This window comes from Benincasa hispida, chromosome 9, assembly GCF_009727055.1.
Source record: "Benincasa hispida cultivar B227 chromosome 9, ASM972705v1, whole genome shotgun sequence".
NCBI classification, from domain to species: Eukaryota; Viridiplantae; Streptophyta; class Magnoliopsida; order Cucurbitales; family Cucurbitaceae; genus Benincasa; species Benincasa hispida.
In genome coordinates, this window is record NC_052357.1 from 53,901,764 (window position 1) to 53,973,852 (window position 72,089).

Genomic DNA, 72,089 nt, shown 5'->3' on the forward strand with positions numbered 1-72,089 from the left:
CTAGCTGATACAATACAATACAAAGTAATGAGTTCAATTCAAAATAAAACAAGGAAAAAAAAACAAAGAGATAGTCAAAGATAAGCATCTATCTTTGTCTATTAGGGATAATTAGAGATAGACATCTATCTCTGTCTATCAGGGATAGTCAGAGATAGGCATCTATCTCTGTCTATCTGTCATAGTCAGAGATAGACGTCTATCTCTGTCTATCACCGATAACCCAATCATAATGATGAGTGATAGACAATGATAATATCGTTGTCTATCAATGAATAGTTTTATCTTACTAATACAAAGCAATGCAAAGTAGTGCATTAAATTTAAAACCAAACAGGGAATAAAGAAAGAGATAGACAAAGGTAGACAACTCTCTCTGTCTATCTGTGATGGTCAGAGATAGAGTTCTATCTCTGTTTATCAGTGATGGATAAAGATAGCGTTCTATCTTTGTCTATCACTGATGGACAAAGACTTCTATCTTTGCCTATCACTGATGGATTAAGATAGACTTTTATCTTTGTCTATTACTATGTCTCTTTGGTAAGCCTTTGAATTCATCAACTAAATATTAAATGAAGATTTAGAGTAATTTTAGCTTAAATCAAGCCAAAACAAATTGTAAATTATTATTTGTTGTTTGTATTTTTTACGAATTTTTATAAACATATCATGTGCCTATTAATTAAAATTTGATTTACTCGTAGGATTCTAGTGCTGGTTGGAACAATGAGTTCATGTAAGTTGCGTTATAGATATGCATATCTTCTTTCTTGTAACAGTTGAATAAGATGTCGATCGTGTTCAAAATTTTAAGAATTGAATGTCCCAACCATATAAGCTATTATAAATCGAGTGAAGATCTTCTATCTTTGTCTATCAGGGATATGCCTGATAGACAAAGATAGGCGTCTATATCATTCTATCTGAGATAGAAAAATAATAATACAATACATCATCAAATTTATGCACTTTCGGTAATGTCTTTTATGCATTCGTGAGAATCAATCATTTTCTGTAGCCTGCGAAGGAATTATGAAGAAGGTTTTGAACACGATTAATAAAGACATTACCATCGTAATTTATTCACATAGACGTTACCAGGAAACGAAATGTGGTGAAGAAGAAGAAGAAGAAGAAGAAAGTGATATGAAATCGAATCTTCAAAGCATTAATGCTTCCCCACCGTTTCTCATTTCAATTTTCTGTAGAGGAAGGAGAAGAAGAAGAAGGAGAAGAAGAACTCTACCTGTGATCGGTGAAATCAATGAAGAAGAATGAAAACTTCTAACCTATGTGATGAAGAACAATGAAATCGATCAATGAAGAAGAAGAAATGAATTGAAATCGACGAGGAATTGAATGAAATTGTGAAGCTCAGAAGAAGAATAAAAACGGAAAATCGCATAGAAAATTGGTGAGGGTAGTTTTAGAATTTTAAAAAATTTCCGTTGATATTATTTTTTGCTATAGTATGTAAATAGTTTGTATTTTTTTTTCCATTTTTTATAATTTTCCTAAATACCCTTATTGAAGCGATATTTTCAAATGTGCAATGTACAATCCTACAAGGTTTGAAATATGGATGTCGCAAAAAATATAAAGGTCTAGACTTTTATGGAAATATTGATATCGATGAAAATTTTGAAAAATTTTAAGAAGATTGATGGAAATTGTTATAATTAATTAATGAAACTTTGATTATTGCTGAATTAAACATAATCGACCATTTTTAATCATCATTTTTATAAAGTAAGACAACATTTAGATATATGTTGTAAAATATCTGTGTATTTTAAAAATGAACAAATGATTACAAAATAGTATCAAATATTAAAAATTAATTACCAAATCAAAGGACATGAAATATTTGCATATAAAATAATTGTAAATTTTTTATTTTCAAATGAAATGGATACAAAAATGAAAAATCATAGCATTAAACTAACATGACATAATAAGAAAGGAAAATCATTACATTAGATATAACACAACGAATGGAAAAGAAAGAGGATAAAGAAAGCTCTACAAATAGATAGAGCTTGAAAAGAAAATGAGAAGAATATTAGAGAACTAATATTAATTCAAGTGTGAGGTGAAATGATATGAAAATTCAATGAAAAATATTTGAATGAAAATACGTAGTTTGATTTTGTATAGTAAAAGGGAAAAATTCCCTTGCAGTTCCTTTGAGCTAGCATAGCTAATTGAGGAAAAAAAAGCTTGAAATTTCGAAAATTTGATGGAAATATCGATGGATATATCAAAATTTCGAGAAACTTGGGGGAAAATCAAAATTTTTCCCTACCTAAATATCGAGCCTATCAAATTCTCGAAATTTCAATCGAAATTTTGAACTATGGTCATATAATGTTCTTTTGCTTAAATTACTTCAAATTTGGAATATAAATTTAGGACATATTCGAATTGATTAGGGACAACGTGTTTTTTAAAAGGTTATCTTTGTTTAAACATTTTTATAAAAATTGATTAAAATAAGATATTCATATGTTTGGCAACTCTTCTAAAAAATGTATTTATTTGCAAGTTTGTTTGTTTGTTATATACTATAGTGCTTTCATTAATGTCAAATTACTATAAAGGGCGATTATAAAATTCTATGAACTAATATTTTGAAATAATGGTTGATAGAGTTTGTCGTCTGGGTGGTCGCCGTATAGAGTTGGTGTTGACAATTGCCAGTGGTGGTGGCCAAAGTTGATTGTCGAAGGTGGTGGCCGGAATTGACCAACGGTGGTGGGTCCGATGGTCAGCAGTGGCGTAGCCACGATAACACGATGGAAGTGAGGTAGAGAACTAGTGAACGCATTTTGATTATTTTAAGAATTATACAAATTGAGGAGAGATTAACCATTAAACACTCAAAAATCAAATTTCTAAAAGTTAATTTCAAGTGTTTCTCTCAAACCAACTTATTTCATAAACTCATTCTTTAAAAAGTTATTTTGAGTAGTCGCCAAATACTTAAACTTCTTCCAAATTGACTTATTTTCAAAATCGAACACTTGAAAAATTAAACCAAACACACTCTTAGGCCCAATAGTAACCATTTAGTTTTCTTTCTTCTTTTTTTTTGAAAATTAAGCTTGTTGAACGAGAAGATTTGGACCAATCACAAACTGACATGTGATTAATGACGAAATTACAAAATATCAAATTTGGGACCAACTAGAGGTAACATGTGTCCCAAATTGAAGTTGAAGACAAATTTTGATGACGCCACATGTTTTCATCATAAAATTAACTTGGTCCAATTTAATATTATTATTATTTGGGTTGAAGTCTCTAAATCCAAAAATATGTTAAATTTGACCCAGATGTCAAATCAAATCCAAATCTAACTAATTGGGCCCAAGAGTCATACTCATGGATCAACCAAACCCAAATCTAACTAATTGGGCTCAAAAGCCAAGTCTATGATTCAGCTAAGCCTAAGCCCATGAAGCCCACTTGTGAAATCTGTCAATAGAGAAGCTCTCTTATGGGAAGTGATTGTTACAAGAATATTAAAAAAGAAAACCTTAAATTTACAAATATGCAATTATTTTCTTTTGGAATTTGCATTTATAGTAAAATTAACTATGCAGTGGAAGTGATTGTGTTTAGCTTAGAGTTTTGTTTAGAAATAAATTTTATAAAAGCATAAAGATCTCAATTTATTTTTATTTGACTGAATACTCGTTTGGGGTTTATAGGTTCTGATACCATATTTGATAACATGGGGTTCCATCTCAAAATCATTGGTAATGGAATGAGCAATCCATCTATCTTATAAGGAGTGTAAGGTCTCTTGATTTTTTCAATTAGAGATCCTTAATAGGAACACCTCTAAACGGACTTTCTCGCTATTACTCTGGTAAGTATTGATTTTGGGAGTCTCTTTTGAAAGGGTAAGAGAAATAAGAGGGAGAGCAATTATTTTTAGAGAATCTTTCTCTATGTAGAGCTGAGAGAGAATAATGAAGAAAGGAATTCATCAGAAATTATACAACCACTTCAAAATGTCAAGGAGGTTGTATTTAAAGAGAGAAAATGAGTAACTCCTCACTCTCACTCCAGTTGAGGAGAGAGCTGTTTGTTGGATATTTATAGTGAAATAAAGTGAATATTTGGTGAAAATTAAAAACATAAAAAATGAATTTAATTATGTAGATTAAATTCATTATTAGAAACTTTCAAATTGGATTGAAACTTCAAATTAAAATGATGTTTCATGTACACATTTAACATGTATGAAAATTAAATTCGTAGTTTCTTCAATTTGAATGAGTTATGGTGATTTTTGTCAAGTAACAAATCAATTGAGTAAAATTTGACAAACTTACCAATTTTTGTGTTTATTTGATTTTATTTGTATTTTGAAGTGTTGCTAAGTTGTTTTCTTTTGTTCTTGAGTTGAATTGAAAGTTTGTATCCAAAAGTTCTGTCAAATCAAAGTGAATAATTGTCTTAAGGACAACGCTTATCAGAAGAGTGCCTCGAATACATTTTCCAAAGATTTTGAGGTTCTTTCAAGTACTTGATTATTTCTATATTTAAGGATCTGTTTGGATAAGAAAAAAATGATTTTCAAAAAATTCATTTTTATTTAAATACTTTTGATAAAAACGAATTAAAATACACTTGAAAAACTATTTTAAGTGGTTACGAAACACTCCAATTTCTTCCAAAATGACTTATGTTTTAAATTAAATACTTGAAAATGTATTTTAAACACACCTTAAGCCTTGTGATATTATCTGACTTAAGTTTGAGTTTAAATATTATACATTGAGTTACTATTTCTAGTGATGAGAAATTTATCACAGTCTATCACTATAATTACATTTTACTATACTTGAAAATATTAATACATTAATGTTATATATATTTTAAACCAATTTCAAGTGGCTTCTCATAAATTATTGATACACAAATAATATACTTAAAATGAATTTAGAATGAATATAATGTTAAATGGTTTGATATACTTGAAATTAGTTTGTAAGAAATATAGTTGAAATCAATTTTTGATGATTATTACTACAATTGATATACTACTACTGTATATTAAATAAATTTAGAAGAAATACAACGTTGATATACTTGAAATTAGTGTAGAAAACAAAGAAATGAATTTTTTTATGATCACTAATACTATTGATATACTAATATTGTATATTAAATAAATTTAAAATGAATAAATTTCAATAAATATATTGAAATTAATTTTGATAATTATTAGTGTATTATCAATACAATAATTTGATTGATTTTTTTTTTTTATAATATATAGGTAAAAAGAATCAAACTATACAAGCACTATATATCTTACATATCTTAAGCTCATTTCATTTGTTGTTTGTCTACGTTTTAAAAGCAATTTAATCTCTCAAAGTTTAAATTGACAAAAAAAAAAAAAAAAAAAAAAACAAGGATTAAAATTGAACCCAAAAATATTTTAGCGAAAAATTTTGAACTTGGTGTGTCACACTTTGATGATCTCGAAGAAAAAGGATGGAATTTTAGAACGGAAGTTTCAAATTTACATTCTTCTTTAAAAAAACCCTCGTAAAAAAGTGTTCCTTCCTTTTCCTTCTTCCTTATTGTTAATATCGTTTTTTTTTTTTAATTCACAATACTGTGTTCATTATTTACTTAACAAAAGATAGTACATTCATACTAGAAGCTGTCTTGACCCATTAGGCCATTACAACGAGCATATTATATGATTATATCATATAATAACAAACACTGAAATAAAAGTACTTTTAAGCCAAGTTTTATTACACTTCTAAAACAGCCAGCACCACAAACCCAGCACATTATGACCTTGTCGGAGCCACCTAAAAGCCACCGCGCAGGCGGAGGACAAGGTGGAGGGTGGACTCCTTCTGGATATTGTAATCAGCCAAAGTCCGACCATCCTCCAATTGTTTTCCAGCAAAGATCAGTCTCTGTTGATCTGGAGGAATCCCCTCCTTGTCTTGAATCTTCGCCTTCACATTGTCGATGGTGTCCGAGCTTTCGACTTCCAATGTGATCGTTTTCCCTGTCAAGGTCTTCACGAAAATTTGCATCCCACCACGTAGCCGAAGCACCAAATGCAGAGTTGATTCCTTTTGGATGTTGTAATCTGCTAGAGTTCTGCCATCTTCGAGTTGCTTGCCTGCAAAGATCAGCCTCTGCTGGTCGGGTGGGATTCCCTCTTTGTCTTGAATCTTTGCCTTCACATTGTCGATGGTGTCGGAGCTTTCTACTTCCAGAGTGATGGTCTTGCCAGTCAATGTCTTCACGAAAATCTGCATTCCACCGCGCAGCCGAAGCACAAGGTGCAACGTCGATTCCTTCTGGATGTTGTAGTCTGCTAGAGTCCTACCGTCTTCCAGTTGCTTACCGGCAAATATCAACCTCTGTTGGTCAGGTGGGATACCTTCTTTGTCTTGGATCTTGGCTTTCACATTGTCAATGGTGTCTGAACTTTCAACTTCCAATGTGATGGTCTTCCCTGTCAACGTCTTCACAAAAATCTGCATTCCACCGCGCAATCGAAGCACCAAATGCAACGTCGATTCCTTTTGAATGTTATAATCTGCCAGAGTCCTACCATCTTCAAGCTGCTTACCAGCAAAAATCAACCTCTGTTGGTCAGGTGGAATGCCCTCCTTATCTTGGATCTTAGCTTTCACATTATCAATTGTATCAGAGCTCTCCACTTCCAAGGTAATTGTTTTGCCAGTCAAGGTTTTCACAAAAATCTGCATACCCCCACGTAGACGAAGAACCAAATGTAAAGTAGATTCCTTCTGAATATTGTAGTCAGCAAGAGTTCGGCCGTCCTCGAGCTGCTTACCAGCAAAAATCAGTCTCTGTTGATCAGGTGGGATACCCTCCTTGTCTTGGATTTTAGCCTTGACATTGTCAATTGTATCAGAACTTTCTACCTCAAGAGTGATGGTTTTGCCAGTAAGGGTCTTCACAAATATTTGCATCCCACCGCGAAGTCTAAGCACTAAATGAAGTGTAGATTCCTTCTGGATATTGGAATCGGCAAGCGTACGACCGTCCTCAAGTTGCTTACCGGCAAAGATAAGCCTCTGTTGGTCAGGCGGAATTCCCTCTTTATCTTGAATCTTTGCCTTTACATTGTCAATTGTATCTGAGCTTTCCACCTCGAGGGTGATTGTTTTGCCAGTGAGAGTTTTTACGAATATTTGCATCTGTTAAGAAACCAATGAGAGATATATTAAAAATCATTGAAACATATGGCCTCAATACCATGAAATGATCATGATCATAACATAAATAGCTCATGTACAAGATTACAAGATCTTCAACTTCTTGATACAATATTTTTAATCGACTATTCCTTGTTACTTTTCTACAGCCCTCTCATCGATCGCAAGAAATAGAAGCTGAAATTAAAGACCCAAGTTCTTATTCACGAAAACCAAATAGGGAATTGAGAGAACTCACAACAAGATTTTAAATATACTCGAAACAGGAGAAAACGATAACAATCCAAGATGGGCCACGAATTGAAAACGCATACAAATACAATCGTTTCTTGGAAAAAAAAATAGAGAGAAAACGGAGAAACTTCAAGAAACCCAAAAAGAATCCACAAAAACACTCCTCGTGGGGGGAAAACAACAAGGGCAAATGGAACAACAAAGAAATGAACAAATTACACAACTCTCAATACGATTTCTTTTAATCAATCACCCCTATGTCATTTCTTAAACACATCGATTCGAATATATACAAGCTGAGATAAAAAAAAACCAAGTTCTTATTTGCAAAAACCAAATATAGATTGAGAGAATTATCTACAAAATCTCATAACGTATGCGGTGGATAAACAAAACAAATATGAATTAGATTGTTTCTTGGAGAAAGATAGAGGGATCACCAAATGTTGGGGAACCGGAGAAATTAAAATCAACCCACAAAAACAGTTCTAAAACTAAACTAAAGGGACGAAAAACAACAAAGGGTAACAATTAAACAACAACTCCCAGATGAAAATCGAAAAACGAAACAGAATTAAGATGGAACAGCAGAAGCATACCTTGAGATCAAGAAAGAGCGCGACGAAATGGGAAAAACGAGCTTCGATGAAAATCTGGAAGACGAAGGATTAGGGTTAAGGAAGGGTGAATTTATAGTAGTCAATTTGCCTATTTTGAGGGATGAGGTTCAGAGGAGGAAACGAATTTTAATGGCGGTCCTTGGCTTGCAAGCCACGATTTTCAAGAACTTCCGTTGGGGGTTCTAGAAGATCCTGGAAACCGACATACCTTTTCCTTGCCTTAAATTTTATAAAGTACAAATTTAGGCAGATTTGAATTAGGTAAATATTTGGGTGCATGACGCTTACATCTCACTAAATTACCTGATTAATATTTTTAAATATGTGAAATGTATTTTACTTATATTTTAAAATGTTTTAATTATTTTTATTCGTGTACGATGAAAGCGGGATGCATCTTGGAATGCATCCAAATTGTTTCGTTTTATTACTAAATTCTCAGACTTTCTAAAGAATACTTCAAGAAATTTTTATTAGCGTAAGATAATAATGGATACAATAATTATATATAAAAATTATGATATATGTAACATCATTTACAATATGATATGAATGGATAAGACTTAATCCTGTGTCCAACAGAATTGAGTTGCATTTGAGATATATTTGTGACAAACGAAAGTTTAAGTCAATTTATATAGAACAAATTTAAATTACATTAAATAAACTCAAGTGCTTCTCGAAATGAAATTGAAACAACTCATTTTTATAAATTTCTCCCAAGTTTCAAAACAAAATTTTATTCAAATAAATTGACATAGTAATTTATGTGTAAAATTTTATTATTGATATTTATAGAAATGAAACAAATGGTAATAGACTATCTTTATTTCTTATATAGTTGGAAATAATACCATGGTACAGTTCAACATTTTTTTCTTTTGGAAAATTGTAAAGTCCACTTTTGGTCATTACAATCACATCTTTAATCTTTAAATTCACCCATGAGTCTCACCTTATGGAGACGTTGCAATTAAATCTTAAATTTCTTGAAAAATATCAATTTATATCCATAAATTTTGAGATTGTATTAATTTAAACCCTAAAATAATAATTGTATAATTTAGATTTTAAATTTTCTTCGAATAAAGATTGTACAAAAAAATGTAATTATTTTAATTAAATTTTAATTGTTATAGCTTATAAGTGAATAAATTTATAACTTTTATTAAGATTACATTTGAAAATTGTTTGTGCATTCTATTGTCTAGACTTCTTCAAATGTCCGTAAAATGGATGACTATAATTTATGCCTAGATAGTTTTTAAATGAATCTTAATTGATAGTCTAAATTAATTAGCTTATGAAACTTAGATGTTTAAGTAATAAAAATTTTAAGGCTCAAATGAAATTTATCCAAACGGAATGTAATAGAAAGTACAGACTAATATAGGATTTAAATTCATATTTAATGGTTCAATTGATAACTTTTGTGACATCCCGAATTTTTTAATGTTTTTAAATTAATTATCTTGAACCATTTGGAATTATATTTTCAATTTTTGGATAAATGTGATAAGATAACTAAATTTATAATTGGTGATTTGAATTTGTGGATTATTTTTGTGGGAGATTGAGAGGTTAAAAGAGAAAAGGAAATATATATATATGTGTGTGTGTGTATATATATATATATATAGATTTAGGGTGTGAAAAAAAAAAAAGAAATTTATTTTTTTCCACTTCTCCACGCCTTCAGCTGTGAGTCTCCCCTCCCTTCCATCCACGACTTTTTCTTCTCTTTCGTTCGCAATCGTGCGCAACCCTCAATCTTCAGTCGTGAGTCTCCACTCCTCTCTCCTCCCCCCCATCTGGTATGTGGTTAGTTTAATTGAGTTTCAAGTGTGTCCATGGCAGGTTGGTCTAGTTTCAGTTCTCACGCCGTCTTGATCTTAAATTTAATGTTCTGGAATAATTTGAAGAATTTTGAAGAAATTTTCAGCAAGGTTAGATCTACACTCGGTGAGTTTTGTTAGGTTCTTGTTTAATTGTAGATTACCCATCAAGCTTTGCGCTAGTTTAAGTTTGTTACTCCTAATGCTTATGTTAGATTGGAGCTTTGAAGAACTTTGAGGCAATATTCAGAAGTCGTTGGGTTTTTACAGGTCTTAAGACTTTGGGACCCTTTTATCTTAAGTTTATTTGTTGGGAATTTAGTCATTAAATCTTACTGGTGATTTGTGCATAGGTTGGAACTACTTGGTGGATGTCTTTAAGTGAAATCTTGGATTGATCTTATTTTGACCTCCATTTGGCTAAGTGGTTTAAGGATAGTTGAGACAAAGTGTGTTGGAAATTTATGCTTTATGGGATGAAACTTATCATGGTTTATGTTTTAGGCTTTGGATCGAGAAGTTTGATAAGCAAAGGGGCGGAAACGTTTGGATTTACTCTAAGGTAAGTGATTTACTGTCAGTTTGCACTCAAACCCAATTTGGTGTTAAGATTGTGATTACGCTGAAAGCATGATTCTATTTTGAGGGTTGAATTGCTATGACTTGCTATGGTTGGACTGTTGAGGATGTTCTGGAAACCTGTGTTTATATTACGGAAAATATGATATTATATGAATGGTTTTCTATGTTTGAATGATGGATGGACCGTTGAGATTGTTTTGGAAACTCCTGAGTATGTTTTAAGATTATGATTACATGCTTATGACTATATTAGACTGATGGTGACTATCACTATTCCTAACAAGTTGTGTACATCCCCTATGTATGTTTTGGCGTCCTTATGAGACCGCCACCTATATTTATGATTTTTGGTGACTCTTTGGAGCCACTACCTATGAAAGTGTGCCTTCGGGTTCGTCCCTTATGAACTGCAGAAGATAGCCCATGAGATAATTACTGAAGTTATGCCTCTAGACGAACAATTCCAAATTACTGTTATTATTGATAAACTGCCCCCCTTGTGGAAGGATTTTAAGAACACTTTGAGGTATAAGACCAAGGATTTTTCGTTGGAGAGTCTTATCACCCGACTACTAAGGATTGAGGAGGAAGCCCGAAAGTAGGATGTAACGACCTGACCCCCTAGGACTTAAGTTAGGCCGTTACTAAATACATGCATGCATGGAACTTAAAACGACACTCTGTTATGACGAAATAAATGCTAATTAAATAAGGAAGTTCAAAAGACTTTCATTAAATTCAAATAATAAAACAACAGTAGGGTACCCATAAATCATAAAGGATAATAAATAAGTCTGAAAAATGATTCTTAATAGTAAGTTTTAAACATCAAAATTAAAAGTTAAGAGAAACATGAAAAGAACTCTAAATCTCATGAGCAAAAGCGTAAAACTAGTCCCAGTAGCTCGATCACGAATTTCGCTTGTCCATCGCCGGTGCATATCTACCCTTACCTGAAACAACAACATGAGAAAGAATGAGTATAAAATACTCAATAAGTACCCCACTATTGGGGTCAGGCTAGGCATCTATGTCCTTTAGATGCCTACCTCTAATAGAACATATAAACTACTCTAGTCCTCATGGGACACATACATACATGAAAAACTTATTTCTATCCTACTGTAGTTAAGTATGTCCACTACCTCTAGTAAGTCTCATAAGACCCACAACCTCTGGTGAATCCCGAAGAAAACACAATCTCTTACATACGCATGGTTATGCGTACACCTCTTCCGTATACACATAACTCGCTTAATGTGTAACTCTTTCGTACACATGGTTACGTATACACCTCTTTCGTATACACCTAACCCACTGAGTATGTACCTCTTTCGTACATCTAGTTATGTATACACCTCTTTCGTATACACATAACCCACTGAGTATGTACCTCTTTCGTACATCTAGTTATGTATACACCTCTTTTATATACACATAACCCACTGAGTATGTACCTTTTTCATACACCCCAGATCCTCTCTATAAATGTAGGGATGCATAATTCTTTCGTACACATGGTTAGGCATACACCTCCTTCGTATACACATAACCCACTGAATATGTACCTCTTTCGTACACCCCAATACCCTCTAGTTATATATCACTTTCATACACACCAGCCCTAGTACATCTCTTTCATGTACTAATGCCCTTGGACGTGCATTACTTTCATGCAGTCACATAGTCTGGAAAGGAAAAGAGATTGTATCTAACTTCATATTACATATAACATTCATATAATCATGAATCCTCTAAAATCTCCTGATCAAGGTCATGTTAATTAACCTCAACATACGTAATTAATCTAATATTAATGGATCCACTCTAGTACATCACTTTCATGCACTAACTCATGTAAACAATCAAACATTTGAAATTTCATAATACATCATATAACTTATACGCTTTCATAATAAATCACATCAATAAGCACATCAACAAAATGCTCCAACTTTCACCTAACTTTAAGACATTTTCGTAGTAGTGTCGCTTAACTCATAATTTAGGGTCATGCTCAATCATCCTTTTAATATATCTCATAAAATTCTAAATCATGCTCATACATTTACATGCTTCAGTCATATTATCACATGCTCATATATCTTTTCTAGACAGTCCATTAAATCTCAGAACAATAAAAATTATCCTTGTAACTAGTCTTACAATCCTCAACGTAAATCATAAATTTATCGACACAAAGGCGGTTCCAGTAGTAAGATTACTTACCTTAAATTTGGTCACAATTTAATCCAAGTAATTAACCCTCTTACAACTCTTGGAAGGCTTTGAATCCAACCTATAACATTTGGGATCCAAAAATAACAAATCCAAAGTTCTAAACTCATATTTGGGATCTAAATCCAATTAATCAAATTATTTAAAGATCTTCAATTTAACTTTACCTAAATCGAAAATCTGCAGACAATCCCAGACAGCCAACAAAACCAGTAACTCCAAGTAAGACCCTGACATAAGAACGCACCCAAGTTTTAAAATTAAAACCAAAGCCTAATCACACATACTCCAAGTACTGCCAAAAATCTGGGTAAACTTACCTAAGGTGTGATATGAGGCGCACCAAATCTGCTAAAACAATTCCAACTTCACCAAATGACATCTTAATATTTTCAAGAACATGAATCCAAAGTTGACATATAAAGGCCTCAATCGATTGGTGCCAAAAGTAAATGGGCAGTCAATAATCAATTGAAAACAACCCCAAACAGTAGAAATCTTACCCAAGTTGATAAATCTAATGACGACACAAGCAACGACGGTGGCGACAGGAGGAATCCGACGCAGATCCAATTGATTGAAAGATAAGAGTGGCGCTAGCGGCGGCGGCTCTGGCGCAGATGCATCTAGAGTGGCACTGGTCGGTTCGTGGTCTAGAGCAGTTATGGAGCGGTCTCGGACGAAGCGGCTCGAACACTGTGGGAGACCGAAGTCGGGCAACTTCGGCGTGGGAGACCGAAGTCGGATCTGGGCGGCGCGAACGGTTGAGGCGCGAAGAGGCCGAAGTCGAATCTGGGCTATTCGCGGCTAGGATCTGGGCTGGCGGTCAAGGTCAGCACCGAGCGGCGGTGAGATCGAAACTACTGGTCATGGTCGGCGGTGAGAAGGACGGCGGCAGGCGAAAGAAAAAAAAATGGAGGGGGAAGGGTTTGGTCACGCACGTGAGGGAGAAAGGAATTTGGAGGGGGAAGGGTTTGGTCACGCACGTGAGGGAGAAAGGAATTTGGAGGGGGGGTTTATAAAATAATAATAATAATAATAATAAACTAAAAAGAAAATAAATATAAATTATATTCTATTCTTTTCCTTATTCCACTTTATACTATTAAATTTCTTTCCTTCTCAAAAAGAAATTAATTCCTGCCATTAATTTCTAAATCGAATAATTTCACACCAAAAATTAAATTCCCGCACTTACACTTGAAGTCCAAAATCCCAAAAATGCCCTCCAAATTATAAAAATGACTGAAATTACATTATTACAAAAAAAAAAAATACGGGGTGTTACACAGGACCAGAGGGAGGAAGTGAACGTCGTAGTTGAAAGACCCGCCTCTGTGGTACAACCTGACAAAAAATCAAAGGAGACAAAAAGAAAAGGTCAGAACTGTGGTCCAGCAACCAGAACCAACAGAAAAAACAAAAACCCCTTTCAGGAGAAACGATACAGTTTCTTTGCTTTAATTATAATAAACCTGGACACATGGCTAGGAACTGTAGGAACAGGCATCGTCTTAGATTAAAAATACCACACATTGAACCTGACAGAAGAACTGTTAATTGCCATGATCACAGAACTAAATGTGATAGGTGGTTGTGAAGGGTGGTGGATAGACACTGACGCGCGACCTTAGATTCTTTAAAACTTATACTGAAACTAAGGATAAGAATATTTTTTTGGGGGATCACCACTCCATGAAAAGTGAAGGAACTCTTAATGATGAAGCCATGCATGAGCGCGTTTGAATCTTTCCGATTTCATTGTGACCGAAATACCACACACAACATTCTAACAAACAGTTATGCAATTTACACTAATCAATGGCATGCTTTGATAAATAAAATACAAGGGATTGAGTTCACTACCAGTTGAAGACTCTCTTCAATTTCAAACTCAACGCCGCGGAACAACCTCTATGTTCTTTATTGCCTAGTAAAACAGTCAGCTACGGGCAGCATGATCATCTACACGAACGGCAGCAATACGAACAAGCACAAGCAAGTAGGAGCGGGGACGACACCACCACTTGGAGCCTTGGTATTCTCGGAGTGAGAATCCAAAGATGGTATTTGTTAAATTTGGTAGAGGTTGGAGGAAACGGCTGATCATGTAGAATGATAAGCAAGTGGGAGTAAAATGCTATCGTTATAGTGGTATGCTTTATCGTTTAGATAAAGCTACACGATCGTGTAGGTTTTACTAAGCGATCGACTAGTAATAGGTAAACGATCGTTTAGAAAACATGGCACACTAGGTATCGTTTAGTGTGAAGGAACTCTTATTCAAGAGTACCTACGAGCAGAAGCGGATCTTTCCAATTCATTGTGACAGAATTACCGGTATATACATTCAAACATATTTCAAGATGCAAAAGGGTTCAAGAAATCATACTAGATGAATATTTCTTCTTCACAGTGAGTCTGAAGCCCAACCGTCTACCTCGAACAGTCACCACTTGGACAGAAGAAATCGGAGAAGATAACACCACTTAGAGCCTCAGTATTCTTGGAGTGAGAATCCAAAGTGTGGGCTTTGTTCGGATTTGGTAGAGGAAGGGAGCAAGAGCGACCATACACAACAATCAAGCAAGTGGGAGAAGAGGTCGTCTATCGCATAGACAGGATGCTTGATCATTTAGGTGAAGTATAAGATCGTATAGTAAAGTAAATGATCGTCTGTACGATCGTGTAGGAAATGGGTGAGCGATCGTCCAAACGATCGTGTAAGAAAAAACTAAAGCGATCGTCTATACGATCGTTTAGTAAATACCGTGCTAAGCGATCGCTTAGGAAAAAGGTAAACGATCGTTTAGATAATAGTGTGCGACAGTGTAATCGGTATGTGATCGCTTAGCATTATCAATATGTAAGCGATTGTGTAGTCCTATCGTATAGGCTCTGATTTTCTAAACGATGACACTATCTTCTCACAGTATCGCGCACACCGGATCAATTCCGTCTGCTATTTATAATGCACTCGTCTGTTATTTTAAACGAAGATGCGCCTTCCCATTTCCTTTAAAACCGTCCAATTAATGTGAACTTATCACGTTCATAACTTATAAATTAATATCAAATATTAATTATAATATTTTTTTCCTCTACTAGATATAAATCATATTTATATCCAATTTTCTCCAAATTAATGTATTCTCATACATAAAGTTAATTATATCATATTTAATTAATCATTCAATTATATCATATATAATCGAACTCCCTCTTGTCAATTTGAACATTTCAAATTGAACCAAAAACTGACTCTCAACTTGTATCCAAGCTACCAAGGGGACTTTATGAACCTATGGCTCGAAGCTCCAACGGTACGTGAATAGCTGACTAAACTCTTTAGTCATGATATCACCATCCGTTAACTGTAGGCATTTCACTAAAGACCGACAGTTGAACTCTTCTTACCATAGATATATTTCTATGTCCATTGGATATAACAATCATCAGTACGATGACCTTTCACAGATGGGCCAAATTACTGTTTACCCCTGATTTACATCTCCCCCTTAAGTACCACTGATCCCTCTAATGAACAATACAACATAGTCCTACTATGTGTAAACACCTCTCGGGCCATGAAAAGGTGCGTGGCGCCACATCGTTCAGCCCTGGAATCAGCCCTTAAGGGAGCTATCTATCTGCTTACCGCCTCGGGGAAGGATGAATATCATCCTATATAGCTGATTTCCCAGCTCCCAAATCAGATGAAACCCCAAAATGGTAGGTTTTGAGTCGGCGTTCTGGCCATCGCACCCATGCAAATCAAAGGACCAGCCTCAATGGCAGGATTCCCAACTCACTCAGGATTGAGGTCATGTTCCTATGGTCATCCTAATGACGTGAAGTCTCAAGTTATGAACGGTGTTATATAACAAGACGCTAGCACTTTGTAGTAAGGTTTTATACAAATTCTTTGTATAGGACGACCCCGTTCGCATGTCCCTTACATGAATGATCAAGATTGGATCATCTGTGACAAGTCACAACACTTGTGACCATTCCAAAAAGCGGGCCGCATCCGTAGCGTTACCAGGATAAGGTTTCCCTCCTATATCCATATACTACAGACCATTTTGGTTATCACCCAAGACATCATCCACTTATATGTCACCATATACATGCTTAAGTCATATACAAATAACCAGGGATTTTATGTTTATTGGTTTGTGGTAAAATCTAAATATGTAAAGTCAAGTAGTGAAGTAAATGTCATTTATATTATATATCACAGGTGTTCGTACAAAATTGTTTACAAACTACTGGACACGAAACTTTAAGGCACAAACCTCAACAATCTCCCACTTGTCCTAAAGCAAAGTAGGGAGTACAAGTAAACAGGCACAAAACAATAAACTAGGGTATAAAAACCCAGTGCAACAAAATCTCCCACTTGCCCTAGTCCAGCCGCTGGCGGTCCCGTAGACCCATGCTATGAAGGTGACCCTCAAACACTGTAGCTGTGAGGGCCTTCGTAAATGAATCAGTAACGTTTTTCTCTGAGGCGATCTTCATGACAATCACGTCACCTCGATGCACTATCATGCGGATTGACTTTAACAAGACAACAGGTGAAAAAGTCTCTTCATAGTCGACTCCCTCCACCTGGGTATAACCCTTTGCCACAATTCGAGCCTTGAAGGTTTGCACCTTCCCATCAGCACCCTGTTTGTGCTTGTAGATCCATTTACAACCTATAGGTCTTACTCCATTTGGCTGATCTACAAGATCCATACCGAGTTGAAGTATATCGACTCCATCTCGAGATTCATGTCTTTGACCGATTCATCCTAGTCAACATCCTCCATTTCCTTTTTATAGGACAACGAATCCTCAACGTCACCATCTGTCACCATAGCTAGGATTTCCGTGAAACCCATATAATGATCAAGCGGGTTCATAACCCTCCCACTGCATTGAGGTTTTTTCAACTCTTGAGGTGGAACTGACCTACCAGATGAACTATCATCAACAATTCTTGTTGATAAAGTAGGTTCTTCAACAACTCTTTTGAAGCTTTCGTAGTTTCTTTGGAAAGCCCACTTAATACGACTTTACTACGTGGACTGTGCTCCTTGATATGATCCTCCTCAGGAAAGTAGCATTCGTGGAAACAAACACCTTGTTTTCGGATGGATCACAAAAGTAACCTTCCTCGTGTACCTTTGGGGTAGCCTACAAAGAGGCACAACCTCGATCGTGATTCCAACTTCTTGGGATTTTCCTTAAGCACATGTGCTGGGCAACCCCATATGCGGAAGTGACGCCAACTAGCTTTACCCCCGTTCCATAACTTCAAAGGTGTTCTTGCAACACTCTTAGAAGTTACACAATTGAGAATGTATACCCCAGTCTCCACTGTGAAACCCCAAAACGAGTCCCGTAAGGAAGCGTAACCCATCATCGAACGAACAATGTCCAACAAGGTTCTTGAGAAATTCGTTGACATTTAGATTGAGTTAAGACAGATTTAAATATATCTATGTTATGTATAATGTCGGTTTAAAAAAAAATGGATCTTTAATGTTGGTTTTAAACCGACATTGAAGATGGGCTTTAATGTCGGTTTAAAACAGACATTANTAAGGAAGCGTAACCCATCATCGAACGAACAATGTCCAACAAGGTTCTGGAGAAATTCGTTGGCATTTAGATTGAGTTACGGCAATTTTAAACATCTCGATGTTATGGAAGGAACTTACGGCTAAAGTTCTTAGCACATACAAGTTATTTTCTAGTTTAGCTGTACAAATTTAAACACCATCCTTACGAATAAATGATTTATTCAATAGTGTAATTGTATCCACTAGAAGAGATTCGGGCTTTAATGTTGGTTGGAAAAAGTGAAATCGAATGTATAATGTCGGTTTAAAAAAAAATGGATCTTTAATGTTGGTTTTAAACCGACATTGAAGATGGGCTTTAATGTCGGTTTAAAACAGACATTAAAGGTGATGTTTTTTTTCTTCTTATTTTATTAAATAATATATCCCTAATTTATCGCGTCCTTCTTTGCCCAAACCCTATCTCTGTGTCGTGCCGTTCACCATTCTTCCCTCGCTGGATCTCCTTCACCTTTCTTCGCTCGCCGTCGATCTTCTTCACCTTTCTTCGCTCGCCATCGCTCGTTCTTCACCTTTCTTCACTCGCCGTCGCTCGTTCTTCATCTTTCTTCGCTTGCCGTTGATCTCCTTTCTGTGTCCGTCGATCTCCTTCACGCCGTCGATCTAGTTCTCATCCATGTCCGTGAGAGAAGTAAGAATACATATATTGATGCTTCTTAATTTTTTGGGTTCTTTATCCCCAAATTTCAGAGTTTTGCTCTCCCAAATGTTTGTGGGTTTTTATGTACTTTTTTGCTGACTGATTATGGCATATGATTCATGTTGCAAGTTCATCTTACTTCTTTTTCCCCTTCCACCCTTTTATCAAAATGTATAATTGTCTATATTCAGTCTCTTCTTGTCAGCCATCTTTCGTTTGTACTTCATCTTTCTTGAAATTTTATCATTTTAAATCTTTTCTTTAAGAAAATTAGCTTGTCAATTTAAGGCACATCATACAAGTCATGGTATTTAGTTTGAAATTACCTGTTTTAGTTCTGAAATATTTAGGCATTCAACCTCAGACTTCATTAGACGGTGCATTGTTACACAAACAACAGTGTCATGAATCACGATGAATGAAAGAAAGGCTGAACAAATGTTCTAAAAATAGTTGAACCAAGAACACCAATGTGTTATCCATGTTTATGTTGCTTTCTTCAAGGCATTGTAATTTCAACATAAGTTGAAATTTACACCCCAAACAATGATAATCTGATGCTAAGTTAAACAACGAGAATCTGATGCTAAGTTTAGAACTGAGTGCAATTTATTTTAATATTTTTTAATGGGTTTTCTTTTTCTTTTGTGCTAATCAATGATGCTTGCTTCCATGTTATTGTGAGGAACGTATACTCTGAGGCCACTAGGAATAATTGTCCATGGATAAGTGATCTTTGGGTTCGGTATTTGCTTGTTCTGAAACGTGCGCGTGCTTCCGAAGGTGAAATTGTTTTTGTAAGTATAGACAACAACACCTTTTCTCTGTAAGTATTGGTTTTCTTTCTTTTTATAATGAAACTCTAAGTATTGAATTTTTTTTATGAAACTGAAAGTATAGAAACTGTAAGACAATATGTGGATTAAAATTTTGTTATTTTGGATTTCAATACAAATATTGAGAATATAGACGATCACTGATAATGTTGCTCGTGAATGCAAAGACTAAATGTACTAAACTATTTCAGAGTAAGGTTCTTTTGGAAACTAGTTGAATTAGAATTTTTTAGCTAACTCATTTGAGCAATAATGAAATGATTCTGAGTGAAGTTTTTCATTTGTTAGGTTCAAGTTTGATGTGTAAGGCTTTTGATTCTTGGGGATTTGGAAGGAAGATATGAAGATTGCATTGGACATGTTTTAAGAAGGTTGAAAAGTAGAGAAGGTGCACCCAACACAAAAAGGACTTCATAACAACATTAATAACAAGTACAAGATAATATTTATAAGATGCTTATCTTAAAAGTCTATTTGTTCTAAAGTCTTGGATTAGATTTAGTGTTGGAATGCTATGACTATCCTTCCGTTAATTGGACTCATGCATATTCACTTCAATCTTCATTGCCATTGCTAGTTTATTCATGTGTTCTCCGGTCGTTTTCGATTGGTTTCGTCAGCGCGTGGACTTTCTCAGAGTGTTCTTTGTTCTCTTCATACATTTTTCATTACTCTCTCAGATCATAGGTTTGAAAGTTGTTCTCCTCGCATGTTCGTTCTAAATCTATTCATGTTTTACTTGCTTTTTTCGCTGTTAAATTATGGGAAGATTTTGTCACAATTTGATGTTAGTAGTGATGCAGTTACCCATGATGCCAATCACAAAGAAGAGGCTCTTCCTCAACATTTGTGCCTTGCAAAATAAAAGAGAACATGAAATCCTCATATGAGGTCAGAGAAAGAATGGAATTCCTTTTTATACTTATCTCTGCCAAGGTTGTCAATACTGTTTTGGCTCTTAAATCTTATGGCGAGTGGAAACAGGGTGGAGGCTATGGAGTTTGGAATTTTGGGGGAAATGTAAAACCCACTACTACTATGTCCGCTACCAAGTCCTTTGTGAGGAAAAATTCAGGGCCATTCACAAATTCCTTGTCAAGAACCTCCTCTTTGAATGACAAATCTTTCAATTCTTCCAACATCGAATGGAACAAAACGGTTAGTAATGTGGACTTTTCAACCTTGCGTTCTTTACTTGTTTTTCTCAAGTTTATTTGCTGTAACCTTTTTTAAACTCTACATTATTTCTTGTCAATTATTCATTGTAGCAGAATAGTTCTCGCACCTCGCTCATTCGTGCACTTTTGTCGGATAAAAGGCCTGAAGAAATCCCAATGGTGATGACTGAATATGTTTTTGCTTTTTGAGTAACTTTGTTTGAGTAGCTTTCTTCATAGAATGTCTTGATGTGCTTGGTGGTAGCCTTACATCAATATAAATGGATATTGTTAATGAATTAGAGGCTTTATTTCACAGATTGTAAGGAGTTATTTGAACACCTTACCTTGAGAGTATTTCTTAGCTTCTCTGCTCCCCACCCACACACACAAATACTAGGCTATCATCAATGGCAATTGTTCTTACTGTTATAAGAGCATGTGTAGTTGATTGTTCTATTTTGAATGGACGGTCCACAACTTTTTCTAAATTATGTTCCTCTATCTTCTTGTAGTTTGTGGAATCATTGCTAAGCAAGCTTGTGGATGAAGTTGAGAATCGCTTTCCCAGCCTTGAACTAGTATGTAGATTCAACAATCTTGTTTCATTTGTTGCTTCACATTTTGTGTCCCTCCTATTTTGCAAACAGACAAAAACATTGGACTCACTCTCTAGTGATTAGTAAACTGATAAATGTCAAGTTTGTTTAGTGGTTTATTAAAGGCTCTGTTCTGGTCCCTTATTCCAAACCTTGAACGCACTCTCTAGTGATAGTTTGCAGATTTATGCTACCATTCGGAGTGGATCCATAACCATTGCTGCATCAACATTGGATTCCTTACTTGATCTCATGGCTGGCGGAATACTTTGGTTTACTCCTTGTATATGAAGCGAGTAAATATTCATAAATACCCGATTGGAAAGTTGAGGGTACAGCTAGTAGGCATTATTGTATTTGCTGTTGTCATGGCTACACTAGGTGTCTCTTGTTTTGTAAACCAGTTTGAAAGTGCATTAATTTTCTCATTCAGTCATTTGAACCATGATCGAGGAGTAGGAAAGTCTAGTAATTCTACCTCATATTCCTGCTAGAAATGAAGGCCCCTTTCTCAATTATAACAAGTGAAAAGATTGACATCCACTATTGATGGTTATTACATCGATGTCTTGTAACTAGCAAAGACCATGCCTACAATTTTCTATTCATATTTGTATTCTAGGATCTTTAATTGTTGGATCAACTTGGTTACGTCAAAATTTCATATTACTTTTATTGGTAACAAAGCATGATTATATATGATTTGGGTTCCTTTAACAATGCTGAGTAGCTAAACCGTTTGGATTTCTTGTTTAGGCTTTCAGGTATTGCTTCAACCAGTAGAACAACTAATTCAAGATAAACCATTTGAAAGTCTATCGTCAGAAGAATTCATCTGGTTGTGTGCAATTATGACCTTTGCCACAGTAGTAAAACTTGCCCTCTGGTTATACTGAAAAACTTAAGAAATGGTCTTTTGGATTCATTGCTGAGGGAAACAGGTTTCAAATGATTAATCCGTTGTATACTAATATGAAGAAAGATGGGTTAATTCCTAATGTCTTTACATATAATATACTTTTGAAGGCGCTGTGCAAGAATGATCGTATTGATGCTGCACACAAGCTGTTTGTCGAAATGTTAAGTAAGGGCTACCCACCTGACGTGGTTAGCTATACAACTATGATGTCTTCATTGTGTAAAGCAGGTAAGATCGATGATGCTAGAGAGCTAGCGGGAAAATTTAATGCAAATATCTAGATAGAATCCTTCAGCATATGCAAATGTTTAGAACTATATGAAACGCTATCGTTCCTAGTGGAGATGACATTTAGTTTAATTAGGGCATTTAGTCTTTAATTAATAGTTGGATCTCGTCTACTTATTTATTGTTGGATGTTTAGATTTTGTTATTGCTCCATAGAACTACATGTTGGATTTGTGATATGTTTCCATTTGTTAGGTATTTTATTCATTGTTAACTTTTCTTCAAGTATTTATAGAAAGAGTCTAACTCTAAGGAAGAGTTCTCCTTTCTTATGCTAACTACTTGTGTTTGTTAGCTTTTGAAATCACTTCTTTCTGTAGATTTTGGCTTTTCTTTTCATTGATAGGAACTGAGTCCATGAATATAGAGGTAAAAGATTGAATACCCATGTGACAACTTTTGATATTTGAAGTGAATAGTAATCAGATTTGAGTTTTTGTAAAACATTGTTGTTTATGTTTGAATGTCTGAAGAAACCTACAAGGAGAGTTTTTGTAAATCATTGTTATATTTTTTGTGAAAATTTTTGAGATTTGAAGTACATTGTGGACGAAACTTGCTTATTGATGTATGTGTTCTTGAATATTCATTTTTTGGGAATTCTGATAGTTATATTTAGAACAAGTGGTTGTGGAATATTATTGGGAATGTGTTTCTTTGAACAGGTTCAAGGTAAATTTTTGGTTTTGTTGTGGTAGCATTGTTATGCTGCCGAAAATTTTCCATCCTCTTCGTAGCTCATATCTAGGTAACCAAACTTCTCTTTTTCAAGATCTTGAAAAAGAAGATTCTCTCATCCATTGATATCAACTCTTGAGATCTATCTATTTTTCTTGGAAGAATATGTTTAAATTGGCTATTTCCTATTTTTTTCCTTCTTGTGTATGAGCTAAGAAAGAAAGATTACTAAAATAATGTCATCTTTTGTTGTTTCTTCTTCAATATTTAAGACACCTTTGGAAGAGACATGGAAGGCATTGTCGTCGCCACACGCACTGCCAGGTTCGTTCTACCCTATACTTTTAATGATGTTGTTTGTGTGTTTTTTAGGTGTTTGGAAGGGGTGGGGACGAGATGGATTTATTGCAATAGCAAGGGATTCACGTAAAAATTGTTCCTGGTAAGTGCATTTTTGAATGTTTGCAATTTTAAGAACAGTTAATAAGTTTTTTTAAGTGACTCTAATGATATGAAAATTCCTGTTTGAGAAGTTATAGTGTGTTTATTTCTCTTTAGACCATATTGGATTAGAATGTAACACTCGTTTATGACTCATGGACGAGAATTGAAACTTCTTACTATATTTCGCTATTGCAAGAATGTATAGATAGGAATTTAGCTGCAGAAGCGGAAATTATCCATGGACATATCGTAAAAACTGGGACTCATGAAGGCTTATTTGTAATGACTTTTCTTGTTAAAGTTTATGCGAAATGTGGAGTCATGGAAATTGCTTGCAAAGTGTTTGATAATTTGCCTAGAAGAAATGTCATTGCATGGACTAGTGACTGGTTATGTTCAGAATTCACAGCCTTTGGTTGCTTTTCGAGTGTTCATAAAAAGAATCTACTCTTTGCTATATATCAATTTTAATAATCTGCATTTTGTTTCCTTTTGAAGTTGAATTTTGTTTTAGATGATTATGGCGCATCTGAGAATATGCTGAGGCAATTCGATATGAACATGGCCTATGGACCTTACCTTGGAATGACCAGAATGGCTCAGTGGGAGCGTGCCTGTAATCTTGGTCTGAACTCTCCAAAAGACATTGAGACACTCTTAAAGGCTGGAAAAGTGCAGTTGGAGTGCTTGTGGGATTCTCGATTTTAAACTACTCTACTTGCTGTGTTATTTTTGTTTAATGTATGAAGTGCATGCTGTACTTTTGGACAAAATGTTCAGCCCCCGGCTGAAACGATAATCACTATTCATGTGATGTGAATGGGCTAGAAATAGAATGTTTGCTGATGACAGCTTCCTTTGTTATTTACTTCTCAGTTATGTTCATAACCTCTTATGAGTAGTTGTATAGTTAAATTTGGCTGATATTTTCCTTTCCTAGTGTTGTTATACTTGAACTTGACATGATGTGTGAATATGTGATTAAGACGTCTTTTGATTCCTAAAAGTTAAAGAATATTTGTATAAGTAGTAGCATTTCAAAATTTTGTCAATGTGATATTGGTGGGTTCCTTATTCTTGGCTGTCTTAGATTTAGAACAGAGAAGTCAAAGATTTATGCAGGCATTATGAGATTGTTAATAAGTTGGGAGATTGCTGAAGAAGACATAGTTGAAGAGTTGAATTGAAACTGATTGAAAATGGGATCTCATTTTTGCATTAGGAACAACTTTTGTAAAAGTGGATAAGGCTAAGATTGTAGAGAACATAAGGGAGGAGTAAGATTGGGTAAGATTTTTTTAGTCTATTGCTTGGAAGTAGCAGAATTTAATATAAAGAAAAAAAAAGTAAAGTAAAGTGAGATGTCTTCAAATATCTCCTTTGCCCATCTACATATTTACATTTAATATAAAACGAACAGTTTCGGGCTTCAATGTTGGTTAATAATTAAAAAAAAAAAAAAGCACAGGCTTTAATGTCGGTTGCAACCGACATTAAAGACCTTTTAATGTCGGTTAGAAATTTCACTGAAGGGCTTTAATGTCGGATGGAAATTTCACTGAAGGTCTTTTATGTCGGTTGCAACCGACATTGAAGGTTGTGTTATTGAAGCCCTTTAATGTCGGTTTTAAACCGACATTAAAGGCAACCGACATTAAAGGGCTTTAATAACACTATCTTTAGTGTCGGTTGTCAACCAACATTAAAGCCCAAATTTCTTCTAGTGATTGTAACAGACACTTTACAGAAATAAGGTTCCTTTAGAGTTCAGGAACTACAAAGACATCTTTTAATATAAGAAACCTATTCTGTAAAATAAACTGGATGTCTCCCACTGCCACAACTGAGACAATATGCGCTGGTGCCTATTCGTATCATCATCTCACTAGCCTCCAACTGTTGCCAGGATCTAATCCTCTTTTTCTGCCTTGATCGTAGCCTTGGCAGCCTTCTTTTCCTCCAGATAACGAGGACAATTCTTCTTCCAGTGTTCGTCTAGGTTACAGTAGAAACATTTTCCTTTTCCAACCGGCGGTGGACGCTTCTTCTGGGTGACAGGTGGCGGGTTAGCAGGCGCATTCCCTTTCCCTTTACCACCCTTCTTCTTCTTCCCCTTTTTAGAGTTAAAAGTTGAAGGTGCAGACTTTGTTCCTGAGGTCGAACCTCGATAGAACTTTTTAGAGGACGAGAAAACATTTGCCTCATCTCCCTTTTCCTAATTACTTTTCAGCAAGGATTGGTAAGTTTGTAACTTTTTTAAGAGAGTGGTAAAGGAGTAGTCCATTTTGTTAAGAATCATATTGCTAACAAAGTGGAGGAAGCTCTCCGACAATGAATGCAGGATAATGCTAACCTGACTGCCCTCATCGATTTTAGACCCATTCATCTCTGCCACGTTAAAGTGCACCATCATTTTTAGCACGTGTTCATAAACAGAGGTGCCTTCCTCCATTTTGGAGCTAAAGATGCATTTCAGAGCCTCATGTTTGAGCTGTCCAGACAGCTGTCCGAACATTCCCCATAAGGATTCCATGATCTTACGTGCTGAGACCATGAACTCGTGTTTCTTGGTCAACACGTCACTAAGAATTGGACCAGATGTAGGCTTGGGCCTTCTCGTTGCTCCGGTGTACCCAACGCTTCGTACACTGCCCGAAACATTTCGAGTAGAGTTCTGAGGTGGATACGGAGGACATTCCCTCTTAGGACAAACTTGAGATCCTCGACTGAATGAGTATCATGTGAACATATGATTCCAAACTCTGAATATCGAGGCCATTCCAGTTTTTTGGCGGCTTAGTAAATTGATTAGTGCGGCATGAAGCGATTAAACAAACGTGTGCTAAAGAAAAATGAATGACCTTTTATAAAGACTATTGTTTCCAAAAAACCACAATTTTAATTAACCAATTAATTTTTTAGCAAAACATGATCACAGTAACCTAGAAGTGGAAAGACTTCTATTTGCAATGATGCCCCAAGTGAGGTAAGGACAAATGTCACCGGTAGGGTGATCGGATGGCTTTTCGTGGGATGAGACAATCTCAACCATTAGAGCAGAACCACTTCTTGTACTAACCTATAAGCCACCATTTGTTCGGTCGAAAATAGTTAACCCTTAACAATCCTGTATAGTGTAATCCCTCGTTTTGGCCCCAAAGTCCCCTCCCTAATGCGCTTTACCATAGGGTAAGACAGATTAGGACAAGAGGCTAAGTAACCATTACCTCTTACAGGAGATCAATAAAGAACGTGTAAATAGCCATCCTATAGGGAACACTCCAGGGTGCCACGAGGTGATGCGTAGAAACTTTATTCAATCCAGAGGGAGGCCGAGGGATATGCTGTCGCACTTCCCGCTCCCACTTACTATGAACACTCCCTCCATTCACCTGATATTGACACTAAACTCAAACCCATCCGTTGGGGAGACCACGCCAAAGTGTCCCCCCTCCTCGAGGCACCGGGGTAGATCTCACGGTGTGAATTATGAGGGAGAAACACGAGAGGTGAAAATAAAGCATCAAATGCCTCCAAGAACCTCCCACTGAATGTTCTACCTAGGGGTTTATTAACCTAGACAATACGGCTACTGATTATGATCTAAGTCATTTATAAAGTTTGCTCAAAAACAACTTTTGTCTTTAAAAAAAAAAAAAAAACAAAGTAGTCACATTAAACTCTTTAATGGATTGGCCTTAGTTTGCATGCATTAAATCTATCTAAATTACCTTTCCACGTAGGTTCCCAGGTAGGGGTGTTCCGTTGCCGTCATCTTAAATACCCCGACCTAGACAGAACCCACCTTCGACAAAAGGTCTACTATAGATAGATTTGCTACATATGGATATTTTAGTTCTAATTTCATTTTATAACCATTTATAAAATAAACAACTAAAACACTCGTCCCACATAATGAAGTATTTATAACGCTTATAAATATAACAAAAAAAAAAAAATTAAAGCATAAGTAAATATAACCCTTATATTATATGATGCATGAGCGTGTATTTATGTAAATTAAAACATGTTTCTCTAAATTATAACACTTATAATAAAGAAAATATGCATGACCTAAGGTGGGGTTTATCTATATGTGCATACCAAATGAGATATTAAAAATCTACATTGCATGTAAAAAATGAAGGATTTATGAACCGGGATAAGCCTTTACAAAAACCGGAATGAAATAACCCTATCTATTACAGTTTTCATCGAGCAAATCAATTCACAGGCGAATCGGGTCTTGAACCGCCATGAGGACTCCATCGTGTAGTAAATGCCATAAGTAGACGATCGCTCAACGCGCATTAGACGATAGGAGCATAATTAAACAATCGCGTAGACGGCGACGAGGCTGTGAAGCCCGATCGTCTATGCGATCACATAGCGCGACGACAGGTAAATGATTTACCTTGCGTTACTAAGCGATCGTTTAGTCATTTACTAAGCGATGAAGCTTTCTGACCTAAACGATTGTCCAGTGTGCGCGTGCGTTAAACGATACGCGAGCATCTCATCATCTAACTGATGCGTGCAATAAGGTAAACGATTTACCTTGCATTACTAAGCGATGAAGCTTGCTGACCAAAACGAGCGTCTATGCGATCACTTAACCCGACGACAGGTAAACAATTTACCTTGCATTACTAAGTGATCGTTTAGTCAGTTACTAAGCGATGAAGTTTGCTGACCTAAACTATCGACCAGGCGTGCACGTTAAGCGATACGTGAGCATCACCTCGTCTACATGACCTGATACTTAGTGATCGTGTAACCGATCTTCAACACGATGCGATCAACCCTTGATTACTTATCTGATCGTCTACATAATGCGATCATCAGCGATTGCATACCCCATCGACTGCACGATGCGATCAACACTTGACCACATACCCCATTATTTAATCGATGCGATCAATAGCGATCGCATACTCCATCATCTAACCGATGTGATCAACAGCGATCACATACTCCATTGACTGCACAATGCGATCAACACTTGATCGCATTCCCATCGTCTGCACGATGCGATCAACACTTAATCGCATACCTTCCTCGAAGAACCATAACGCTTGCTCCGATCTTCTTCACGAACGATTCAAAACTGAAACAGACTTTGAATACAGCCTCGATAACAATTATTAATGCCTAAAAATGTAGGGGCCTTTACAAAAAACAGTAAATGTAAAAGAATTAAAATAAACCGAGGGTAACATCCACGAAAACATCCATAAATCTACACATCCACAGCAATATAACGATTAAAAAGTGTAGAAATGCACCCACCAATAACGTATTTGTAATTCTTTTGCAGCAATGAATTGGAATATCAGAAAACCGAGTGCTCTGATACCAATTGAAGGAATTCTTATTCAAGAGTACCTACAAGTGGAAGCGGATCTTTCCAGTTCATTGTGACAGAATTACCGCATATACATTTAAACATACTTTCAAGATGCAAAAGGGATCAAGAAATCATACCAGATGAAGATTTCTTCTTCATAGCGAGTCTGAAGCCCAACCATCTACCTCGAACAGTCACCCATCGAAAAGAAGGAATCGGAGAAGACAACACCACTTAGAGCCCTTAGTATTCTTGGAGTGAGAATCCAAAGTGTTGGCTTTGTTTGGATTTGGTAGAGAGAAGAAGGAAGAGTGACCGTACACAATGATCAAGCAAGTGGAAGAAGAGATCGTCTATCGCATAAACAGGATGCTTGATCGTTTAGGTGAAGTATATGATCGTATAGTAAAAGTAAACGATCGTCTATACGATCGTGTAGGAAAAGGTAAACGATCATCTAAATGATCGTGTAGGAAATGGGTGAGTGATCGTCCAAAATGATCACGTAGTAAAAAAACTAAGCGATTGTCTATATGATCGTTTAGTAAATACCGGGAGCTAAACGATCGCTTAGGAAAAAGGTAAACGATCATTTAGATAATAGCACACGACGGTATAATCGGTATGCGATCGCTTAGCAATATCGTATATCCCAGCTCCCAAATCAGACGAATCCCCAAAATGGTAGGTTTAAGTCGGTGTTCTGGCCACTTGCAGCAATGCAAATCAAAGGACCACCCTCAATGGTAGGAGTTCCCAACTCACTCGGGATTGAGGTCATGTTACCTATGGCCATCTTAGTGAACTAAAGTCTCAGTTATGAACAGTGTTATATAACGAGACGTTAACACTTCGTGGTCAGGTCTTATACAAACTCTTTGTATAGGACACCCCCGCTCGCATGTCCCCTACATGAATGATCAGGATCGGATCATCTGTGACAAGTCACAACACTTGTGACCATTCCACAAAGCGGGCCGCATCCGTAGCGTTACCAGGATAAAGTTTCCCTCCTATATCCATATACTATAGACCATTTTGGTTACCACTCAAGACATGATCCACTTGTATGTCACCACATACATGCTTGAGTCACATACAGATGACCAAGGATTTTGTGTTTATTGGTTTGTGGTAAAATCTAAATGTGCAAAGTCAAGTAGTGAAGTAAATACCATTTATATTATATATCACAAGTGTTCGTACAAAATTGTTTACAAAATACTGGACATGAGACTTTAGGGCACAAACCCCAACATAGAGAAGCTAAGCGATCGTTTAGACAAAAGCGTAACGATCGTTTAGACGTGGGTGTGCGATCGTTTAAGCGATGAAGCTCTATCATATAGGCTCTCAGCTAAGCGATCAAGACGTTTTCACACTGATTGTGATTTTTTTCGAACTCTTGCAAAATGAAACAAATTTTCATTTTATTCTTCAATTACAATAACCGAATACTGAATTTCCCATTAACGCACAATCGAGGAGAATATTTCGGCCAATTATCACATAATTAACCAATTTAATTCATAAATAAATATAATCATATAATATTCTTACCCTATAATTTGATATCATATATCTACTATAGTAATTTCTTCTCCACTTGATATAAATCATATTTATATCTAATTTCCTCCAAAATAATGTATCTCATACATTTAGTCAATTATATCATATATAATTAACCAGTCCAATTATATTATATATAATCGAACTCCCTCTTGTCAATTTGAACATTTCAAATTGACCCAAAAACTGATTCTCGACTTTATCCAAGCTACCTAAAGGGCCTTATGGACCTGTGGCTCGAAGCTCTAACGGTACGTGAATAGCTGACTAAACTCTTTAGCCACGAGATCCACCATTCGTTAACTGCCAGGCATTCCACTGAAGACCAATAGCTAAACTCTTATTACAAGAGATTATATTTCTGTGTCCATCGGATATAACCAATCATGAGTACGATGACCCTTCACAAATGCTCGTAAGTACAGTTGGGCCAATTTACCATTTTGCCCCTAAAGTTACATCTCACACCTTAAGTGTTGGGGTTGATGCCCTAAAGTCTCGTGTCCTATAGTTTGTAAACAGTTTGTACGAATGCTTGTGTTGTATAATATATGATATTTACTTCACATCTTGATTTTGCTCAGTTACATGTTTTGTTTGCTTTACCATAAACCAATAAACTTAAAATCCCTAGTTATCTATATGTAACTCAAGCATGTATGTGGTGACATACAAGTGGATCATGTCTTGAATGATAACCAAAATAGTCTGTAGTATATGGATATGGGAGGGAAACCTTATCCTGGTAACGCTACGGATGCGGCCTGCTTTGTGGAATGGTCACAAGTGTTGTGACTTGTCACAGATGGTCTGATCCTGATCATTCGTGTTAGGGATATGCGAGCGGGGGCATCCCATACAAAGAGTTTTTATAAGACCTGACCATGAAGTGTTAATGTCTCGTTATATAACATCGTTCATGACAAAGACTTCACTTCACTAGGATAACCATAGGTAACATGACCTCAATCCTGAGTGAGTTGTGAACTCTTGTCATTGACGGCAGTTCTTTGAATTGTATGGGTGCGAGTGGCTAGGTCGCCGATTCAAACCTACCATTTTGAGGATTCGTCTGATTTGGGAGCTGGAAACTCAGCTACATAAGATGGAATTCACTCATTCCCCGAGGCATAGGTAAATAGATAAATAGCTCCCTTTAGGGCTGATTCCAGGGCTTGAACGATGTGACACCACACACCTTCTCTTGGCCCAAGAGGTGTTCACACATAGTTGGACTATGTTGTAATCTTCATTAGAGGAATCAGTGGTACTTAAGGAGTGAGATGTAACTACAGGGGAAAAACAGTAATTTGGCCCAATTGTACTTATGAGCATCTGTGAAGAGTCATCGTACTCATGATTGGTTATATTCGATGGACACAGAAATATATCTGTGGTAAGAAGAGTTTAGTTGTTGGTCGTTAGTGGAATGCCTGACAGTTAACGGATGGTGGATCTCATGGCTAAAGAGTTTAGTCAGCTATTCATGATCCGTTGGAGATTCAAGCTACAGGTCAATTAGGTCCCCTAGGTAGCTTGGATAAAATCGAGAATAAGTGTTTGGGTTAATTTGAAATGATCAAATTGACAAGAGGAAGTTCGATTATATATGATGTAATTAGACTGGTTAATTATATATGATATAATTGGCTAAATGTATGAGATACATTATTTTGGAGGAAATTAGATAGATTTTTTATTTATATCAAGTAGAGGAGAAATTTCTATAGTAGATATGTGATATCAAACTATAGGGTAAAAATATAATATGATTATATTTATTAATAATTTAATTGTTTAATTATATGATAATTACCCTAAAATATCTCTCGGACGTGCGTTAGTAGGGAAACAACGTCGGTTATTGTAACCAATGAATAAAAATGAAATTTGTTTCATTTTGAAGAGTTCGAAAAAAAAAGATCGAAAGGTTTTGCGTTGGTGTGAAAACATAAACGATCGCTTAAAGTCGAGAGTCTATACAATAGTCGCTCAGTGGCTAAATGACCGCATACCTCGTGCCTTAACGATTGTTTACCTTGTGCCTAAACGATCGCACACTAGTTCCTAAACGATCAGATAGCTTTCCTAAACGACCGTATAGTGTGCATTGTTTGGTAAACGATCACCTACCTATTCCTAAACGATCGTTCAGTAAAATCTGCACGATCATGTAGTTTCTTCTAAACGATAAGCATCTTACTATGCGATAGCTTTATATTCTCTCCCACTTACTTATCGCCTACACGATCAGTTCTTCCTCCTACCTCTACTAAACTCACCGAAGACCACGTGATGCTTGAATTTTATGAAGTGGAAATATAGATGATATGCGTTGATGGATTGTGTTGTGCACTCAAGTTTTCCCAGCGAAATTCAAGTGTAAATTCCTCTGAGTTTCCTAGTAAGTCCAGGTTCGAACACAGAGACTTGTGAAAATAGTTGCATTGATAATGTTTATGAAAACTTTGTGGTAACCAAGTAAATAAATAAAGTGTGGGTGTGTTGTTGCGTTGATAAAAAAGAGTAAATAAAGGTGGTGGATTTGAGAAAGAGAGTTGTGTTGATAGATGCAATGAGTATGCAATGAACGGGTTGAGAAGATCTTTAGCTAGCATTACTCGGGAATGCATCAACTTTGCGATCATGTTACAACCATGCACAACAAGTCATTTCCCAATGTGAATGAATGCAAAATGTCCATAGAGCTTATCCCTAAGTCTCTACTCTTGTCCTATGCGTTGATGCAAAATGCATGAAAGCAAGGTGACTGCATACAATCATATCTTATTGCTAAGATGCATGCGATGCGTTAATAGCAAATAGTCCTCATTCCTAAGTGCCTATCTCTCGTTTATGTGTTTTAATCTGGTTCTTCCAAACCTAGATTCTAACCTCACCTTCCCAAGTCTAGATCCTATCTTTAGACTACCCTTCCGAGTATCTCTAATAGACGAATGAAGCATACATAAACAAGATAATCACAAAGAATGAAGATTCCCTAATTGTGCTAGCTAAATGCTTCTCAACCCATTCAACTGTTTTAGCTACTCATGCGTGAATTACAGAGAGTGAACAGATATAGAGGAAGACGTTCCATTCTTATAACTGAATTGAGTACAAAATGATAATGGAAATTAAAGGTAGAGAGCCTGGTAGCAATTCCTTGCTAACCGAGGCTTTTTACACTGAATCTCTCTTATGATCTACAAATATTCCCACTTCTGCGGGCGTCAGCCCTCTCTCTGTCTTGGAGCTTCTAGTGCTTTCACCAACTTGTCGGAACGATCTATCAACACACCTTCTTCCTCGCATCCGCCTTAAAATGAAAGAAGACTATGGACAGAGACGCGAACTTGTAAAATGATGAAATAATCGACTGCATAACCCCTTCTCTGAAGAATGCACTTGGTATTTATAGGGCATCAAAGGTGAAAGGCGGCTTCTCTCTCTTGGTTGTACAGATGGGACAACTTTAATTCCTGACTGATGCGCCGGATAATTGTCACCGATAAAGCTGGATGTACTTTGTGATCGTTATCGGTTGTCAACTTAATTTGGATCCGACTGCCGTCAGCTTTCTGTCTCATCGATCTTAATTGTCCTTTCGTCCGAATGTGCCCACCATGTTGCGGTGATTCTTCTTGGTGAATGTTTGCGAGCACGATCAACGCAAAGTCTTGAGGTGAAGTTGCGCTCGACCAATGTATTCCTATGATCGCATTCTTTGCATTCCGTTAATGCATTATTCTGTACAAAAATATAAAGATCAACTACTCTAATGCATTGGACGCATGCGACCGCAATATTATAGAATTTATGCTTAATGGACGCAATTTAACATATTTCATCAACGCAATCTGACATTGTTTAAGGATTCAGCACTATGATAACGTGCATTTCTGCCCGTTATCACCATGCTTTGGGTTCTCACTCTGAGAATACCTAAGACTCCTTTCTGGTGGTGTTGTCCTCAATATGTTCATGTATTTTCGATTGTTTGTGCTGCTGTAGTCGACGCATCTGCTGGCCGTTGGTGGATTGGGTAGAGGTCTTCCACTGCATTGAGTTCCATAGTTTCAAGAGCATCTTCAACTGGAATGAAAACTCTCCCCTTGTTATTTTTTTGTTCAAAGCATGTCGTTAGTTAATGTTTGTTTGCATAACTGTGCGTTTGAATGTATATGGTGTATTTCAGTCACTGTGAAATTGGAGCGATCCGAACGCACTCATGGAACTCTTTGTTAAGAGATCCTTCAATTCGTATCAGAGCCAGGTTCTGATACTCCAATTTCATATGTTGTAACGAAATTACAAATACGTTCTTGGTGGGTGCATTTCTACACTGTTTAATCGTTAAATTACTGTGGATGTGCGGATTAATGGATGTTTTCGTGGATGTTAGCCTCGATTTGATTTAATTCTTTTACATTTGCGGTTGTTTGTAAAGGCCCTAGCATTTTTGGGCATTGATAATCTTATCGAGTCTGTATTCAAAGTTTGTTTGAGTTTTGAGTCGTTCATGAAGAAGATCGGAGCAAGCATTGCGGTTCTTCAAGGAAGGAGGCGATCAAGGTTGATCACATCATGCAGACGATGTGGTTCGAGATCGCTGATGATAGCGCTGAGTAGACAATCGGGTAAGCGATCAAGGGTTGATCACATCGTGTCGAGGATCGGTTATGCGATTGCTGAGTATCAGATCGTGTAGACGATGGGATGCTCGTGTACCATTTAACGCACGCGCGCAATAGACGATCATTTAGGTCAGCAAGCTTCATCGCTTAGTAATTGCTAAACGATCGCTTACTAACGCAAGGTAAATCGTTTACCTATCGTCACGTTAAGCGATCACATAGGCGATCAGGCTTCGCAGCCTCGTTGTCATCTACACGATCGTTTAATTTTGCTTCTATCGTCTAGTGCGCGTTGGACGATCATCTACCTACGGCGTTTACTACACGATGGAGTCCTCTTGGCGGTTCAAGATCCGGTTCACCTGTGAACCGGCTTGCTTGATGAAAAATGTAATAGATTGGGTTATTTCATTTCAATTTTTGTAAAGGCTCATCCCGGTCCATTAATCCTTTATTTATTACATGTATGTTTTTAATATGTCATATGGTATGCACATATACTAAATCCCACCTTAGGTTATGCATTGGTCATGCATCATCTCTTTATTGTAATTGTTATAATTTAGAGAAGTATGATTTAATTATGTAAGAGCATGCTCATGCATCATATAATATAAGAGTTATATTTATGCATGCATAAAAAGCGTTGACATGCATCATCTTTATATTATAATTGTTATAGTATAAAGGTGAATGATAGCATGCTTACTTGGTTGTTACGCGTTATATAAAAGTTATGAATAATAATGACCAGACATTGCATGAAGCATGACACATAGGTTACTTTATAATTGTTATAAACACCTCGTTGTGCACAATGGTTTTAGTTGTTTCTTTTTAAAAGTTAAAGAGAAATTAGAACTAAAAGAAATAAGAAAGACATGCATACTCACTTAGGTTTAATTCATGGTTTTAAAGTGTTTTAAACTTGGATCACATAGACCTAAGATCACGGTTCTAATATGATTAGCAACCCTAAGGCTTTAATCTTTAATCAGTTTAATAGGAATAAATTGGCTAATAAAAGGTTAGAGTGTAACAAATCTATCTATAAGGAACCTTTTGTCTAAGGCGAATTCTGTCTAGGCTGGGGTATTTAAATTGACGGAAACGTAACACCCCTACCTGGGAACTTACCTGGAAAGGTGAATTAGATAGATTTGATGCATGCATGCAAGTTAAGGACATTCGATTAAAGTGTTTAAATGTGACTACTTGAACTTGTTCATTTTTCATAGACAAACGTTGTTTATGAACAAAGTTTAAAAAGACGACTTAGACTAAAATCAGTAGCCAGATTGTCTAGGTTAATGAACCCTACGTAGGACATTCAGTGGGAGGTACTTGGGGCATAAGATGTTTCACTTAAACCTTTCACATTTCTCCTAAATAGTTCACACCATGAGATCTACCATCGACCTTGCGTCACCTTTAACGTGTCCCCCTAACGGATGGTGTTTGGGTAGGTCAATATCAAGGTGGATAGGGAGAGTGTTCATAGTAAGTGAGAGCGGGAAGTGCGATAACATATCCCTCGGTCTCCCTCGTTGGATAGAATAAAGTTACTGTGCATCACTTCGAGGAACCCTGGGAGTGTCCCTCTAAAGGATGGCAGTTTTGCGCGTTTCTTTATTTGATCTCCTGTAGAAGGATAAGGTAACTTAGTGTCTTATCCTAATCTGCTTCTTCTCTATGGTGGGCTCATTAGGGCGGGACTCTGGCACCGAAAGTGAGGGGTCACACTTACGAAGAATAGTTAAAGGTTAACGATTCTGAACCGAAAAATGGTGGTCGTTAGGTTCAGTTCTAAGAGTTGGTTTTGCCTAATGGTTAAGAATGTCTCATCCCAGCGCATGGGGCAACTGATCACCCTACCGGTGATGTTTGTCCTGCCTCACTGGGGCATCATTGCAAAATAGAAGTCTATAACTTAGGGTACTTAAAACTATTTTGAAAAACTGATTGGTTTAAAAGTGGTTTAGAAAAATCTAATAAATTTTTGTTCGTATTTTCAACAACTTCTTTTTCAAAATGGCAATAGCCACGTTGGCTTTGTTAAGCACTGAAAAACTAACTAACGATAATTCCGCAACATGGAAACACATAATCACGACGATCTTGATCATTGAAGATCTCATGTTCGCTCTCACGGAGGCTTATCCTCCTATTCCAGCTCCTAATGCCTCTTGAAATGTTCGGAAGGCATACGAGCGATGGACAAGGGCGAATGAGAAGGCCCGAGCCTATTTCTTAGCAAGCCTTTCTGAAGTCTTGGCCAAGAAACATGAGCTTATGGTCTCAGCGCGTGAGATCATGGAGTCCCTGTAGGGGATGTTTGGACAACCGTCTGAACAACTTATGCATGAGGCTCTTAAATATATATTCAACTTCAAAATGGAACCTCTGTTCATGAACATGTGCTTAACATGATGATCCACTTTAATGTGGCGGAGTTGAATGGGTCTACCATCGATGAGGGTGGCTAGTTAGCATAATCTTGCATTCATTGTTGGAGAGCTTCCTGCACTTTGTTAGCAATGTAATTCTTAACAAAGTGAAATATAACCTTACAACTCTCCTCAACGAGTTGCAGACCTACCAATCTTTACCGAAAAGTGAGGAGAGAAAGAAGGGTGAGGCAAATGTTGCTTCATCCTTCAGGACGTTCCATAGAGTTTCGACCTCAAGAACGAAGTCTACACCTTCTACTTCTAACTCTGCTAGGGGGAAGAAGAAGAAGGGTGGTAAGGGAAAAGGGAAGGTGGCTGCTAACCGACCGCCTGTTGTCCCAAGGAGGCGTCCATCGGTTGAAAAGGGAAAGTGTTTCCACTGCAACCAAGATGGACATTGGAAGAGGAACTGCCCTCAGTATCTGAAAGAGAAGAAAGTAGCCAAGGCTAAGGCCAAGGTCGATAAAGGTAAATGTGATTTACTTGTACTTAAAACTTTTTTAGTGGAGAATGATGATTCAGCCTGCATAATTGATTCGGGTGCCACTAACCACGTCTGTTCTTCTTTTCAGGTGATTAGATCTTGGCGACAGTTGGAGGCTGGTGAGATGACGATGCGAGTAGGCACCGAGCACGTTGTCTCAGCTATGGCAGTGGGAGGGCTCCAGTTAGCTTTACAGAATAGGTTTCTTGTTTTGAATGATGTATATTTTGTTCCTGAACTGAAAAGGAACCTCATTTCTGTAAGGTGTTTATTGCAATGTAAATATACTGTCTATTTTAATGTGGATAAAGCATTTATTCATAAAGATGGTGTTTTTATTTGTACTGCAAATCTGGAATCTAATTTATATGTGCTAAGGTCGTTAGCCATTAATTCCCTCCATAATACTGAATTGTTTAGAATTGTCATAACTCAATCAAAACGTCGACGAATTTCTCCAAAAGAAAATGCCCAACTTTGGCATCTTCATTTAGGGTACATCAATCTCAATAGGATTGAGAGATTGGTGAAGAATGGACTTATAAGTGAGTTAGAAGAAAATTCTTTACCAGTGTGCAAGTCTTGCCTTGAGGGTAAGATGACTAAACGACCTTTTACTGGAAAAGGTTATAGAGCCAAGGAGCCTCTTAAGTTAATACATTCTGAAAGTTAGTAAAGTCCTTTTGAAAGTTAAACTTGTAGTCACTTATTCTTAGAAATATTTTAAGAGTAGACTTGAATAATACTTAGGAAAATTCTAGTATATAGGATTTGAATGAAGTATCCTTAAGAAATCTAGGAAAAGAACTTTGCAGCTAACTTGCTAAAGGAATCTTTAGCTTATGCTTGAGGACAAGCATTGTTTAAATTTAGAGGTGTGATAGCGGGCAGAAATGTTATATTCTTAAACAATGTTGGATTGAGTTGATAGAATATGTTAAATTGCGTCCATTAAGCATAAATTCTAGAATATTGCGGTCGCATGCATCCAACGCATTAGGGCAGTTGATCTCTATATTTTTGTGCAAAATAATGCGTTAACGTAATGCAAAGAATGCGATCATAGGAATACATCGGTCGAGCGCAACTTGACCGCAAGACTTTGTGTTGATCGTGCTCGCAAACATCCACTCAAGAAGAATCACTGCAACATGGTAGGCACATCCGGATGAAAGGACAATTAAGATCGATGGGACGGAGCTGACAGCAGTCGGATTCAAATTAAGTTGATAGCCGATAACGTTCACAAAGTACATCCAACTTTATCGGTGACAACTATCCGATGTATCAGTTAGAAATTAAAGCCGTCCCATCTGTACAACCAGGAGAGAGAAGTCGCCTTTCACCTTTGATGCCCTATAAATATCAAGTGCATTCTTCAGAGAAGGGGTTAAGCAGTCGATTACTTCATCACCTTACAAGTTCACACCTCTGTTCATAGTTTTCTATTCCATTTCACAGTGGAGCTAGAGAAGAGTGGGGACGCCAGAGATCGTCCAAGGCAGCTCGAGAGAGAACCATGGGGAGTTATATTGCTCCAGGCTCTTTACTATACTTGCATTGTTATTCTGTACTTCATCTTTTATCTATCCAATGGAAGTTATATTTCTACATCTGCTAATTCTCTTAATACGCATGAGTAGCTAACTAGTTGAATGGGTTGAGAGGAACTAAGCTATCATGATCTAGGAAGTTCATTGCTTGCGATTGTCTTGTTTTATGCTATGCGAAACATCCCCTTAGAGTTGCTCGAGAGAGAATCTAAAGAAAGAACCTAATGTCTCGAGAGAGCTAGGTTAGAATCTGACTTGAAAGAGCAAGATTAGGCCTGCATAAGCAAGAAATAGGGATTTAGAAATAAGCTCTGTTTATTAACTTGCATCGCATGCATCCTAGGAATAGGAATGATATTATGTGGTCACATATTTGTGTGAATGTCATGTTGTCATCGCATAAATAGAAATAGAGGTTTATGTGTAAACCCTGTAGACTTATCGCATATTTATTGCATGCGTTCTAGCCTTAGAAGCCGTGGCATTCACGCCGAGAGGTGGTTTACTATTATATGCATGTTGCATGATCGCAAGGCATGAACAAAACCTAAGAAGTGTTAGCCGAAACCCTTCTCAACCCGTTCATCGCATATTCATCGTATTTCCCATTGCCAACTCTTTTCGAACTCTGCCGCATTTATTATTATTTTCATTAACGCAACAACAAACCAACCACCTTATTTGTTTTACCAGTTACCACAAGCTTTCATAAAAATCTCTAACATAACTATTTTCACAAGTCCCTGTGTTCGACCTTGGACTTACCAGAAAACTTAGAGGAATTTACATTTGAATTCCGCTGGGGAAAATTGAGTGCACAACGTAATTCTATCAACGCATATCATCCATTTTCCACATTTAATAAAATAATGCATCATTCATCTAGTAGGTTAATTCCACCTCAAGAGTTGAAGGAGCCTTGACGTAGTGGGAGGGTTGCAAACCCACCCGTTTGCTATCTGGGTTTCACGGAAATCCTTGCTATGGTAGCAGACGGTGACGTTGAGGATCTGTTGTCTTATAAGAAGGCAATGGAAGATGTTGACCGGGATGAATTTGTCAAGGCCATGGATCTCGAGATGGAGTCGATGTACTTCAACTCAGTATGGGATCTTGTACATCAGCTTGATGAGGTAAGACCTATAGGTTGTAAATGAAGGATCTCATATCTAAGAGTTCCATGAGCGTGTTCGGATCGCTTCGATCTCACTGTGATCGAAATACATATAATATACATTCAACACATACAGTTATGCAAACAAATCTAATTATCGGCATGCTGCGAACAACAAATTAAAAAAGGGACAGAATTCCATACCAGTTGAAGACAATCTTCACACTTCGGAACTCCAACATAGTGGAAACCCTCAATGCGATCTACCAGCACCCAGCAGCAGCGTCAACAAAATTAGCACGAACAACCGCACGAACACGAACGCTGTGGGGATGACACCACCATTAAATAGCCCCAAGTATTCTTGGAGTGAAAACCCAAAGGGTGGGCTTTGGTGAATTTGGTAGAGGACAGAGGAAACACGAATTGTGTAGGCGATAAGAAAGTGGGAGAGAAAACGACACTATCGCATAGTAGAAGTGCTTATCTTTTAAGAGAAGCTGCATGATTGTTTAGGAAAAGGTATACGATCGTTTAGTTAAATCGGCACACTATACGATCGAATAGAGAAGCTATTCGATCGTGTAAGCGAAAGTGTGTGTGCGATCGTTTAGGTGCGCGAAAGACAATCGTTTAGGCAGAGAAGATTTATCGTATAGTCTCTTGAGCGATCGTTTACTTTCACCAACGCGCGCTTCACGAAATCTTTTAGGTGAATGACGGATGATGCAAAAATGAAAACAATTATCATTTTAACTCATTGGTTACAATAACCGATGTTGTCCACTAACCCATGTCCGAACGTGAAATTTGGCATAATTATCTTATAATTAACCAACTCATTAATTAATAAATATAATCATATTATATTTTTAACTTATAGTTTGATATCACATATCTACTATAGTATTTTTCTCCTCTACTTGATATAAATCATATTTATATCTAATTTCCTCCAAAATAATGTATCTCATACATTTGCCAATTATATCATATATAATTAACCAATCCAAATGTATCATATATAATTGAACCTCCTCTTGTCAATTTGAACATTTCAAATTAACCCAAATACTGGTTCTCAACTTTATCCAAGCTACCCAGGGGATCTACTGGACCTGTGGCTCGAAGCTCCAATGGTCCGTGAATAGCTAACTAAACTCTTTAACCACGAGATCCACCATCTGTTAACTGTTAAGCATTCCACTAAAGACCAACAGCTAAACTCTTCTTACCATAGATATATTTCTGTGTCCATCGTATATAACCAATCATGAGTACAATAACCCTTCACAGATGCTCGTAAGTATAGCTGGGCCAAATTACCGTTATGCCCCCATAGTTACATCTCACTCCTTAAGTACCACTGATTTCTCTAATGAACAAAACAAAATAGTCCAACTATGTGTGACCACTTCTCAAGCCAAGAGAAGGTGTGTGGCGCCACATCGTTCAAGCCCCGAAATTATCCCTTAAGGGAGATCTATCTACTTACCCCTGCCTCGGGGAAGAAGTGAATTCCATCTTATGTAGCTGAGTTTTCAGCTCCCAAATCAGACGAATCCCCAAAATGGTAGGTTTGAATCGGCAAACTGGCCACTCGCACCCATATAAATCAAAAGACCGCCCTCAATGGCAGGAGTTCCCAACTCACTCAGGATTGAGGTCATGCTAACTATGGTCATCCTAGTGAAGTAAAGTCTCTATCATGAATGGTGTTATATAACGAGACGTTAACACTTCGTGGTCAGGTCTTATATAAACTCTTTGTATAGGACGCCCCCGCTCGCATGTCCCCAACACGAATGATCAGGATCAGACCATCTGTGACAAGTCACAACACTTGTGACCATTCCACAAAGCGGGCCGCATTTGTAGCGTTACTAGGATAAGGTTTCCCTCCTATATCCATATGCTACATACCATTTTGGTTATCACTCAAGACATGATCGACTTGTATGTCACCACATGCATGCTTGAGTCACATACAGATAACCAGGGATTTTATGTTTATTGGTTTGTGGTAAAGCAAATAAAACAAGTAACTGAAAAAAATTACAATATGTGAAATAAATATCATATATTAACCACACAAACATTCGTACAAACTATTTATAAACTACAGGACATGAGACTTTAAGGTATCAACCCCAACAATGTCTTCATTCTTGAATCTGTCAATCAAATTATTATGAATGTGGAATATTCTTGCGACAACCTTTCCAATGGAAAATGTGACAATCTAATATAATCGCCAAATTTGGAATGTCTCCAATTGAAGCCTTCAAATGAGTAATGAACCAAGTCCATGATGCATCATTCTCACCATCTACAATACAAAACGCGATATTATATATGTTGTTGTTGCCATAAATACATATTGATATTAACAACATACCTTTGTATTTCTTGTGCAAATATGTCCCATTAACAACGATTACAGGGTAGATGCAGTTCAAGAATCCCTTAATACATGGATCGAGTACCATAAAGACGTACTTAAAGTATTGTTCATTTTCTACTTCAACCTTAAAGACTGTGCCCAGATTTGCAAGCTTCAGTGCCTCTGATATATGTTAACAAGAGCATATGATCCTTATACTCTCTGACGATAAGCTCACCCACAGCTAATAATCTCGCGGGACATCTTCAATTATATCCCTTGGGCGGATGTTCGACCAACTTGATCGTATTTGGACTTGATTAAGTGCACAATAACCCAACTTTTTACTTGTTGTTGATTACCCATTCTCATGTCAACATCCTCCATTTTCTTCTTATAAGACAACGGATCCTCAACGTCGCCATTTGCTACCATAGCAAGGATTTCCGTGAAACCCAGATAGCGAACGAGGTTCACAACCCTGCCACTACATCGAGGTACCCTCAACTCTTAAGGTGGAACCGACCTACTGGATGAAGTCCCATCAACAACTCTTGTTGAAGTTTCAGTAGTTTCATTGGAAAGCTCACGTAACACAACTTTGCTTCATGGACTGTGCTCCCTTTTATGATCCTCCTCCAAGAAAGTAGTGTTTGAACAGAGCTCATTTTGTTCTAGTATACAAATATTTCGGGATCGTAAGAACAAAGTGCTAGCACTGTCTCAGGCATCGTACATTGACAAGTTGTTGCTCAAGTACTCGATACAGGACTCCAAGAGGGGCCTACTGCCGTTCAGGCATGGAGTCACTTTTTCTAAAGACCTGTGTCCTAAGACGCCTCAAGAGGTTGAAGAGATAAGTCGGGTTCTATATGCGTCTGCCATTGGCAGTTTGATGTAGCGATGCTCTGTAACACGTCCAGACATCTGCTACGCTGTGGGCATAATCAGTAGGTATCAGTCTAACCAGACCATTTTAATGTTGCTGGCCCGTTTAAGAAGGCTCTCACGGCTACAGTGTTTGAGGGTCACCTACGGAGCATGGGTCTACAGGATCGCCCGAGGCTGGACTAGGGCAAGTGGGAGATTTTCTTATACTGGGCTTTTATGCCCTAGTTTATTGTTTTGTACTAGTTTATTGTACACCCCACTTCGCTTTAGGACAATTGAGAGATTGTTAGGGTTGATGCTCTCAATTCTCGTGTCCTGTAGTTTGTAAATAGTTTGTACGAATGCTTGTGTAGTATAATATATGATATTTACTTCACATCTTGATTTTGCCCAGTTGCATGTTTTATTTGCTTTACCACAAACCAATATATTTAAAATCCCTTGTTATCTGTATGTAACTCAAGCATGTATGTGGTGACATACAAGTGGATTATGTCTTGAGTGATAACCAAAATGGTCTATAGTATATGGATATAGGAGGGAAACCTTATCCTGGTAAAGCTACGGATGCGGCTCGCTTTGTGGAATGGTCACAAGTGTTGTGAATTGTCATAGATGGTCTGATCCTGATCATTCGTGTTGGGGACATGCGAGTGGAGGCATCCTATACAAAGAGTTTGTATAAGACCTGACCATGAAGTTGTTGTTCGCATCCTGATCATAGTCTGGTTATATAAACCGTTCATGACAGAGTTTTTCACTTCACTAGGATGACCATAGGTAACATGACTCAATCCTGAGTGAGTTGGAACTCCTGCCAATAAGGGTGGTCCTTTGATTTGTATGGGTGTGAGTAGCTAGGTTGCCGATTCAAACCTACTATTTTGAGGATTCGTCTGATTTGGGAGCTGGGAACTCAGCTACACAAGATGAAATTCACTCCTTCCCTGAGGCAAGGGTAAGTAGATAGATAGCTCCCTTAAGGACTGATTCCAAGGATTGAACGATGTGGCGCCACACACCTTCTCTTGACCCGAGAGGTGTTCACACATAGTTGGACTATGTTGTATTGTTCATTAAAGGAATAGTGGTACTTAAGAAGTGAGATGTAACTATAGGGATAAAACGGTAATTTGGCCCAGTTGTACTTACGAGCATTTGTGAAGGGTCATCATACTCATGATTGGTTATATCTGATGGACACAGAAATATATCTGAGGTAAGAAGAGTTCAGCTTTTGGTCCTTAGTGGAATGCCTGACAGTTAACGGATGGTGGATCTCGTGGCTAAAGAGTTTAGTCAGCTATTCATTGACCGTTGGAGCTTTGAGCCACAGGTCCATTAGGTCCCCTGAGTAGCTTGGATAAAGTCGAGAATCAGTGTTTGGGTTAATTTCAAATGTTCAAATTGACAAGAGAAAGTCTGATTATATATGATATAATTGGACTGGTTAATTATATATGATATAATTGGCTAAATTTATAAGATATATTATTTTGGAGGAAATTAGACAGATATACGATTTATATCAAGTAGAGGAGAAATTTCTATAGTAGATATGTGATATCAAACTATAGGGTAAAAATATAATATGATTATGTTTATTAATAATTTAATTGTTTAATTATATGATAATTAACCTAAAATCTCTCTCAGACGTGCATTAATACGGAAATAGTGTCAGTTATTGTAACCAATGAATAAAAATGAAATTTATGTCATTTTGAAGAGTTTGAAAAAAAAAAGATCGGAAGGTTTTGCATTGGTGTGAAAACGTAAACGATCGCTTAAAGTTGAGAGCATATATGATAGTCTCTTAGTGCCTAAACGATCGCATACCTTGCGCCTAAACGATCGCCTACCTAGCGCCTCAATGATCGCACACTAGTTCCTAAACAATCAGATAGCTTTCCTAAATGACCGTATAGTGTGCAGTGTTTGCTAAATGATCGGCTACCTATTCCTAAACGATCGTTCAGTAAAATCTGCACGACCGTGTAGTTTCTTCTAAGCGATAAGCATCTTGTTATGCGATAACTTCATATTCTCTCCCACTTGCTTATCACCTACATGATCAGTAATTCCTCCTACCTCTATTAAACTCACCGAAGGCCACGCTTTGGGTTCTCACTCTGAGAATACCTAAGGCTCATTTTTGGTGGTGTCGTCCCCACTGCGTTCGTGTATTTGCAATTTTTCATGTTGTTGTGGTCGACGCATCTGTTGGCCATTGGTGGATCGGGTAGAGGTCTTCCGCTGTGTTGAGTTCCATAGTTTCAAGAGCACCTTCAACCGGTATGAGAACTCTCTCCCTTGTTATTTTTTTGTTCAAAGCATGTCGTTAATTACTGTTTGCTTGCATAACTGTGCATTTGAATGTATATGGTGTATTTCGGTCACTGTGAAATTGGAGCGATCCGAACGCGCTCATGGAACTCTTCGTTAAGAGATCCTTTATTAAGTACCACTGATTCCTCTAATGAACAATACAACATAGTCCAACTATATGTGAACACCTCTCAGGCCAAGAGAAGGTGTGTGGCGCCACATCGTTAAGTACCACGTTTAAGCCCTGGAATCAGCCCTTAAGGGAGCTATCTATTTACTTGCCCCTGCTTTGGGGAAGGAGTGAATTTCATCTTGTGTAGCTGAGTTTCCGGCTCTCAAATCAGACGAATCCCCAAAATGGCAAGTTTGAATCAGCGACCTGACCACTCGCACCCATACAAATCAAAGGACTGCCTTCAATGGCAGAAGTTCCCAACTCACTCAGTATTGAGGTCATGTTACCTATGGTCATTCTAGTGAAGTGAAGTCTCTATCATGAACAGTGTTATATAATGAGACATTAACACTTCGTGGTCAAATCTTATACAAACTCTTTGTATAGGACGCCCTCGCTCGCATGGCCCCTACACGAATGATCAGGATTAGATCATCTGTGACAAGTCACAACACTTGTGACCATTCCACAAAGCGGGTCGCATCCGTAGCGTTACCAGGATAAGGTTTCCTTTATACATCCATATATTATAGACCATTTTGCTTATCACTTAAGACATGATCCACTTGTATGTCACCACATATGTGCTTAAGTTACATACAGATAACCAGGGATTTTATGTTTATTGGTTTGTGGTAAAGAAAATAAAATATGCAACAGAGAAAAATCAAAATGTGAAGTAAATATCATATATTATACAATACAAATATTCGTACAAACTGTTTACAAACTACAGAACACGAGACTTTAGGGCATCAACCCCAACGAGGTGGAATTGAAGTTTACCTTCAGGAAGATTGTTACGTTGAAGGACGTCCTGCACACTTCAAAGTTTACTCAAATCATAGAGGCAGACTTATATACCCTTACCAAAAATAATGTATTAGTAGGGAAAAGGTATGCAACTAAGGGAATGTTCAAATTAAATTTAGACCTTAATAAAATGAAATCTTCTGTGTATATGTAATGTTCTATGAATGTTTGGCATGCTAGACTCTATCGTGTGAATAAGAATCTAATTAGTAACGTGATTTGGCTGGAAATGATACCTAAGTTATCCATGAATGAATTTGATAAATACGAGTATTGTAGTCACACTAAAATTACTAAAACTCCGCATAAATATTTACTTAGGTTGTTTGAGCCTCTAGATTTAATTCATTCTGATTTATGTGAATTTAATGGCATCTTGACGAGGAACAGTAGAAGATATTTCGTTAATTTTATTGATAGCTTGTCTCCGTGAGTCCTTTCCGAATGAAGCAACCATCAAAATTAGGAAAACCATTTTCCTTTTATCTCACGATTACCATAAAACTACCAGTAACCTCCCACTCAATTGGTTATTAGAGAAGAGGAATATTAATTATCATATAATTAATATATTATATATTAATATGATAACCAACTTACCATATTATATTTATAACCTATAGTTTTATTATTTCATCACATGAAACATATAAACCATAGTTCTTTTTCTATTTTATGGTACTTAATGTAAATCATATTTTCATTAATTCCTCCAAATAATGTATCTCATATATCATACCAATTATACCACATATAATTAAATTTCCTCTTGTTAATTTGAACACTTCAAATCAACACCAAAATCTTATTCTCAACTTGAACCCATTGAGCTACCAAGGGGACCTTATGGACTTGTAGCTTGAAGCTCCAACGGTATGTGAATAATTGACTAAACTCTTTAGTCACGGGATCCACCATCTGTTAACTGTCAGACACCCCACTAAAGACCGACAACTGCACTCTTCTCACTACAGATATATTTCTGTGTCCATATCAACCAATCAATAATGCGATAACTCTTCACAGATCGCTCGTAAGTACAGCTGGGCCAATTTACCATTTTGCCACTGCAGTTACATCTAACTTCTTAAGTTCCACTAATTCCTCTAATGAACAATAATCATAGTCCTACTATGACTGGGTTCTCTCTTCCAAAAAGAGAGTGTGGCCACTATGTTCAAGACCCAGGACCAGCCCTTAAGGGAGCAATCTATCTACTTACCCTTTCTTCGAGGAAGGAGTGAATTCCGTCTTGTGTAACTGAGTTCCCAGCTCCCTAATCAGACAAAACCCCAAAAAGATAGGCTTGTTAAGTTGACAATCTGACCACTCTCTCCCATACTAATCAAAGGACCGCCCTCATAGGCAGGAGTTTCTAAAACACCCAGGATTTAGGTCATGTCACCTATGGTCGTTTTAGTGAGATTTAAGTCTCAATTATCAACGGCTTTATATAAAGAGGCTAATCATCTTGTGGTTCGGTCTTATACAAACTCTTTGTATAGGACACCTTGTTCACATGTCTTTACATGAATGGTCAGGATCAGACAATTTGTAGTAGTGTACAACACTTGTAAACCTCTACAAAGTGGGATGTATCTATAGGGTCACCAGGATAAGGTATCCCCCATTTATCCTTATACTACAAACCTTTTAGGTTATTACTTAAGGCATGATCCACTAGTCTATCTCATATACATGCTTAAGTTTACATACAATAACCATGGATCTTTCTTTATTGGATATGAGTAAATACAAATAAAATAACTCTTATTTTATTAATAACAATGTGTGTACAATGTTCACAAACTACGAGACTCCGGGAGAATTAGGACACCAATCCCAATAATCTCCCACTTGTCCTAATGCTTCGAGAGACTAATGTACAATATATGAAAAATCAGTACAATATACAATAAAATAAGGCATACTCCATACCTCAGTATCATCTCCCACTTGCCCTAGACAAGATGCCGCATGTCCCATAGACCCAGACTCTCCAAATGACCCTCGAACATTTTAGTCGTGACGGTCTTTATAAGCGGATCAGCAACGTTGTGCTCCGATGCAATCTTCGTGACAATCACATCACTACGATGCACAATCTCCCTGATCAAATTATATTTTCGTTCGATATGCTTGCCTCTACGATGACTTTGAGATTCCTTTGAATTTGACATTGCCCTACTGATATCACAATAGAAAGTGATCGACAAAGACATATTTGGAACAACTTCCAAATCTGTAAGGGACTTCCTAAGCCAAACAACCTCTTTAGCAGCATCACAAGCGGCTACGTATTCGAATTCCATTGTGGAGTCTCAATGCATCCTTGCTTGATGTTTCACCAAATTATAGCCTCTCCATTTAGAGTGGAACACTGACCCTGATGTCGATTTTCGAGAATCTCTATTAGTCTGAAAGTTAGAGTCTGTGTATCCTGTAAGGATCAATCCTTATCTCCATACACGAGCATATAGTCTCTCGTTCTCTGAAGATACTTAAGAATCCTTTTGACTGTCGTCTAGTGATCTAATCTTGGATTGGACTGATAACGACTGACAATCCCTACTGTATAGCAAATGTCAGGTCTAGTACATAACATTGCATACATTATGCTTCCAACAACCGAAGCATAGGGAATCCGTCTCATCTTCTTAACTTCTTGAGGCATCTTAAGACACTGGTCCTTAGACAAAACAATTCCATGCCGGAAGGGTAACAAACCCCTCTTGGAATTCTGCATCTTGTACCTAATCAACATTTGATCAATGTACGATGCCTGAGACAAGGCCAGCCTCTTGTTTTTACGATCCCGAATGATCTAGATCCTTAAAATATATTGCGCCTTTCCCAAATCTTTCATATGGAATTGAACAGCTAGCCATTTTTTAATGTTAGTCAGAAAACCAACATCATTCCCAATGAGTAGGATATCAACCACATACAGTACCAGAAAAGCTACTGAGCTATTGATGATTTTCTTGTAAACAAAAGGCTCATCAACATTTTGATAAAAGCAAAATGATTTGATCGCACTGTTAAATCTAATGTTCCACGATCCAAATGCTTGTTTCAGCCCATAAATGGATCTATTAAGCTTGCAAACTCTTTGCTCTTGATCTGGAACAATGAACCCCTATAGTTGAGCCATGTAGATGATCTCCTCAAGATTACTGATCAGAAAGGCAGTCTTGACCTTCATTTTCCATATCTCATAATCATAAAATGTGGCTATGGACAGGAGAATCCTTATAGACTTTAACATGACAACAGGTGAGAAAGTTTCCTCATAGTCCACTCCCTCGACCTTGGTATAACCCTTTGCCATGAGTCTAGCCTTAAAGGTTTGCACATTTCCATCTACACCTCGTTTTCTCTTGTAAATTCACTTACACCCTATAGGTTTTAAGCCATCAGGCAGATCCATAATTTCCCAGACATGATTGAAATACATAGACTCCATTTCCTGGTTCATGGCTTTAATCTACTCATTTTTGTCAATATCTTTCATTGCTTGCTTATAAGACAATGGATCCTCGACCCCATCATCAGACATGATGGGCTTCAGTCAAACCCATGTAGCGTTCTGATTGGTTCATAACCCTCCCACTACGTCGAGACAGTCTCAACTCTTGAGATGGTTAACTAGATGAACTGACATTAACAACTCTTATTAATATATCAATCTGTTCAATAACTCTTGTTGAACCCTCAGTAGGCTCACTAGAAATATCATGTAAAATAAGCTTGCTTCGTGGTTTATGATCCTTGATGTGGTTTTCTTCCAAGAAGATAGCATTTGTTAACACAAACACTTTGTTCTCACTCGGATCATAGAAATATCCACCCCTCGTTTCCTTGGGGTAGCCTACAAAGAAAACTTTCGAACGTGGTTCCAACTTCTTTGGGTTAGCCACAAGCACGTGGGCCAACCATCCCCAAATCTTGAAGTGGCGTAAACTACCTTTACGACCTCTCCACAGCTCAAAAGGTGTTTTAGAAACACTTTTTGAGGGAACGTTGTTCAAAATATAACATGCAGTCTCCACTGTAAATCCCCAAAACGGATATGGAAGATGAGCATAGCTCATCATAAACTGAACCATGTCCAACAGAGTTCTATTTCTCCTTTCTGATACACCATTCTGCCGAGGTGTACCTGGGGCCGAGAGTTGGGATGTAATTCCATGTTCTATCATATAGTTCTGGAATTCGAGGTCCATATACTCTCCATCACGATCAGATCATAGTGTTTTTATCTTCTTACCTAACAAGTTTTCAACTTCAGCTTTATCCTTGAACTTGTCAAGAGCTCCAGACTTACGTTGCATTAGGTATAGATACCCGTATCTTGAATAATCATCTATGAAAGAGATGAAATATTCATACCCACCTCGAGCTTTAACACTCATCAGACCACAGAAGTCTAAATGTATAAGCTATATGGTTTCCTCGATTCTATAACCTTTTCCAGTAAAAGGTCATTTGGTCATCTTGCCTTCAAGGCATGATTCACATACCGGCAAAGAGTTTTCTTCTAAACTCTTTAAAATGTCCACATTTAACCAACTCCTCAATCCTATTGAGGTTGATGTGACCTAACCTTAGATGCCAAAGATGGGTGTTTTCCTTAGGAGAAACCTTTGGTCTTTTTGTAGTTGTCGCTGTACTGAACATTTCAGTATCCAGCAAGGCTTTTATGACTAACGGCCTTAGTACATACAAGTTATTTTCCATTGAAACAAAACCAATCTCCATACCATTCTTGAAAATAAACACTTTACTCTCAGAAAATGAGATGATAAAACCTTGTTCAATCAGACAAGAAACCGAGATTAAGTTCCTCTTGATATGAGGAACTATAAAAACATTATCCAGTAACAGATAACGTTTCATGTCCAAAAATAACTCCAGTCTACCTACAGCAACAGCTAAAACAACCTCATCAGCACCAACTCTAAGAGTCAACTTTCCAACGTCTAATGTTTTCCAGGAACTAAATCCTTGGTAGGAACTAATGTGGTTAATAGCACTTGAATCAAGTATCCAAGCAAAATCATCATTCTTTACCAAACTCGTCTCCAAGACAAATAAATCATATTTACTGTCTTTAGACTTCTTCCTCTTCTGAATGGGAACACTTCTCATCGATGAACTTTTCCAGAGTCAACAACACTTGCTTTTTCTAACTGGAGGTTATCTTGGGAACTAAAACTACTGGTTTCTTTGTCATCCATCCCTTTATGCTCAAAAAGTGAGAATTGACGTTCAAACAATTCGTGCAATGAGTCCATGATCTCACGTGCAATGACCATGTTCTCAACCCTTTTGGCTAATGACTCAGGTATGCTAACCAAAATTTGAAGTCAGGCCAACAAGTTAGCCTTCATCCACACCTCACATGCATTACGAACATTTCGTGGTGCATCGAGGGTTGGAACTTGAGGACACTCCTCAACCATGATAAACTCAAGGTCGTTTACCACGAAATATGTTTTAACAGACTCTTTTTAATGTATGTAATCGGTCAAATTAAAAGAGACAACTAATGAAAAATCATTCATGTTGCTAAAAAAACAAACACATTGATCTACATTAGATTTTAGCAAATACTCGTTGAAAAAACAACATCCAATACAATTTAGCAAATCTGAAATGAACACTATGTGACATCTAGTTTCACAATGACGCTTCAAAGGTTTAGGAAAAAAACCATCGAAGGGTAGTCAATTTATCCCTCCTCTGAATTGAGACATTCTCAACTAGTCATTAATACCAGAACAACTCTTGTTCCTATAACAACTAGCCATCATTGATTTGGTCAAGAAATCATTAACTTGCTTAATAATTTCCCGTAAATGTGACCCTTCATTTTAGATCTTAGAGTTCTGCCCCAAGCAGCCAATCTAAAGGGAAAAAATCCGATTGGAGAAAAAACTAAAGTGACCCTATCCATTTCTAGAGTTCACCTTGATATTGACCAACTGCACAAAAGCCATCCGAAGGGGGACACTCCCAAGGCGCCACGAGGCAAGGCAAGAAGATATCACGGTGCGAACCAATGAAAGAAACTGCAGGACATGTTGACACACACCCTTCACCCACTTACTATAAATATTCTCTCCATCCACCTTAATATTGACTCATGCAAACACCATCAAAAGGGGGATGCTCCCAGGGCATCATGAGGCTAAGTATGAATCTTACTGCGTGAATATTCAGGGAGAAACATGAGTGGAATAATTGACATATCATATATATCTCTTCCTCCCACTAAGTATTTTATAACCTAAGGTTTAGTTTACTTAGAAAAAAATACGGGTAAGGATTTTAACTAAGTGACTTTTTAGGTTTGCCCAAAAGTAACGCTTACTTTGAAAAGTTGAACAACTTTTGATCATCATTCATTCTCTTTAACGAAGTCTTTGATCAACTATCGCATGCTTGCAGAAAATCTATCTAATTCACCTTTCCAGGTAGGTTCCCAGGTAGGGGTGTTCCGTTTTCGTCAACTTTGTGGGGTTTTATGTCCTAAAAACTCATAGTTTGTAAAATAATAAATATTTTCTATTATCAATATACTTGTTATTGATCTCATAAATTGTATGAAAGTCTAAATCCAATAAATTAAGACCCATGACTATTGTATGAGTACTTGAACTTTATGTGGAGATATAAGAGTGGATCGGGTTCGAGTAAATAGTCAAAATGATCTATGGTACATGAATGAGGTTGGTTACCTTATTCTGGCAACACCATTGGATGCGGCCTACTCTGTAGTTGTTACAAAGAGTTGTGAAGTGCTACATATGATGTGATCATAATTCGTACATGTTATGACATGAGGAATGGGGGCGTCTTATGCAATGAGTTTGCATAAGATCAGGACCAAGAAAAAAGTCACTCTTACTTTATAATGTTGTTTACTGTTTAAGACTAACTATTTCACCTAGATGACCTAGGTAACTCGATCTTAATCCTGAGCTAACTATGAACTCCTATTTATCCGGGATTGTCCTTAGATTTGCATAGTTGAGGGTTGGCTCAACAACACCAGCTCAATAAGACTCCCATTTTAGGGGTAAGACCGGATAGATAGCTAGGGACATAGGGTGCAAAACGGAGTTCACGCCTACCCAATTTAGGGATAGAAGAAAGGTTGTTCTCTCAAGTACTGAATCCAAGTCTTGAACAACGAACCCCACCTTCTCACTGGGTTGAAAGAGTTTGGTTTGGTTTTTGGATCACAAACCAGTTGTTCATTAGAGGATCAGTTAGGGACTTGAGAAATAAGACGTAATCTTGAGGGTAAAACAGATATTTGACCTAGTCGTTATTACAAACAACCTGTGAAGGGTCAACTTGCTGATTATGGTTAAATCATGTGAACATAATATATCTATAGTGAGAGAAGTGCAACATGGGCTTTAGTAGAGTGACCTATTAGTTAACAAATGGGGAATAATTTGGTCTAATGAGTTTAGTCAATTAATCTCAGATTGTTGGAGCCCATGATCTGTAGGTCGCGAGGTCCCCCTACTAGCTCGTAACGGACTAGCTCTAGAATAGCATGATAAGTTAATTTGAAACGATCAAAATAGAATTAACGGAATAAGAAATTATATGAGATATAATTATATATTTAACTTTAGAATTAAACAGAATAAGAAAATTTATATATTTAAATATGATTTAAATATATAAAGATGGATATGTGTTAAAATTAATTTAATATTTGATATTAAATTAATTAAATTTTATTTAATAATTAATTTATGAAATTAATTAAAATTTTCATTTTAAAATCAAATTTTTGACTTTATGATAAAATTGAAAAAAATAAAACGATGAAATTGAAAAAAATAAAACAAACAAAACACATAAAATGGAAAAAGAGGTTTTCCATTATCCATCACCAAGTAGCTCACTCAAATGGCATTATCATTGCCTTGTCTTTTCCAAGCATAAGCTGCAACTCATACAACTATTCTCTTTGCATGTTGATCTGCAATATAGTGAAGAGATTAGAGTGAAAAATTGGGCATGCAATCAATAGGGATTTTGAGAGAAAATTAGGTTTGAAGAAAGAGTTCTTCAGCTAGTTTTCTACAGTGAGCATTTCTCCTTCTACCCTTGATTCAAGCTTGTTTTGAGTCCCACAACTCAATCTAGAGCACCAAGAGAATAGTGGGGAAGATCTTGAGGGGGTTTACAACAAGATTTGGATAAGAAAGCAGCTAGGTGAAAAAGCTTTGAAGAAGTTTTTCAAGAGGTATGTCTTGAAACTCATGTTTTTTCTGCAAAAGTGATAACGGGCAGAAATGCACGTTATCAAAGTGCTAGGTTCTTAAACAATGTTTGATTGCATTGATGAAATATGTTCAATTGTGTCCATTAAGCATAAATTCTATAATATTGCGGTCGCATGCATTCATCGCATTAGAACTATTGATTTTTGTATTTTTGTACAAAATATGCGTTAACGCAATGCAAAGATTGCGATCATAGGAATTCATTGGTCGAGCGCAACTTCACCGCAAGGCTTTGCATTGATCGTGCTAGCAAACATTCACCCTAGAAGGATCCTGTAACTTGCTCAGCGCAACATGGTGGGCGCATCTGGGTGAAAGGCCAATTAAGAGCGATGGGACAGAAAGTTGAAAACATTCGAATCCAAATTAAGATGACAGCCGATAACGATCACAAAGTACATTCAGCTTTATCGGTGATAATTATTGGCGCGTCAATCAGGAATTAAAGTTGTCTCATCTGTACAATCGGGAGAGAGAAGCTGCCTTTCACCATTGATGCTCTATAAATACCAAGTGCATTCTTCAGAAAAGGGGTTCACCATTTTTACAATAAGTTGTTCAGTTCACGATTTTTACAACCAGCCGACGAGTTAACCAACTGCTTCTGTTCATAGTTTCCTTTCCATTTTAAGGCGAAGCAAGAGAAGATTGGTGGCGTCGGAGATCGCTCAGGGCAACTCGATAAAGAACCTTGGGGCGTCAGAGTAGAGAGTGGGCCAACTCTCATGAGAGCGAGATTATCTTTAGAGCACGAGTAGAAACAGTGTAAACACCTGACAACAAGAAATTGCTACCAGGCTCTTTATTATACTTGCATTGTTATTTGTACTCCATCTTCATATCTATTCAATGGAAGTTCTATTTCTACATCTGCTCACTCTCTTAATACACAAGAGTAGTTAAACTAATTGAATGGGTTGAGAAGAACTAAGCTAACATGACCTAGGAAGTTCATTGCTTGCGATTGTCTTATTTTATGCTGTGCAAAATACCCTTTAGAGTTACTCGAGAGAGAGTCTAAAGAAAGAACCTATGTCTCAAGAGAGCTAGGTTAGAATTTGGACTCGAAAGAGCAAGATTAGGCTTGCATAAACAAGAGACAGGGACTTAGAGATAAGCTCTGTTTGTCAACACTGCATCGCATGCACCCTAGGAATAGGTATGATATTATGTGGTTGCATATTTGTGTGGATGTCATTTTGTCATCGCATAAATAGAAATAGAGGTTTATGTGTAAACCCTATAGACTTATCACATATATATCGCATGCGTTCTAGCCTTAGAAGTCGTGGTATTCGCACCGAGAGGTGGTTTACTATTGTATGCATGTTGCATGATCGCAAGCATGAATGCATTCTAGGGAGTGATAGCCGAAACCTTCCTCAAACCGTTCACCGCATATTCATCGCATTTCCCGTTTACCAACTCTTTTCAAACTCCGCCACATTTGTTATTTATTTTTAATCAACGCAATCAACAAACCAAACACTTTATTTATTTACTTGTTTACCGCAAAGTTTTCATCAAAATTACCAACACAATCTATTTTCACAAGTCCCTATGTTCGATCCTGGACTTACCAGGAAACTCAGAGGAATTTACACTTGAATTCCGCTGGGGAAACTTGAGTGAGCAATGCAAATCCATCAACGCATATCATCCATATTTTCACTACATAAAATACTGCATCAAAAAACATGCTTTATATTATGCCAAAATTAGTGAATTTGAGTGCTTAGATGATCCTTGTGCTTTCGTTACTGTTGATACAATCCTACAAGCTTAAGTACCCCAACCTAGACAGAACCCGCCTTTAACAAAAGGTCCCTTATAGATATATTTAATACAAATTTAATCTTGTATTCCAATCAATTTAATCTTGTTAAACTTATTCAAAAGATTAAACTTAGGTATCTAATCGTATTAGAATCTTGAACTTAGGTCTATCTCAATCTAATTTTAAAACCCTTTTAAAACATGAGTTCATCTAAGTTCACATGTAACTCTTTCTTATTGATTTTAGTTCTAATTTCCATTATAACACTTATAACAGGAAATAACTAAAATCAACACAATGCGAAGCTACGCATACAAGGCATTCATAACTTTTATAAACAAGCCTAAGTGTCATGCTCCATGCATTGTTCATTCATTGCTACTTTTATATAACACTTATATAACAAAGCAACGAACCAAGCATACATGCTTCCATACACCCTTATACGATAACTCTTATAATATAAAGATGATGCATGAATATGCTTAATGCATGCATAAATATAACTCTTATATTTCATGATGCATGCGCATGCTTTCTTGTAATTTCATCATGCCAATAACTATATTATAACATTTATAAGATATGATGCATGAATAAAATGCATAACCTAAGGTGGGTTTTAAAACTATATGTCATACACTATGGCATATAAACCAATATACATCTCATGTATATTAAGTAAAAGTTGATGAACCGGATAATTAGCCTCAAATCCTCAAAAACCAAAGCTAACTATTACAAAGCACAATGAGTCTCCGGTTCAAACAGACGAACCGAGTATTGAACCATCCAAGCGAAGAAACACGTCTCCTTGATCATGTACCAACTCCTTGTGATCGCCTACACGATTGAGTAAACTCTTTACTCGATCATTTACCAATGTTGTGTAAGCATAAACGATTGTTTAGCAACGATCGTGTATCTTTGACTATGCGATGAAGCATGAAGGCACGCAATCATGCAGCATGCATCGCGCAATGAAAGCCTTAAGTGATCAAGTAAATGACAAGAAGCGATGAAGCATAATCGTCTAAACGATCACTGAGCAAACACAAGGTATCGTATACCATGTGATTATGAAGTAGTGACTATACGATGAGGCATGCTGAACTACACGATCGTTTAGTGCGCACACCTTTTATTAAACGATAAGTGTCAAAACTCTATGCAATCATTTATCTCCAATGTCCACGTGATCGAGCAACCAAAGCTACGCGATAGAGTAAAATATTTACCAGCTAAACGATCGTTTAGTAAATACTACACGATCAGGCAGAACTTTTCTATACAACCGTTTAGCCAAATCTCAACAAAGTTTAACTGGGGCTACACGATACGACCAACCCTTGATCTTCTTCCTTGATGAGAATTGTATCTTCATGCTTCGAAACTTCATCATGAACGACTCAACAAAATTCAAACACTTTAAATATAGACACGATTGCTTGTTAATTATGCCTAAAAATGTAGGGGCCCTTATAAATTAACACTTTGTAAACTTAAAGAAAGCTTTAAACAGAGGAAATCATCCCGAAAACATTCATTAACACATCCACAAACACATTTAACTCTTAAACGCAATGCATAAAACCCACCATGACTATAAAAAAAAGTTCAATAAAGAAATGGTATTTGGAATATCAGGCAAACCTGTCTCTGATACCAATTGAAGAAAATCAAACACGAGGATTTCCATGAGCAACGGAAGGAGATTGTTTGAAATTCCATTCATATGAACTTAAGAATTTATAGTTTTTATACGGAAACATACAGGTTAGGCTTATACAGAAATTACAGCATGTTATACGAGGATACAAGGGATAGAGGATGCATACCTTTGAAGAACCATTCTTCAAGAATCCCTCGATCAGTCTCCAATGCATCCAATGACAGCAACACTCGAACGCAATGACTGGATCAAAACGAACACAACGAACACAGCCAACAGCTCCTCGAACCCAATCGAGTCCAACTCGATTCACAAACTGAGTAAGACACTACCACAATGGTTACCTTGGTATTCTTGGTGTGAGAATTCAGGAGTTGTGGGCTCTGTGTGATCTTGGCTTAAGGAAGAGACTGGAGGTATACAATCGAGTAGACGATCAAGCAAGTGGGAGATAAGATGTTGGTCTATTGCATAGACGATGTGCTCGATCGTTTAGTAAACGGCAGCCTATCGTATAGACTTAGCCACTCGATCGTGTAGCAGCAATCAGTTGAATGACTATCGTATAGTCAACTCTACACGATCGTTTAGTCTCTGTCAACGCTATTACTTAGTGAAACTCATTCACTTGATAGCTTGTCTTCGTGAGTCCTTTCCGAATGAAGCAACTACCAAAATTAAGAAAATCATTTTCCTTTTATCTCACGGTTACCATAAAACTACCAATAACCTCCCACTCAATCGGTTATTAAAGAAAAAGAATATTAATTATCATATAATTAATATATTATAAATAAATATGATAACCAACTTATCATATTATATTTATAACCTATAGTTTTAATATTTTATCACATGAAACATATAAACCATAGTTCTTTTTCTATTTTATGGTACTTAATGTAAATCATATTTACATTAATTCCTCCAAATAATGTATCTCATACATCATACCAATTATAACACATATAATTGAATTTCCTCTTCTTAATTTGAACACTTCAAATCAATACCAAAATCTGATTCTCAACTTGAACCCATTGAGCTACCAAGGGGACCTCATGGACCTGTAGATTGAAGCTCCAACGGTACGGGAATAACTGACTAAACTCTTTAGTCACGGGATCCACCATCTGTTAACTGTCAGGCACTCCACTAAAGACCAACAGCTACACTCTTCTCACTACAGATATATTTATATGTCCATATCAACCAATCAATAGTGCGATAACCCTTCACAGATTGCTAGTAAGTACAACTGGGCCAATTTGTCGTTTTTCCCCTATAGTTACATCTAACTCCTTAAGTACCACTGATTCCTCCAATGAACAATAATCATAGTCCTACTATGATTGGGTCCTCTCTTCCAAAGAGAGAGTGTGGTCATTATGTTCAAGACCCGGAATTAGCCCTTAAGGGAGCAATCTATCTATTTACCTCTGCCTCGGGGAAGGAGTGAATTCCGTGTTATGTAACTGAGTTTCCAGCTCCCCAATCAAACAAATCCTCAAAAAGGTAGGCTTGTTGAGTTGGCAATCTGGCCACTCTCACCCATACTAATCAAAGAACTACTTTCATAGGCAGGAGTTCCTAAAACACTCAGGATTAAGGTCATGTCACCTATGGTCGTTTTAATGAGATGTAAGTCTCAATTATCAATGACGTTATATAAAGATACTAATCATCTCGTGGTTTGGTCTTATACAAACTCTTTGTAAGGATACCCCCGCTCACATGTCTCCACATGAATGGTCAAGATCAGACCATCTGTAGTAGTTTACAACACTTGTAAACTTCTAAAAAGCGGGTCGTATCCATAGTGTCACCAGGATAAGGTATCCCTATTTTATCCTTATACTACAGACCTTTTAGGTTATTACTTAAGACATGATTCACTTGTATATCTCATACACATGCTTAAGTTTACATACAATAACCACAAATCTTTGTTTATTGGATATGAGTAAATGTAAATAAAACAACTCTTATTTTATTAATAACAATGTGTGTACAATGTTTACAAACTACGAGACTCCGGGAGAATTAGGCCACCAATCCCAACACAAAATGCTAGCTCTTTTTCAAGCATCGTACATTGATAAGAAGTTGATCAAGTACTTAATATAGAACTCCAAAAGGGGCCTATTGCCTTTTCTGCATGGAGTTACATTGTCTAAGGAATAGTGTCCTGAGACACCTCAAGAGGTTGAGGAAATGAGACGGGTCCCCTATGCATCTATTGTAGGCAATTTGATGTACGCGATGTTATGTACTAGACCTAACATCTTCTACATTGTGGGGATAGTCAGTAGATATCAGTCTAATCCAAGAGAGGGTCACTGAACAATCGTCAAGAACATCCTCAAGTATCTTCGGAGAATGAGGGACTACATGCTTGTGTATGGTTCTAAGGATTTGATCCTTATAGGATACACGAATTCTGATTTTCAGACTGATAAGGATCCTCAAAAATCCACTTCAGGATCAGTGTTCACTCTTAACGGAAGGGTTGTAGTATGGCAAAGCACCAAGTAGGGGTGAATTGCTAACTCAACCATGAAGGCCGAGTATGTAGCGGCTTGTGAAGCTGCTAAGGAGGCGTTGGTCACAGGAAGTTCCAACTGATCGGAAGTGTTGTTCCAGACATGTTTAGAGCCCATCACCCATTTATTTGTGATAATAGTGGTGCTCTCCGTATTCCGTGAGCCTCGGAGTCATAAAGCGTGAACAGCAATATAAAGCTGAAATACCATCTCATCCAAGAGAATTATTCATCAAGAAGACGTATTTTTTCATAATAGATAGCTTCAAGACGACGTTGCTTGATCTATTTTTGAAGGCTCTCAACGGCTACAGTGTTTTGAGGGTCACCTGTAGAGTATGGGTCTACGAGACCAACCACGGCTGGACTAGAGCAAGTGGGAGATGTTGCACTGGGCTGTTTATGCCTAATTTATTGTTTTGTGTACTTGTAATAAGATTTATCTTGTACACCTCACTAGCTTTAGGACAAGTGGACATTGTTGGGTTGATGCCCTAAATCTGGAGGGTCCTGTATGAACAAACAGTTTTGTGATATATAATATGAGATATTTCATTCACTTCAGTATATGGAGAAACCAGTGGAGATTCTTGACAGAAAAGAACAAGTCTTAAGGAATAAGACAATCCCATTGGTAAAAATACTATATGGAGAAACCATAGCACTGAAGAAGCAACATGGAAAGCTGAAGAGCAAATAAGAAAACAAGTTATCCGGAGTTGTTAATTAACGGATTTGAAGTGAAATTTCGAGGACGAAATTTTCATAAGAGGGAGGTAAATGTGAACCCTGAACCCTAATTTTTCTACTTGAGTATGTTCCCTACTGAGACCCAGTATGGTGAGTAGTTGATGTGGAAACTAATGTTAATGGTAGAGAAAAGGGTGAAAAATTAGAAGAAAAGTGTGAATTTTGAAACTTTGACTCTTGGGAAAAAGCTTGGAAAATTGGCTAAGTATAAACTCATGCGTTGGAAGCAAGAAAATTGACTAAGTGTTGTCCATGCGTTGGCCTTGATCATTTTAGAGGTTATTTGGGCAAATGAAGGAAGCCAAAAGTGTGGCCAAGAGAAACGCATGCAAGCAGCCAATGTCTTGAAAGGTTAGAATAACGCATGCGGTGGCCTCAAGTTGCGCATCCAAAGGCGCTGGACGTTGGACACCGATGGTATGCGTGTATGCGGCTGATGGTATGCGTGTATGTGGCTGAAGGAAATGCGTTGGTAGTATGCGGTGATGCGAGGGCATATGGTGATGTGGTGCGAGGCATACGGTGATAGGGTCATGCGGCGATGGACGCGGCAGTGCTACGCAATGGATGCGGTAGGACTATGCGATGGCATGCGGCGATGGATGTCGCAATGCTATGCGATGGTATGCGGCAACACTATGTGTTGGTGATGTGTTATGCGTTGGACATTTGAGGGCATGTGGGCACATATGACAAGCTAGTAGTATGCGTTGAAAGAGTGTTGGTCATTATCCTAGTTGAGCGTATAGAGCAAAGGTAAGCCATGCGAAAGGAAAGAATATGCGGCCAAAAATGAGCTTTGCGAGCATCTAGCATATGTGACTAAGTTGCATTGATTAGATGCACAAGGTAAGATTAAATGGACACATGCGCCGATTGATGGTGTCCGTACATAGGAAGGTTGCGGCAATTGGATGGGCGCATGTGTGGTTAGATGACCGCATATCGAATTGGACAGACGCATGCAAGGTCGTCATCCGAACATGTGGCTTGTTGGGATAAAATTTTAAGCCTTAAGAAAATAAGGTGGATGCACAAGAGGACATGCAAAATTGAGCATTTTGTGTTGGCTAATGAAGAGGAAGACACCTTAGTTTGCGGTGATTGAAGGTTAAACTTGTGTTGGCCAAGTAGGAGGTGTTGGCGGTGGAGAGTTTTTGGATGCCTATAAATAGGACCAAGGACTTCTTTTCAGATAACAATTCAAAAAACATTAAGAAGAGCTTGAAAACCGATTAAACTTTGCGTTGATAGTAAATCTATGCGTTGTTCATAAAGCTTCAAGAGGAGACGCAGTTAGGAACTGAAGTCTAGAAATAGCATCAATTTGGGATGAGGAGTTCTCCCAATATACTTGTGCATTTGGAGTGATTTCAAAGCCACCTAAAAGCTCCGTGAGTCTAGTTTTCAGGATAGGACTGCCAGAGAAGAAGCTCCAAGGGATCGGGCTGGAAACTGAGAAAAATACAGAAGGGTCAACCTGTCGGGTAAGCTTGGGCCAGTATTGAATATTTGAAGATTCCGGCCAAACCACGAAGATTTCTGAGCTCATATTTTAAGGCAAACTTCCTGAGACAATGTAGAGCATGTTTACAGAAGAAAGTATCACGAGATAAATCTTAGAACTATGAGTAATCATAGCTTTAAATTGAATCTGGATTTTAGGGGTTCAAAAGGGAGCCCAAGGTAAACAAAGAACTTCTAGAGAGAAAAGTTCCTAAAAGACCAAGGTGAGTGACTAAAATATTTGACTAAATATTTACAACGTTTTAAAGAAACCATGTCTTAAAGAAAGATTATTCTCATGCCACCTAATTTTACAAAGTAATTCCAAGCAAACCATGAGTTATGTTTCAAACGGATGCATGTATGAAAGTTTAATGAAAAACTATTTATATGTGTTTAAATACACCCAGCATGTGTTAGTATCTTTAAAGACATGTTTTCTATACGTTATGCTTTACATGCTTTAAAGAGAAAGTTATTTATGACTAGTTCTACTTGGAACGAAATATTGAAGGACAGTTGAGAAAGTATTCGCGTAGCTCGATTCTGAAGGACGAGTTTAGAGAAGGTATCTGAGCAGAAGTACATAAGATATGACGGTACTTAGTATGGCCACATGCACGTAGGTAGTTAAAGTCAAAGATTGAGCAAAAGGGTTCTCTCTTAACTAGCAGTTGACGTTGGGATTTAACCACGGCAGGGTTATTCTCAACTAAGGAATAGTTTTAATGTTTTCTGATAAAAACAGCTTTCTATGTTTTATGCTTGGAAAATTTTATACAGCAGTACAAGGTTACTATAGAAGTTTATATTTTAGTTTAATCTCTTTATTGAGACTATTGTATGAGAATCAGTTATCTTTCTTAAGTCACTCACTAGGCTAGCAAGATCACCCCGTTTTCAAATGTTTTCCTTTTCCCCAGGTAGCGATTAAATTCTCAGGAGATAGTTCTGCATCTGCTCTGCAACTAAAGGACAAAGATAATGTAACCCGTCTGTTTAGGTGGTTACTATAAATATTGTACACATGTTACAGTTGTTCATATAGGGACTAAGGTTTTGGGTATCGGGACTTGTGAAACTAGTAATGTAATTACCCTAAGTATGTTGTGTTTTTTAAATTAATAAATTTTTGCCTACGAGGCATCTGCTGTGTATGAGTTTTTACATGGGTGTCAGAGTTATTTCTACAAGAGTTATTAGGCAGTAAGTGTCAACAAAAGGGTTGATAACTGCTGCAGTCATGTCCTTTCCTAGGCTCAGAGGGTAGTCTGGGACGGGGTGTGACAGCTTGGTATCAGAGTAAAGGAATACGTAAAACTTGGGAAAAGGTTGAGTATAAAGTTTAAGTTTATACTAGCTTAGTATCAAAGCATAAGATTTTGGGTGAAAAAAAGAGTTTATGCATTAGATTAAGTCCCATAAGTAAGTCCCTAACATGTGTACTTAATAATTAGGCAAAGATGCTGAGGAGAAGTGGCAGGCTAAGCAGGCAGACGGAGGAGAGCAATGTTGACCCTACCATTAGAGGCCCTAAAGCTAGATAGGACCCGGATCCGAAGGGGAAGAGAGCTATAGACCCAGAAGAGCAAGAAACGACTTCTGCAAATGAGTCGATACCCCACGGGTAGATGTAGATCCCAAGATGGAGGATCGAGTATTTGATAGAATCGCCCAGAGATTGGCGGCAAGTGTAGGATCGATTCAGACCGATCCAGAGAAGAAATTCGGCGTCGAGAGGCTGAAAGCTTTAGGTGCCACGACGTTCGATGGAGCCACAGATCTAGTGGATATTGAGGTTCGGTTGGACTTGATTGAGAAATGTTTTAATGTTATGAGATGCCCTGAGGACCATATGGTTGGATTAGCAGCATTCTTGCTGCAAAAAGAGGCTGAGAAATGGTGGAAAGTGATAGAGGCCAGAAAAAGTAGTTCAGAAACTATGACTTGGCCTGAGTTCAGACAAGTATTTGAGGATAAATACTACCCTAGTGCTTTTAAAGAAGAAAAGAGGGAGGAGTTTCTTAGGCTAACTCGGGGATCGATGACGGTTGCTGAGTACGAGCAAAGATTTATAAAGTTATCTCAGTATGCCCTTCCAATCATTGCGGAAGAAAAAGAGAGATGCAGAAGATTTGAGAATGGCTTAAGAAGAAAGATACATACACCCGTTACCTCTACATCTAATTTGGTGAATTTCACTCAGTTAGTTGAGACCACTATCAGAGTTGACCAGAGTGTAGCGAGGGAAAATATATTCCAGCCAGATGCGGGATAGTTTAGGACGCTTGGAGAAACGAGAGGTAAGATTTTTAGACCCTCGTTCCCTGGACAATCAGGTATGAGAAGTTTTGGAGGCACGAGCCAACAAGGTTTAGGTCGAAAGAGGTCAAGACCTGCAGCTGAACCGAGTGGTAAATCAGTATCAGGTCGTACTAGCGAGTCAGTAGCTAGTACAGGAAGGAGACCACTATGTGCAAACTGTGGTAAGTAACATACAGGAGTATGTTATGGCAACAGGAATGTGTGTTTTCAGTGCGGACAAGCGGGGCACTTCAAGAAAGATTTTCCCCGGGTAGATCATGGAGCACAAGGTGAACAAAGAGAAGTTACCCAGATTGTAGACCAACCTAAAGCGACCGGAGTCAGAGGTGAGGAATCCGGTGCAGCTAAGCAGAAAGTGGTAGTTGGACGACCCCAACAACAACAGCAGCAGCAGCAGGGTAGAGTATATGCAGTGACAGACCAGAAAGCGGAAGAGGCTCCAGATGTCGTAACTGGTACGATAACTTTATGTAATCAGTCTGCTTATGCGTTATTTGATCCTGGTGTTATGCACTCATTCATATCTAGCATGTGTACATTGTATATAGATAGAGTGCTTAAGCGTATGAATGAGGATTTGTTTATTTCTACATCTGTAGGAGATACTCTGGTTGTACATGAGTATTACAGGAATTGTGAAGTAATTCTTGGAAATCAGAGTTTATGGGCTGACTTAATTCCACTAGAGTTACTAGAGTTTAATGTTATCTTAGGTATGGATTTCCTAAGTAAACACTATGCCACTGTGGATTGTTTTAAGAAAGAAATAGTGTTTAAGAAACCAAGTGAAAAAGAAATAACCCTGGTAGGAAGTAAAAGAATACTTCCAAAAAGTTTAATATCAGCAGTGAAAGTTAGGAAGCTGCTGAGTAAGGGATGTGAAGCCTATTTAGCCTATGTAGTAGTTTCACAAGATAAGAAGCTGAGACCTGAGGATGTACTTGTGGTACAAGAATTCTTAGATGTGTTCCCTGAAGAGTTACCAGGCTTACCACCTGACAAGGAAATAGAGTTTACTATTGAGTTAGTTCCAGGTACAGCACCTATATCCCAGGCACCATACAGGATGGCACCAACAGAACTGAAGGAGTTAAAAGATCAGTTACAGGAACTTATGGATAAGGGGTACATTAGACCCAGTGTGTCGCCTTGGGGAGCGCCAGTCTTGTTTGTCAAGAAGAAAGACGGTACTCTTAGATTATGTATAGGCTATAGACAGTTGAATAAGGTGACCATTAAGAATAAGTACCCATTGCCTCGTATAGATGATCTCTTCAATCAATTAAAGGGAGCCACAGTGTTCTCTAAGATAGATTTGAGATTAGGTTATCACCAGTTGAGGGTGAAGGACACAAATGTTCCAAAGACTTCTTTCAGAACTAGGTAAGGACATTATGAGTTCCTAGTAATGCCGTTATGATTGACAAATGCTCCTACGGTATTTATGGACTTGATGAATAGGATATTTCATCTTTTTTCTGGATTAGTTTGTGATAGTTTTCATAGACAATATACTAGTATATTTTAGTAGTGCAGAAAAGCAAAAAGAACATTTGAGGATGATGTTGCAGATGCTAAGGGAAAAGAAGTTATATGCCAAGTTTAGTAAGTGTTATTTTTGGTTAAACTAAGTCGTATTCCTTGGGCATATAGTTTTAGCTGACGGAGTTAGCGTAGATTCCCAAAAGATAGAAGCAATAGTCGAATGGGAACGACCCATGAATGTAACAGAAGTACGCAGTTTTCTGGGTTTAGCAGGTTATTACAGGAAATTCGTGGAGGGATTTTCTAAGATAGCTCTGCCATTGACAAACCTGACCAAAAAAGATGCGAAGTTTGAGTGGTCGCAAGAGTGCAAGCACAGTTTTCAAGTGTTAAAACAAAGGTTAGTGTCAGCACCGGTGTTAACTTTACCTACACTGAGTAAAGAGTTTGAGGTTTATTGTGATGCATCCCAACAAAGGTTAGGATGTGTGTTGATGTAGGATGGAAAGGTAGTAGCCTATGCTTCTCGACAGTTAAAGAAGCATGAATGTAACTACCCTACACACGATTTAGAGTTAGCAGCAGTTGTGTTAGCTCTAAAGTTGTGGAGACATTACCTGTTTGGTGAACGTTTCCATATATTCACTGATCATAAAAGTTTGAAATATATCTTTGATCAAAAAGAGCTAAATTTAAAATAGAGAAAATGGATCGAGTTAATCAAAGATTATGATTGTACAATTGATTACCACCCAGGTAAAGCAAATGTGATAGCTGATGCTCTAAGTCGAAAGACCAGATCAACCAGAGCTATTATCTGTTCAGTGAAAGGTGCACTGATATATGAGTTGTATAATGCTAAAGCGGCATTATCAGTTGGTCAAACAAAAGGGTTACTACCTTCAATTCAAGTACGTCCTACTCTCGTAGAAGATATTCTACGTGAATAGTTAAAGGATTCTGATCTTCAGAAGTTAGCTGAAGAAGTAGGTAAAGGTCTGAGGACGAACTACCAGTTAAGAGCAGACAAAGTGCTATTAAAAGAAGGTAGGGTATGTATACCTAATAACTTAGCACTTAAACAGGCTATTCTGGAAGAAGCACATAGTTCGGCTTATGCTATGCATCTAGGCAGTACGAAGATGTACAGAACATTAAAGAGATCGTACTAGTAGCCTAGTATGAAAAGAGAAATAGCAGAGTATGTTGACAGGTGTTTAGTATGTCAACAAGTTAAGCCAAAAAGACAAGGGCCAGCAAGATTACTTAATCCACTCCCAGTACCAGAGTGGAAATAGGAGCATGTTACGATGGATTTCCTGTTTGGGTTACCTAGGACACCAGCGAGCTATGATGGTATATGGGTAATTGTGGATAGATTGACAAAGACAGCTAAGTTTTTACCTGTTAAAGTTACTTTTACCCTAGACTAATTAGCTAAGTTGTATGTTGATCAAATTGAGTCAGTTTGGGGCTCCAATTTCGATTGTATTAGATCGACATTCCAGGTTTACATCGAAGTTTTGGCCTAGCTTACAGAAAACTATGGGCACCAAGTTATATTTCAGTACAACTTTTCATCCCCAGATGGATAGTCAGTCTGAGTGGATGATTCAGACATTAGAGGACATGCTGAGAGCATGTGTATTGCAGTTCAAGGGCAGTTGGGATAGCATCTGTCATTGATCAAATTTGCATATAAAAACAGTTACCATTCAAGTATCGGAATGGCACCATATGAGGCACTATATGGAAGACCATGTAGAACTCCAATATGTTGGAATGAAGTTGGTGAAAGGAAATTACTAGTTCCAGAACTTGTGCAGCAGACATCGGACAATGTTAATATTATAAGAGATAATCTTAAGATAGCTCGAGACAGGCAAAAGAGTTATGCCGATAAGCGGAGAAGAGAATTGGAATTTGAAGTTGGTGATAAAGTATTTCTTAAGCTATCTCCGTGGAAAGGAATACTCAGGTTTGGTAGAAAAGGGAAATTAAGCCCAAGGTATATTGGACCTTACGTGGCCCAATGGCGTATCGGTTGGATTTACTTCTAGAGTTATCCTGTATCCATGATGTGTTTCATGTGGTAATGATTAGAAAGTAAGTGCCAAATCCTACCCATGTATTGCCTGAGCAACTAGTGCAGTTGAAAGAAAATTTGTCTTACGAAGAAGAACCAGTGGAGATTCTTGACAGAAAAGAACAAGTCTTAAGGAATAAGACAATCCCATTGGTAAAAATACTATGGAGAAACCATAGCACTGAAGAAGCAACATGGGAAGCTGAAGAGCAAATAAGAAACAAGTATCCGGAGTTGTTTAATTAACGGATTTGAAGCGAAATTTTGAGGACGAAATTTTCATAAGAGGGAGGTAAATGTGAACCCTGGACCCTAATTTCTCTACTTGAGTATGTTCCCTACTGAGACCAGTATGATGAGTAGGTTGATGTGGAAACTAATGTGTAATGGTAGAGAAAAGGGTGAAAAATTAGAAGAAAAGTGTGAATTTGAAAACTTGACTCTTGGGAAAAGCTTGGAAAATTGGCTAAAGTATAACTCATGCGTTAGAAGTAAGAAAATTGACTAAGTGTTGTCCATGCGTTGGCCTTGATCATTTAGAGGTTATTTGGTGCATTGAAGGAAGCCAAAGTGTGGCCAAGAGAAACGCACGCGACAGCCAATGTCTTGAGAAGTTAGAACAACGCATGCGGCAGCCTCAAGTTGCGCAACCAAGGGCGCTGGACGTTGGACACAATGGTATGCGTGTATGCGGTCGAAGGTATGCGACCGATGGTATGCGTGTATGCAGCCAAAGGCATGCGGCCGAAGGAAATGTGTTGGTAGTATGCAATGATGCAAGGGCATGCGGTGATTCGGTGCGAGGCATGCGGCGATAGAGGCATGCGGCAATGGATGGCATGTGGTGATAGGGGCATGCGACGATGGGCGCGGAAGTGCTACGCGATGGATGCCACAGTACTACACGATGGCATGCGGCGATGGATGCAATGGATGTGATGGATGCGATGGAGGCAGCAGTGCTATGCGATGGTATGTGGCAACACTATGCATTGGTGATGTGCTATGCGTTGGACATTCGAGGGCATGTGGGCGCATAGGACAAGTTAGTAATATGCGTTGAAAGAGTGTTGGTCATTATCCTAGTTGAGTGCATAGACCAAAGGTAAGCCATGCGAAAGGAAGGATATGCGGCCAAAGATGAGCTTTGCGAGCATCTAGCATATGTGACTAAGTTGCGTCGATTAGATGCATAAGGTAACATTAAATGGATGCATGCGCCTGGTGTCCGGACATAAGAAGGTTGCGGCAATTTGATGGCCGCATGTGTGGTTAGATGACCGCATATGGGATTGGACAGACGCATGCAAGGTCATTATCCGGACATGTGGCTTGTTGAGATAAAATCTTAAGCTTTAAACAAATAAGGCGGACACATAAGAGGACATGCAAAATTGAGCATTTTGTGTTGGCTAATGAAGAGGAAAACACCTTAGTTTGCGGTGATTGAAGGTTGCATTGATAGTGTGAGGAAAAGACACTTGGACATGCAGCCAAGTAAGAGGTGTCGACCTTGGAGAGTTTTTGGATGCCTATAAATAGGGCCAAGGACTTCTTTTCAGATCACAATTCAAACGACATTAAGAAGAGCGTGAAAACTGATTAAACTTTGCGTTGATAGCAAATCTATGCGTTGGTCATAAAGCTTCAAGAGGAGACGCAGTTAGGCACTGAAGTCTGGAAATAGCATCAAATTGGGACGAGGAGTTCTCCCAGTATACTAGTGCGTTTGGAGTGATTTAAAAGCCACCTGAAAGTTCCACGATTCTAGTTTTTAGGATAGGGCTTCCGAAGAAGAAGCTCCAAGGGATCGGGCTGAAAACGGAGAAAAAGCCAGAAGGGTCAAGCTGTCGGGTAAGCTTGGGGCAGTCTTGAATATTTGAAGATTTCGGCCAAACCACGAGAAATTATGAGCTCATATTTTAAGGTAAACTTCTAGAGAC

At 37.5% G+C, this 72,089-nt stretch overlaps 2 protein-coding genes and 1 long non-coding RNA gene across 4 annotated transcripts; 1 reads left to right on the plus strand and 2 right to left on the minus strand.

Annotated features, from left to right (window-relative positions):
• Positions 1-5,618: 5,618 nt before the first annotated feature.
• LOC120085581 (polyubiquitin) lies at positions 5,619-8,273 on the minus strand. The gene is made up of 2 exons (XM_039041633.1): positions 8,072-8,273; positions 5,619-7,220 (listed from the first exon to the last, which is right to left on the minus strand). Exon 2 carries the CDS (start codon positions 7,218-7,220, stop codon positions 5,847-5,849), a length of 1,374 nt encoding a protein of 457 aa, XP_038897561.1. The 5' UTR covers positions 8,072-8,273; the 3' UTR covers positions 5,619-5,846.
• A 3,125-nt stretch (positions 8,274-11,398) lies between these two features.
• LOC120086261 lies at positions 11,399-13,749 on the minus strand. Of its 2 annotated transcripts, XR_005484169.1 has the most exons (5): positions 13,251-13,749; positions 13,068-13,129; positions 12,915-12,977; positions 12,739-12,808; positions 11,399-11,462 (listed from the first exon to the last, which is right to left on the minus strand). It is a non-coding gene; the product is annotated as an uncharacterized LOC120086261 (long non-coding RNA). The 2 variants fall into 2 exon arrangements; XR_005484168.1 differs by having other exon boundaries at positions 13,068-13,749.
• Positions 13,750-20,729: 6,980 nt separating this feature from the next.
• On the plus strand, positions 20,730-21,696 carry LOC120084795 (kinesin-like protein KIN-14I). Its single transcript, XM_039040614.1, has 3 exons — positions 20,730-21,014; positions 21,128-21,193; positions 21,529-21,696. The coding sequence occupies exons 1-3, from the start codon at positions 20,730-20,732 to the stop codon at positions 21,694-21,696; spliced, it is 519 nt and encodes a 172-aa protein (XP_038896542.1).
• The last annotated feature ends 50,393 nt before the right edge of the window (positions 21,697-72,089 follow it).

Excerpts from the sequence above, each read along its gene's own strand:
- LOC120084795 (XM_039040614.1), top strand. The coding sequence starts at position 20,730 with ATGAAATCCTCATATGAGGTCAGAGAAAGAATGGAATTCCTTTTTATA. Across the intron at positions 21,015-21,127 it reads ACATCGAATGGAACAAAACG|AATAGTTCTCGCACCTCGCT; the intron begins GTTAGTAATGTG and ends TCATTGTAGCAG. Across the intron at positions 21,194-21,528 it reads GGCCTGAAGAAATCCCAATG|TTTGTGGAATCATTGCTAAG; the intron begins GTGATGACTGAA and ends ATCTTCTTGTAG.
- LOC120085581 (XM_039041633.1), bottom strand. The coding sequence starts at position 7,220 with ATGCAAATATTCGTAAAAACTCTCACTGGCAAAACAATCACCCTCGAG.